The 72,089-nt window shown below is 34.2% G+C and overlaps 3 protein-coding genes and 1 non-coding gene across 4 annotated transcripts; 2 read left to right on the top strand and 2 right to left on the bottom strand.

Annotated features, from left to right (window-relative positions):
• Window positions 1–5,832: 5,832 nt before the first annotated feature.
• LOC130932616 (uncharacterized) lies at window positions 5,833–11,083 on the top strand. The gene is made up of 4 exons (XM_057861974.1): window positions 5,833–6,532; window positions 6,605–6,714; window positions 6,828–6,941; window positions 9,486–11,083. The coding sequence occupies exons 1-3, from the start codon at window positions 6,109–6,111 to the stop codon at window positions 6,909–6,911; spliced, it is 618 nt and encodes a 205-aa protein (XP_057717957.1). The 5' UTR covers window positions 5,833–6,108; the 3' UTR covers window positions 6,912–6,941; window positions 9,486–11,083.
• Window positions 11,084–14,982: 3,899 nt separating this feature from the next.
• On the top strand, window positions 14,983–19,332 carry LOC130932615 (uncharacterized). Its single transcript, XM_057861973.1, has 3 exons — window positions 14,983–15,478; window positions 17,957–18,025; window positions 18,343–19,332. The coding sequence occupies exons 1-3, from the start codon at window positions 15,191–15,193 to the stop codon at window positions 18,943–18,945; spliced, it is 960 nt and encodes a 319-aa protein (XP_057717956.1). The 5' UTR covers window positions 14,983–15,190; the 3' UTR covers window positions 18,946–19,332.
• Window positions 19,333–19,361: 29 nt separating this feature from the next.
• LOC130932617 (uncharacterized) lies at window positions 19,362–20,092 on the bottom strand. Its single transcript, XM_057861975.1, has 2 exons — window positions 19,798–20,092; window positions 19,362–19,701 (listed from the first exon to the last, which is right to left on the bottom strand). The coding sequence occupies exons 1-2, from the start codon at window positions 19,939–19,941 to the stop codon at window positions 19,597–19,599; spliced, it is 249 nt and encodes an 82-aa protein (XP_057717958.1). The 5' UTR covers window positions 19,942–20,092; the 3' UTR covers window positions 19,362–19,596.
• A 21,939-nt stretch (window positions 20,093–42,031) lies between these two features.
• On the bottom strand, window positions 42,032–42,139 carry LOC130937670 (small nucleolar RNA R71). Its single transcript, XR_009068877.1, has one exon. It is a non-coding gene; the product is annotated as a small nucleolar RNA R71 (small nucleolar RNA).
• Window positions 42,140–72,089: the final 29,950 nt, after the last annotated feature.

Here is a 72,089-nt window from a genome sequence, read left to right on the forward strand (position 1 = left end):
AAACCATAAAGCGCTTTAGAGAGTTTAAAAACATGGTTTAGGAAATTTTTATTTTCAAAATCAGAGAGTTTAGCTATGTATACTTTTCTATCAATAAATCTATTCAAAAAGGCACATTTAACATCCATTTGAAAAAGTTTAAAATCTTTGTCAGCTGCATACGCAAGCAATAACCTTATTGCTTCCATTCTAGCAACTAGAGGAAATGACTCATCAAAGTCAATGCCCTCCTCTTAGTTATACCCTTGAGCTACTAATCTAGCTTTGTTTCTAACAACACTATTATCCTCACCCAATTTATTTCTAAAAATCTATTTAGTACCTGTTACCTTCTTACTATTCGGAATAGGCACCAAAGTCAAAACCTCATTCTTTTCAAATTGGACTAATTCTTCCTCCATTGCCTTGATCCAAGAAGGATCATCAAGTGCTTCCTTCACAGTTTAGGGTTCCATTTTAGATATGAGAGCAAGACTGTTGAGTTTATCCCTTTTTCTACTTGAGGATCTTGTGGTAAATCCATGAGATAGATCTCTAATAATGAACTTATGTGGATAGTTCTTCAAGAACTTCCATTCCTTGGATTTTGGTGAAGTGGTCTCAGGTTAGGTATGATTGAGTTCTGCATTGTTGAGATTTCCAAAGTTGCTGCTTCAGTAGGAGACAAAATAGAATTGTCTCTTGCATTTTGTTCTGCAGAATCAGGAATAACATTTTCCAAAGTGGTTTCTGATTTGTCTTCACTTTGGTTCTTTTCAGAGCTTAATTCATTTTCAATTCATGCATCATTCTCCTCAATAACACTTGAAATGAAGTTAGAATCCCAAAATGTAATATGTATGGACTCCTCTATGATTCTATGTTCCTTGAGGTAACCCTATATGCTTTACTAGTGGTTGAATAACCAATAAAAATCCCTTCATAAGATTTTGGATCAAACTTTTCGAGATGTCTTTAGTATTTAAAACAAAGCATTTGCATCCAAAAATATGAAAATACTTAAGGTTGGGTGGTATTCCTTTCCAACGCTCATATGGTATTTTCTTTAAGACTTTTGAATAATGGTTCGATTTAAAATATAACAAGCAGTGTTTACTGCTTCAGCCCATAAAAATTTTGGAATATCATTTTCACAAAGCATTGTCCTATCCATTCTTGAAGGCTTCTATTTCTCCTTTTAACAACCCCATTTTGTTAAGGTATTCTAGAACATGAAAAATTATGAGTAATTCCAAATTCATCACATAATAATTCACAGTCTTAGTTTTCAAACTCCTTTCCATGATCACTTCTTATGAAAACTATTTTCAAATCTTTTTTCATTTTGAATCTTTTTGCATAGATTTGAAAAAGAAAGAAAGGCATCATTCTTATGAGCTAAGAAAAGAATCCATCTAGATCTTGTAAAATCATCAACCACTACCAAACCATAATGTTTGTCTCCTATGCTTTGAGTCATAGTAGGACCAAAAAGATCAATATGTAGCATTTTTAATGGTCTCTTGGTAGAGATATCATCCTTGAGTTTAAAAGAACTATTAATTTATTTACCCAATTGACAAGCATCACAAGTGATGTCTTTCTCAAATTTTATGTTTGGAAGACCTCTAACCAAATTTTTTTTTACAAGCTTAGAAATTTGAAACATGCTAGCATGTCCTAGTTTCTTATTCCACAACCATTTTTCAGATTCAATGGAAGTAAAATAAACTACATTTTGTTCTTTTAGTTCCTTCAAAGTGAGTCCATACACATTATTGCATCTTTTAGCTACAAACATAATTTCATGAGAATTTTCATACACAACTAAGCATTCCAACCTTTTAAAAATGACAAAAATAACTTAAATCACATAGTTGGCTAATGCTTAGAAGATTATGTTTCAATCCATCAACTAAGAGTACAACATTAATGAAGGTGGAGAAAATCTTACCAACCTTATCTACGACCATAATCTTTCCTTTTCTATTATCACCGAAAGTCACAAAGCCTCCATCGTATTTGTCGAGCTTGATGAAGAATGTGGACTTTCTGGTCATATGCCTAGAGCATCCACTATCCAAGTACTACATGTCATTCTTCTTCTTGGATGCTAGGCAAAACTGTACAATACTTTAAGTGACCTTAGGTATCCAAATTATTTTGGATCCTTTAATGTTAAACCTTCTCGGTTTCCCAAGAGCATTATATTTGCCAATCACTTTGTAAACTTTATCACCAATTTTTCTTTCAAAAATGAAACATTGAATCAGTAAATGACCAACTCTATTGCATGTATGACAGAAATTTTTGCTTGCAGATTTTTCAATGTGATTAGGGTTCTGAAAGCGTATGTTTTTTGACGTTGAGGCTTCATTTTCAACACATGATTTTTCAAAGACAGATTCATGTTTTTCTTTATAGCCCAACCCAGCCTTCACAAATAAAGGCCTTTGACTAGCTAATAATTTATCCAAGTTTTCAAAACTTTGGACAAATTTAGCTAAGTCTTGAGTTAATCCCTTAATCACATTATGAAATCTTTCATTTTCTTCAATGCAATTCAAGTAGGCGACAACAAAATGCTTTCCATCAAGACTTTTAATTTCAGATTTAAGCCGCTTGTTTTTTTCAACAAGATCAATAGTGGTTTCAGCTTCCCTTAATTTTTTTTGAGAAAAGTATTCTCAACCTTTAAGATGTCATTTCATATTCAAGTTCATGGCATTGATTTAGAAAATTTCTTATTTTCTCAGTAAGATCATCAATCATAAGATGGAATTCTTTATTAGAGGATTCAAGAAAGAACACCTCATTATTGTGACTGTGGTCAGCCATTAAGCATGCTTGTGAATTATTGTCAGACTCTTCATCCTCTTCACTGTCGTCATTCTCTAGATCTTTCCAAGAAGCCATAAGTCCCTTCTTCTTGTCCTTCCAAGACTTGTCTTCTTTCTTTAGCTTGGGACAGTCATATTTGTAATGTCCAGCTTCTTTATAGTTATAGCAAATGACCTTGTTGATGTCCTTCTTTGGATCCTTTGAATTGCTTCCTCTCCTTCTTCTTTTTAGTCTCATCATCCTTTTAGGTTTTCTAGCAAAAAATAAAAACTTGTCATATGATAAATAATCATTGGATTTATCATCCAATGATTCAGTACAAGATTTAAGAGTCACTCCTTTATTTTTTGTATCATTTTTATGTGAGTGATTTCATAAGCTAGTAACTTTCTTCTCAGCTCATTATAGGTCATTTGACTCAGGTTACTGCTTTCAGATATAACAGTAGCCTTAGTTTTCCACTCCTTAGTCAGACTTCTCAAGACTTTGCTTACCATCACTTATTCGGAATGAGTAATCTCCATAGCATCTAAGCTATTAATGATAATAGAGAACCTCTCAATATCATCAATTGATTCTCCTTCATTCATAGAAAATATTTCATACTTTTTACTCAACATGTCAATCCTTGTTTCTTTTACTTGTGTGGTATCTTCATGTGTAACTTGGAGCTTATCCTAGATTTTCTTTGCTATTTTGCATCTTGAAACCTTCCAGTATTTTTAAAGTTGATTCCGTAATTTAGCATGTTGACTTCCTTGGCATTGAATTTCACCTTTTTCTTGTCATCTTCATTCCACTCTGCTTTGGCATTGGGAGTAACAATAGCATCAGCGCCAGTTTTGGTAGGAATTTGAGGACCATTCATGATTATTTTCCAAAGGTTGTAATCCATCGACTGAACAAAGATCTTCATTTTTTCACTCTAGTAGTTGTAATTTTTTCCGTTGAAGAATGGAAGTCTGTTGTTGGATTGCCCTTCTATCAGTGTGAAAGCCACTATGTTGGATCCCATGTTGTTTGCCATCTGGATCTTTTTTCTAAGCTGTGAAACTTGATCTTTTTGAGACCAAATTTTGATACCAATTTATGGATATCAGTGGCTAAGAGAAGGAGGGTTGATTCTTGGCCTCCTTTGATTTTTTCTTTCAACTAGGATTTTGTTAAGATATTTTGAGTATGAAATAAGAGACACTTTGGTTTTGTCTCTTGACACGGTAGGAGCCAAAACAAAGTTACGAGCATGGCGTATTATAGTGATGTATAGCTAGATAGAAGAATCAAGAGATATTTTTGTTTTGTCTTCTAAAGTGCAGAACCAGAAACAGAGAAGAGAAGAAGAAGTAACACGACCATATATCCTGGTTTGGCTACTCAGTGCAATGTATCCTACATTCAGTCTTTATCACAACAATGACAGAATTTCACTATTTTTCAACAAGATTATATTCACCAATTCTCCCTAGGATTCTAACCAATTATATCTGGGATAAATTCAGTCTCTAACCCAAACCAGATTTGACTAGGAACTCATCCGAGCTTTTAACAGCAAAGTGCTCACTCAACTTGCAAGAAAATTCCCTCAAGATCATGACAACAAAATAGAAAAACTTACAAAAGATTTCTGAAATAAACAGTTGCTTTTCTCCAAGTCTAACTCTCTTGCCTTTTTTTACTCAATGGATTTTTCTTACAAACCTCACTGTTATGCCTTTTACCATTGAAAACAAAGAAAGACTAGACTGAGAAAATAAGATATTCAATGAGAACCATGAAGGAGAAGAATGGATAGCTCAGTGAGCTATGGGAACCCAAACTTTGTGCTTTCTCTCTTTACTCCAATCCTTGGCCGTTCACCTCTTTAATAGAGGAATGAAGCTTCCAAAGCTTGAAACTTGCTTTAGCACTTGTTTATCTTCTTCTACAAAAATAAGAAGCAGCAGCGGCATGAGAGAGGAAAGATAGAGTAGAAGAAGTCACCTAATCATACATGCAACCATACCTTCTATCTTCTCTTTCAACCTTTTTCATCTTGCTTGTTGAATTTGAACCCTTCATTCTTGCTTTGTCTCCAAGTCAAATTCTTGAATGTTTATTCATAGCAGAGCTCCCTGATTTTCAATATTTTCAACTTTCTACTTCTGTACTTGCAAAGAGAGGATTTCTTCTTCTAGCTTCTATGAACCATAAATCTGGAAACTCCTTTTTGATGTTGCTTCGAAAGTGATGTTTGCTTTTTGCCCTAATCTCTTTGACTTTCTCTTCTTTACTTGTCTTTAGAAACTTGCTTTTTGTTCTTCGATTTTGTCCAAGCTCAGAGCTTTCCTTTTTCTTTCTTTTCTTTTAAGAAATCCCGTGGGTGTTGGTAGAGAAAGAAGATAGAGAAGAGAAAAATTGGTTTCGGTAGTGTGGTGTTTGATTCAGATGAAATGGGATTGAATTACTTAGTTAACAACTAAGTTGAATGAATGAATTTCGATGTGGACCATCATTTGAGCTTAGTGTAAGACCCAGAATATTTGAAAAGTCTTATTATGATCAAGTCTCAAATCCTACAGTTATTTATAGCCTTAATTTCATAGATTATTTTGTTAAAGATAATTAAGGCAAGTTTTGATTTATTGGATTTGAGATAAGTTGTAATTATTATCCAATTTTATAATTATTGGATTATTTTCTATATTTAAAGTATAAGGTTGATAGTTATGAAATAATATGGATTTTTCATGATTTTGATTAAATGAGTAATATTTTAAATATTATTACTGCTATTTTGGAAAATGAAGAAATTAAGTATATTATTTCTAATTTTTAGATTTAGGCATTTTATTAAAAATAATTTGTAAAACGGAGGAGCAAATAGTATTTCTATACATTAATTTTTTTGGATTAGAATTTATTTCTAATTACTATATTATCCCTATTTTAAGTGAAATTACTAAAATGCCCTTAACCCTAATTTTCAAAAATAAAACCCTAATCCTTGTAACCCAACAGCCACCACCCCAACCCCCCTTCAGCAACACAAACAGTAGCACACGGTTTCCTTTCCTCTTTCTCCATGAAAGGAAAGGAACAGAAGCCAAAAATCAGGGAGAAATGGAGACTGAGTCGCGGAAGAAGGGAGGAGGAGAGGAAGGCCTGCGCCGGTGTGCTGGTCTCACCGCCGCCATCGCGCCGTCGTCAGGCCGAGGAGGGGGAAGAGCGCTGCGCCACACTGCCTCACCACCGCCGCGCGAGTAGCTTCCATGGCCACCGTTGTCAAGCTCGCAGGTGGAAGAAGCAGAGATGACGCGAGGAGAAGAGGGAGTCATCGCGCTCTGCCGCCGCGAGCCTCGTCGCACCCTGCGCCGCCGAGGGTTCTGTCCTTGTCAGAGCCGTCGCCCTCACTACGCCCTCGCCGATCTGCCGCCGTTGGGGTCTCGCACAGGGGAAGCTCGAGAGGAAGTCGTCGTGGAGCCCGCTGTCGCCGCCACTGTAACCGCGCCATCGCCTGAGATGAACCCGACGGGAGAGAGGGGAAACCACCTGCGACGCCGCCGGAGCTCCCTTTTCAGTCAGAAACTGCCGCCGTCCAACCAGCTGCTGCAGTGGTTGTCGCCCGTTGTGAATGGCTGCGGGAGAAGCTCTTGTGGCCGCCGGAACCACACCGAAGTTTCTGCCCATTTCTGTCGCCGGAGAACCTCGCTACCGTCGCCGGAGAACTCTTCCGGTAAGGTTTTATTTGAGGTTTCTGTCTTTTTTGAATTCTGAGGTTACTATAGTCACTGCCTGTTGGTTTCAGTCATCGTGATTGGAATTCGTCGCCGCTGCTGCTTGAGGTGGCTGTCGGATTGCCGCCAAGCCGGTTCGGTGATCGCCGCTGTTCCGGTTCAGCCGTTCCTTCTTCGCTCGGTAAGCGTTTTTGATTTGAAAGCTCTCTGGTTACTATTCTGTTATCATACGCTGAGGTTTTGCGGCGTTAATCGCTATAAGATTGAGTCTCAGTTATTGTACGTTGCGATTAGTGTTGCGATGGATATTGCGAAAGTGGCTGGGAGCTGAGGTTTTGGTTGCCGTCGGTTCGGGCTGAGGTGGAAAGGATTATGTGACGCGTTTGGGTTATGAAATTGCGTTTTGAGGTAGGGGCGCTTTCCAAAAACTATGTTTTATGTAATGGAATTATTACATATGGATACTGATGTGAGATATTGTGTATTTGGTGATTGTATCTGCCTTATGTATTATTTGATTGACTCGAATGATTATAGATGTTGGTTTGGCTGAATTATTGTGCGGCTTTGTGAATTGTAATGTTTGAAGTCGATTCTTTAAAGATTTGAAATCTAAGTTTAATCCGTTGAGGATTGATTTGATTTGAGTTAATTATTTTGAGGATTTGAGAAGTTGAATGCACTTTTGAATTCAGCCTGGTTTACTTTAATTGACTTGGTTTTGGACAAATGATTTATTTCTGAACCGATTCTTTTAAGCTTTGGAAATGAGTTAAATCGGTTGATATTGTGTTGATTTTGAAATGGTTTTCTTGAGATATGCCACTGAGGCAACTGTTGGATTTAGCTTGCTTTTGAATTGATTTCTGGTTTTGAGCTGTTGAAAAGGATTGTGGAACGGTTTAGTTGGGACCCGAACCGGGTGGCAAAGTCCAAGTTTTAGGGGAGATGCTGCCGAAATTTTTATAAAATCCGAGTTTTCAATTGAAATGTTATTTGGGAAATTTTGAGTTCAGTGCCTTTCCTAATTATTTGGAGGATTGTGAATTTAGGGCTTCTTTTATTATCTTTACTTAAAACAATTATGAAAGCGATGAAGCTACGCTTTGAAAGAATTATTGAAAAGGGAATCATAGTTTCTTCTTATTTTTCTAAGAAGCATAGTATGTTTTTGGGTACAAGTCATTCGAAAGAGAATTTTGCCTTGAGGCTGTTTTAAAAAGGTAAAACGGTTTTATGCTTTCTCTATTAAACATAAAGATTGCCCTTTTGGAAGAGTTTTCGTGATTTTGAAAAGGATTTGGATTTTGATTGATGAACCTTATTATTTTGACGTTTTAAATAAGCTTCAGAGTACCCTTTGAACTCTAAATTAACACAACAAAAATGATTCTCTTAGCAATTTAAAACGCTTCAGATTTAATTATGGAATTGAAGCCGATTTTGTTTAAGTAAAGAAAACGGCTTTGAAAAGAGTAATTGATTACATGACTCGGATTGGCTTAGATCCTATTTTACTACTCAAATCAGGAAGCCAAGGTTTTTAATGAATTTAAAATGAACTTGGCGAAATGAGTTATGTTATTCTCCCCTAAAGACTTGGGACTCTGCCGAGAAACTTTTGTTATAAAATCCCATTGTTGGATGGGTGATTTTGAATGCTTTGAAATAAATCCTTAACTTGCCATGGTTTTGGAAGTTTTGGAAAGAGAATGCCGAGAGTGGCTCTGTTTTAAAAAGGGAACTCACTTTGAGTAAATTTGGCTTATGAGCCTGAGATGATTTGAGAAACGAGATTTCTAAAGCCAAGGCTGAAAAGAGTTGAAACTTGATTTCAAAGTGAAATGAATAGAGAAAATGATTTATGGCTTAAATGCCAATTTCATGAATTTGATGATTTTGAATGTGGAAGTGCTGTTTTGTTGAGAGCCGGATTGGCTGTGTATGTTTATACATATTGATTGGTTCTGGATTGAACCGTGAGCCGGAATGGCTGTGTATGATATGAATATTGGCTGGTTCTGGAATGAACCGTGAGCCGGATGGCTGAGATGGATGGTGATCCATGAATGAGATTGAATGCATGTTTATGCTGATTCATTGATAAATGTGAATGTTGCACTTCCACTATCGGAGATGAGGGTTTCCCTGGGTAGTAGCAGTGGCTAGCCACCATGTGCTCCAGGTTGAGACTTGATACTCTGTTGACCCTATGTCGTAAGTGTGGCCGGGCACTGTGAAAGCCCCGGATGAGCTCGCCCCCGAAATATTCACCAGTGAGGGTGATGGATATGGATCATGTTTATGATCAAGTTTATGATGAGTATAACTCGAGTTGGGGATGCGCGACAGAGGGACAGTCCAATGGTTAGCTACCAGGACTTGTCGGGTTGGCTCTATAACCGACAGATGATATCATCAGCCACTAGGGACAGGCATGCATCATATGCATCTATGTGACATTGTTTGGGTATGCATATTGTACTTGGTTTGCCTATGTGATTAACTGCTAATTGTTCTACTTGCAATAACTGTTTGTTTGTGTTTGCATCTTCCTACTTGTGTTTGCTTCTGGAACTATGTTGGATTGTGGTGGATTGATTGTGGTTGGATTGTTTGGGCCTAGGGCCGTGGTTGAATGAGATGGACCGATGGTTGATTTCGGTTTTGTGGTTCTGGTTTGGAATAAGATATGAAAGGTTATTTTGGTTCAGTATAGATAAACCTTTTGGAATGCTTTGATGTTTTGAGAATTGAACGGTTCCTCTTTCAGAAAAGATTTCTGACTTTACTTTTATTGTAAACTGTTGTTTTTGAAAAGAGGCATAAGATGGTTAATAATCACTGGTACGGTTTATCTTCATGTATCCTATTACAGTAATTCCCAAAAACCCTCTACTGAGAACCCTTTCGAGGATGATGTTCTCACCCCTTACATTTTTCCCCTTTCAGGATATGGGCGCAGAAGTTACGAAGAATTTATTTAGTTATTATTGTGATGTTCTGTATTGCTTTAGATTATTAATTATTGTACCCTCGCCTTTATCTTGATATATTCTGTAAGAGGGATAGGAATTGTATTGGTTAATGTCTGTAATATTATTTATATATATGTGTGTATATATATGGATGTACTCTTTATGAGTTTTTGTAAGTTGTATGGTTTCTTTGGATGTACGTTATCGAACGAAAGTATTTTTGGGAACGGTATTTGCGGTTTAAAGTTTCAAACAGGCTCATATTTTAGAAATAAATAGTATAAGAGTCGTCGTAATGTCCGAGCTATCAGAGTAGCGCAGCCGGAAGCGTGAGCTTTGGTAGTTAGGGTATTACACTTAGGTTTGTTGTTGGGCCAGAGTCTTTCTTTCTTTCTTTTGTCTAGATGCTTGCCTTTTGTTTCTAATGGGAAAGATTTGTGATGGTAGCAAATAAATCTTGGGCCATGATTGTGTGTGTGGGCCAGATGCCATTTGGGCTTGTTTTCTTTCTTCTTGGGCCAGTTTCAATTAAATGAATTTCCTGCACACTAAACACACACATAATTGGTTTTTAACCCAATAATAATGTTTAGTCATCATCTTAAAATGTTGTTAGTTCTTCAAATTCAACAATCTCCGCCGTCATCTCCACTATCACCACCGCCTCTCCTAATATGTCAACATCTACCTCGACATGCCCCCTCTCTCCCTCTCGATCGTACCCCCTACTGCGTCGACGACCTCAACCTCTCCCCTCCATCGCATCAATCGCATTATCAAGACATCTCCATTCACACTAACTGGCTCGTATCCTAACATGACGTCTTTGCTCCACTCAACATCTGTCAGGAACATCTGGCACCTGATCTATATTAGGGACCCGTCCTAGACCTCTTTGTGTTACCTCGGTGATAAGCCACTATTTTATAGTTTATTTTGTATTGAATTGAGTGAATTTTATCAACTATTCTTATACTTATTCATGTAAATTACATGTTTTACATTTTTCCTTCCTAATTTTGTGCTATGATTGAAAACATGCTTCTTTGGCCTTAAATTTGCTCATTTTTAATCCTCTTTTACTACCATCGATGCCGTATATCTGCGTTAAGTGATTTTAGATTTTCTAGGGCGGGAATAGCTTAGAGGATGGAAAGGAAGCATGCAAAAGTGGAAGGAACACAAGAAATTGAAGTTTTGAAAAGCTGGCCTTGACGCGCACGCATGGATGACGCGTACGCGTGACTGGTGCAGCAGACAACTGACGTGCACGCGTGGTTGACGCGTATGCGTGACCAGAAATTTGTTCAGCGACACGTACACGTGGCTGACGTGTATGCGTAACGAGCGTCACGTGCTGCAATTTACAAAAAATACTGGGGGGCGATTTCTGGGCTACTTTTGACCCAGTCTCAGGCCCGAAAAATACATATTAGAGGCTGCAGAGTAGAGCTGGAAGGGGGATTCACTTCATTCATACACTTTAGGGTTTAGATGTAGAATTCTAAAAAGAGAGGCTTTTTCCTCTCTCTAGGTTTTAGGGTTTTTAGTCTTGTTCCTTCTCACATTCAGATTTCTACCTTACTTTGATTTAGTTTTCTTCTACTTTTATTTGTTCTAATACTTTCGTTTATCTACTTCTCTTGTTGCTTTCTTTATGTTGCCAATTTAGTTTATGAATTATTCTTGTTTTCTTTAATCCATATTAATGCAATTTATGTTTTCATATTTATGATTGCTTCCTTTAATTTGTTGTTATTGTTTCCTCTTGCAATTGTTAGTCTTAGATTTTGCTATGTCTTGTTAGTTTTCTATATTTTTATTTTATGCCTTCCAAGTGTGTGATAAAATTCTTGGGTGGATTTTAATTTTGATTTTTATGTTTCTTAACTTAGATTGATTATTTAGAGACTCTTGAGTTATCAAAAGTCTTTTGTTGATTGGTGATTGAAGATTGCCAGTTAGCTTGAACTTCACCAAAGCTAGTCTCTCACTATGAGTTGACTAGGACTTGTGAACTTAAGTTGATTGTATGTACTTGACCTTCCTCCATTGGTTAGAGGTTAACTAAGTGAAGGCAATTCACATTTACCATCACAATTGATGATGATAATGAGGATATGACTTCTAATTCTCAATCCTTGCTAAGAGCTTTCTTCGTTATTAGTTTATTCTTCTCGCAACCTATATTTTCTTGTTCCTTATTTCAAAAACCCCAAAAATATACTTTCCCATAACCAATAACAAAGTTCACTTCCCTGCAATTCCTTGAGAGACGACCCGAGGTTTGAATATTTCGGTTAATTTTATTGGGTTTGTATTTGTGACAAAAAATCTAAACGTTGATTGAGGTTTAATTGTCAGTTTAGAACTATACTTGCAACGTAATATTTTTGTGAAAATATTTATCGACATTTTTCCTCCGTCAAGTTTTTGGTGCCGTTGTCGGGGATCGAACCCCGGTCACCTGCGTGACATCTGCTTTGGGGTCTCCGAGAAAGAGCTCAAGCGATAAGAATCTACTCCCATGCTCATGCCACCACTCTAAGTAAGCTTGTGACGGTCCTGGGTCTGCCACCACATCAAATCATAACACATGGTCGGTCCACCTAGTCCAATGTATATGCTAACTCTGTAACGTGTTCGAAAACCATCGGTCTCTGCTTCTGTCATCCTTCAACATTAGAAAATCAATGTCAACTGCTTGTCGTGAGCGATTCTGTATTCCACCAAGCTATGGTAGTACTATATCCACTTGATGCCACTCTATCATAGCAACGTAGACCAATGTTGTCATAACCCTCCATAGTGCCATATGTCAGGGCTCCAGGATCTCGGGATGAATGACCTGAACAACATTCGTATGCTATATGGCATCCACGTGAACTGGTAAAGAGAAACGAGTATTGCAGGTCAATTTACATCCAGTAAGTAGTTTAAAAAAACTTAACAATTAATGCTTGAAAGCTAAAACACTCACATCCTTTGTCCAGAGTAAATCTATCCTGAGCCTCCACTGTGCAACTCTAGGCCCCTTCTCGCTCAATGTTGGCTGATAACCGGACCACCTGACACCCAATACATGTTATGAACAACGGTAATAATCTTTAATATATATTACTAAACATAACAACTATAACATTAAGTATATTATCACCAATGGCCAATTAAAGGCGTTAAACTCATCATGGCTGAAAACCCAGGAGTGGCCAGAAGATCCATGACTAGAGGAGCTATAATAGACCGGCCAACTTAACCATGTTCTTGTTGGTCACACGACACAAGCACCGGTATAACCATGATAGAGCGGCGGATCCCCAGTTGTATATGCCCATGTCCTCTAATCTCGCTATGTACGGTAGCCACCTAATATACATGTGTGTACTGGACTTGTCATTGAAGAGCTGCGTCGATAATAGCTTCATGATGTACGCTCTCGCGTACCTCCTGAATGTCTCATCGTCTGCATCCTGGGGAAGGTCACTGAATGTCCCTTGCATCTAAGTGCACTTCGCAGTGAACTTGTTGATGTAGTCCACTGGAGGTAATACACCCAACAACTCCTCGAACAAATCCCATGTAGGTCGGCCGCTGTCAATGTACCGCTCAAAGTCCGTCTGACATCCACTGATGTACTATCCGTTGATAGAAAAGCCTAACTGGTACGCAACATCCTGTAGCGTAATCGTGCACTCCCCGAATGGCATGTGAAAAAGTATGGGTCTCATGACGCCCTCGCTCGACAAATGCACTAACCAACGGCTCATCCAACCTAAACCAGTGGTCATTGAGCCTCGCGATGATTCTCTTATCTAGGGGCATACCATGCTGCCTTCTCATGCGGATGATATATCGGTGGGGCTGCATGACGATGAAAAAATTCTCTAAAAGCCATAACAATTTAGAAAACAAAAATTACCTAAAATGGAGAATTCTAATACGAATATACTTTAATGTAAAAGATATTGCAAACCTGAACATAGATAATCTAACATTTAAGAATTAAATTAAATTAAATTAAACCAAATTAACATAAATTAAATTAAATTCTAACATAACATAGTTAATCTAATATTTACGACGTAAGACTAACCCCTAAACTATAACTAAACTTGTAGTGTCTTGTTAGGCTAATATTTAAGAATGAAATTTTTTAAATAAATTAAATCATATTAAATCATTGTTAATTTTTTACTGCCTAATTAATCTAACACTTGAAACCTAAATTAAATTAAATTAAACTCCAACAAAATTTCTAACCTCATTAAACTTCTAACATTTAAAACTTACAAATTCTAATAAAACTTGTATTCACTACTCTCTAATTAACACTTAGTTATCCCTCATCCAACATGCATTTATAATTTCAATGTTCTAACAAACTACTAAAACTACATCAATACTCTAACTACTATTTGAAGTTTAAAAATTCTAATAACGCATCTAATCAAGTTCTGGGCGATTTAATATCACTAACAATTCTTTGTTCTTAAAGAAAATAAATTAAATTTCATTCACTAACCTCTTCGTGGACGCTACCAACAATATGGACAACTCCATCCATCCGATAGATTCGATTCGGGCTGTCTTCCATTGCCGTAGTTTGAATCTTGTAGTATAGATCTCTATAGTTTCTTTGGATTTTGCGTTTTGGAGGAGTTGCATTTGGTGAAATGTAATTCGAAACAAGTGAATTCGAATTCTATATATAGGGATATTTATGCTAAATCGAATCTATTGGAGTCGATTTACTACTATAGTCTGTTACATTCATAAATCGAATTCATTCCATTCGAATTACTATGATAATGTACTTCGAATTCACTCCATTTGATTTACTAAGAGCGATAAAATTATGGGCTAAATCGAAACTACTTGTATCAATTTGCTATGGGTAGAAAACTATGGGTAGCATTTCGAATTTCATTCCTAAGTAGATGGAAACTAATAACTTTGATTTATATGAATCCTTACTAATTTGAATCTGTTTAATTCGATTTATATAGAAATATAAATGAAGACTTTGATGTAAAGTTATTTGTTTTGAGATTTTCATATAATATTGGTTATTGTTTAATTTTTTTACGTGTTTTATCCTATATTTTTATTGATAATGTGTGAGAAATGAAAAATTAAAATTTTATTTTGGATGATTATAACTATGTAGATAATTTAAATTTAATTTTTGCACACAACGACTACAAAAATATAATATAGTATTTAAATTTGGTAAAAAAAATTCCATTTAAAATGATAAAATGATTTTTATTTTGGTGTGTATTTTAGTAATTTTGTATAGATGAATTTTATGATGTTTATAATTTGACGACTAATTTTTGTTTAATTTATTTTTATGACAAATTTTAAATATTTAATAGTTATTTATTTTTATATTTTAAAAATTAAATATTAATTTTTAATTTTTTTTGTAAGGCAAATATTTGTAGGTACTGTATTGAATCTAAATCAAAATTGTTGATTTTCTTATCACATACATAGCAATAGCATAGGCATCTTGTGCTGCTGAGAAGTGAGCACACAATGGCCTGTCGTTCGCCAATCCTCACACAAAAATGAAATGAAAAATCTAACTGATGAATAGGCGACGTAATATTTAATACATCTCGAAGTGGCGCGTGAAGTTGCAACTCTAGTGTTTCTGCTAATACATGAACCGCGATGCAGTCGCACCTTCTGACGGGACCCATCCGCGGTAGCGCTACGGCGTTTCCCTCCGTCGCGGACGCATCTCCCTTCTTCTCTGCCACTCCTCCCATCTCCATCCGCCGGCGTCTCCGCTCGTGGTCCCCATTCATAGCCGCATCATCGTCATCGTCTTCCTCCTCTTCGTCGTCGGCAGCAGCATTCAACGCCACTGGTAGTCAGAGCTTATACGCGGTGCTCGGCGTCCCTATCACCGCCACTGCCGCTGAGATCAAACGCGCTTACCGGCTCCTCGCCCGCAAGGTATTCCGTCAAAATATGATTCTGATGTTGAGATTATTAGTGTTACTGTTACTATTACAATTACTGTTCTTATTTTTCTATCGTTTTGATTTGAATGTTGAATTTGTTAGTACTTGTGAATCTGCAATAGTGCAGGATGCTGTGAATTATGAATCCCTAGGTATTATTTTGATTGTGATTGTGTTTCTCAATTTGTGATGGAACCTTGTGAAAACGTTAATCATTATGAATGATTTAGGGTTTTATTAATCCTTGCTGGCATAATTGGTTACGCGTTTTTAAAGCAATGTAGTACAATAAGGTGGTCTGGCATATTCTTTGCTTAGTATTGTTAAAATATCAGCTTGCAGATATTTAATGTTAATTAAAAAAAAAAAAAGCTTCCGAGTACTTGACCATTTCTGTGTTGAAGTTTTCCAATTCTATGTGCTTGGTAGATGAATGTGAACTGTAGGAATTTTCAGGGCATACATACCCGAGTTTTCTTTTGTCTTAAAACTCAATTTCCATACATTGTTAGTGTATAAAAGAATTTGAGTGATACTACATTACTACATGTACAAGTCTTTTTGACAACCAAGTCCAACCAAGTTGGCCCAACTACAATAAAAACCACTCAAAATGAAACGTGCTCCACTAGCGCACAATTCAAAGAGCTTGCACTATATGTACAAGCCTTTCTACACTCTCTGCTGCATACAAATTTTTATTGGAGAGCATACAAATTTCGAAGTATATAGCACACAAATTTTTGAAATATAGCACACAAAAATTGGAACGTAACACAAACTTATCGATATAGCACACAAATTTTTTAAGCATAGTATACAAATTTTGCTACACCAAAATTTATGTGTATATTCTTTTATTGAGTTCTATTACACCATATCTCATCACATGTGTAAATCAAAGTGAAACAACACACACCCCTTCATTAAGCACACAAGTAATCAAAGCTAATAGCTTGGTAGCTCACACTAATTTGACAGATATCATTAAACAAATCCTGGTTTATCATAGCACACAAATATTTAAATGTAGCATACATTTTTGTTCAGCATAGCACAAAATCCAGAATCATAGAATAACACTAATTTTTCAAACAACTCAATTAAAGAAAACTAAGATCATTATAAATAACCATAATCAAGAAAAAAAAACAAAAATATATACAATAGCACACAAATATCGAGTATAGAAAAACAACATAAGTAATCGAAGCTAATAGCCTGTTAACTCACACTAATTTGTTAGGAATCATTAAACAAATTTTGGTTTATTATATAGCACACAAATATTTAAGCATAGCACACATTTTTGTTCAACATAGCACACAACTACTGAGTATAGAAAAACAATATAAAAGACATTCGTACCTTTTTAATTTCACTCAATAAAGAAGATACATCCAATTCACAAAGAAGAAGAAATTAAACAACAACAACAAGAAGACGTTAGAATAAGAAGAAGAAAGAAGAAGAAGACGATGTTGAAGAAGGAAGAAGAAGAAGAAGAAGAGAAGACAATGGTGGCAGTGGAAGCGGCGGCAGCAACGACGATGGTGGTAGTGGTGGCAGACTTATTGTGCCGACGATGACGATGTTGAAGGAGGAGGAGAAGGAGCATGACTGAAGTTTAAATTTTAATAACTTGGTTAATGAAAACACTTGGACACCTAGCATTTTTGAAAGAATTTTACACATCTAGTTATATATTTTATCCTATCAACGGAAATAGTTACTTTTCACACCAACTACATGAATACTTATCCAAATGAAAGCATTTTGATTGGATGACTTCACTCCATTAGTGCATCCAAATCAAACTCTTCTTAATACTTTCAAAAGTTAGCTGCTTTTACTTTTATCATACATCTCGTAAAAGTGAAATTATATTGAGGAAGTTGTTCATCTGACAATATTTATGACTCATGACTACAGAAAGTCATCTCTGTAGCTTAGATCTACTTCTAACTTTTTTTTAATCTTCATATATTATAGGTTAAAGTAAAATGTTTTCTATTAACGAAAAACAAATAATTGAATAAATTGAAGTACCATTCTAATTATCCCTTTTAACATGGACTCACTTTCCATCTGCGCAAATAACTGTCTTTAAAGTTTAAACCATCTGGGCAACTTGACTCCTGTGCTAACTGCTATTTTATTAAAGGATCAAAGTTAGAGAGAATAATAAATTGCAATATATACTGAGTTTTGCTTGCTTATGTTGTTTAATTTTGTAGATAAGGAGAATTTCGAACCCAAGAAGAGTTCTTGTTACCTCATTTTACCTAATTAACTGAATTGGTTGATGATCTTGCAAGTGTTTCTGATTTTATCTTCTTTATTTTTACCTGAACATACATTTCAGAAAGAAGTATCTTTCAAGTTAGTTATTTATGGCCTAGGTAACATGTCTATAGTTTAGCCATCTGCAAATAACCCAGCTTTATCCATTCTGTTGCTGTGATTGCAGTATCACCCTGATGTTAGCAAAGATTTACAAGCAGCTGAATTGTTCAAGAGCATCCGTCATGCATATGAAGTGAGCAATCATTATTCGACTTTCTTCCTTTATAAAATTATAAGTTTATCACTTTTTGGCAGGGATTTACTGTTATTATACGGTGCTACTGGTTCCCGAAAATTGTTCATAGATCCCAGCAAAGATTTGGAAATGTATTTAGAGATAACACTTCAGTTTTCAAATTCGATTAAGACCACCAAAAAGTAATGGACCTTTTCCTCTGATAAACTTAGTGCAATGAACTGCTTTCTACCATTTTATGAAGTTCTTGCGTTTTTCCTTATGCAAGATGAGGTTTCCTTTTCCTTCGTGCTACTAACAATGTCCTTAAACAGGTACTATCGAATGAAGTAACAAGAATTCAGTATGATAGAGAACTTCAATACAGTCACAAGCCTTACAGAGAAAAATGGAGTCACAGCACTGAGTTTGAAGACCAAGCAAGAATCTATAGGTGGTCCAACCTGAGGAGGAAAATGTATAATGAAAGATACACAGAGCATTACAATGTCGATGAGGGTTACTATACCACTGAAACAGACGAGGAGGAAGATGAAGGAGACTTAGACGAAGAGAGGGGCTCGTTTATTGAAGTGCTTAGATCAGCATTCGTGATTATATTTTTGTTCCAGACGTTAGGGTCCCGCCTTTCTCTCACGTTTAGCAGTGTGATGGCATTGCTGGATGAGAAGTTAGATAATGGATATAAAATTGGTTATATAATAGCATGGATAATGGGCGGAAGGGGTGGCATATTGCTAACAATGTTCTTGTCATTTGCAAGTTGGGTTTGCGGGAAAACCAGTAGTAGTGCAGTGGTACTGGTGATTGTAGCCATGTGGGTCGGCTCCTACCTCTCAAGGTACGCTCCACTTCCTCAAGGTGCTCTGTTAACGCTACTCTATATGTCCATTAAGCTGCAATCTGATCACATATAATGATTGAAGAACTTGTGGTATTTGTACATCCAAATATGGGGGGTGTCAATAGACATCTGACTCAATCCAAGGGTGAAAAACAAGAGTTTAGGACTTTAGATGGAGTATATATCACAGTAAAATCTGATAATGGAGTTGGTCTCGATGTTGTGTGTTGATGTTCAAGAAGAACGTCTCTTAAAACCAATTCTGCTGCTAGCATTTCTTCTGAATTTCTTTGGTTTCTGATTATATCTTTCTTAGGTTGGTGTACATATTTATTCCAGTAAATGTAAATAAATGTTGTAAGTTGTTTTCTGATGGCAAATTAAGTGCAAAAAGGTTGATGATGGTTGGAATATCAATGGCAAACTTAAATCTTGTCTCCTATGATGTCATTTTAGAAAGATTCTGTGTAGTGATTAGCGAAAGTTAAATTCTTGGAAAATGAATATTGATATTATAGCAAAATTATTATAATTCTATAAGCAGGTTCCTTCCCCTTTTTTATATACCCTAGTATAATTGAAACATAAGGGGAATAATTTGAAATACAAGAATTTACAAGCTAGGGGAAACAATATAGCGAAAAAGAGAATTACAGGTTTATGCAGCAATTGATGATAAGCAAGAATTAAGACTGGGGTTGGGTTAGTTCTTATTAACACGTAATTAAGAGCTCTTTACTTCCACATTATCATTTAAGGACCTCAAATTCCTCCAGAGATACTTTCCGCTGGCCATGTCGATGAATACCCAGAATCCATTCTGAATCATCTAAAAACCAAGGAAACAAATGTAGTCAGGACAAAAAAGGATTAGGAAAAAAAAAGGAAAGAAAATAAAGAATGGTGATGATAGAATTGAGGGCACCTTTTTGAAACTTAGATGTTCCTTGTCCTTGTTCTCATGACCGGTGGTGATGTCGCTCTCTGGAGAGGAACTCAGGGTGGTCCATGCAAAATAAGCAGCCAAGATGGCGGAGAAGAAGATCAATATGAACCTTAGAGGGCACATGTCTTGTGAGGAAAAACTGATATGCGTTTTGCAGCAATCGTACGAGAGAAAGAGGGAAAGAAAGATAAAGAGAGAATTGGTTGCAACTTGCAAGCAAGAGTAGAAAGTCAAGAATTGTATGAGAACGCTATATGAGGTTGAGTTGTTTTTTTATGACTAGTACAGTGTTATATAAGTAACACGTTGCGTTTTCTGTTTCTTGTTCCTGACTTGTTCGTTTGGGTTCATTATTATTTAGTATTTACTATTTTTCTTGGCTGCTTTAGGGTATCTATATATGCATTGTTACAACTGACAAACAAAATTTTAACTAGATGCTTAAAGAATCTAACTAGAGGGTGTTTTGAATTGATTCCAAGGGAAATGTAAATCCAAATATATAATTTGTTACTATATTAGAATGGGATCCATTGGATTCTATTGTTAAATATAATTCAGATAATTCAAGATTTTGCTATATTAGTTGGATTCGTTTAACTAATTAAATATTAAAAATAAAAGTAATTCAAGTTGGACCCTAGCGAAGATTTTATCTCAAGATTTCATTTAATTATTTTTCATTACAACTACCGGAAAGAGAAAATGAGGATGTTTGTAATGTCATTCAATGTCCAAAGCCCTAATCCCTTTCCTTTTGAAAAAGAAAGAAAATGAAAACAAGGGATGTTTGCAGATTGCAGTATGAATGGCTTTGCACATTCTCCTTGTTGACTTTGTGCATCCAATGGTGAGCTGCCAGCACCAGTTCGGAGAAATCTTCTACCCTTCTAGATCCTCCAAAGTTGACCAAATCCCTGCCGGGTGCTTGCTGTAGCCCTCACCTACTATCTGACATAGTGTTTGAATAATTAATATTAAAAAATTACTAACAGTATTAATTGTGATTTATTATTATGATAACTACTCAAAGGAAGATGATAAAAATATATTTTTTTAAAATATTTTGTTAAAAAATATGACTTATTTATTTAATCACATATTAAAAAAATAATATTTTTATAACATATTAAAATTTAATCATACAATCTATCATTTAAGAATAAAAAATATTTTTATATGAAGATAACTATAAAATCTTTATAGTAGTATTTATCATTATCATCATCATCATTATTATTATTATTATTATTATTATTATTATTATTATTTTCAGATGGTTTGACAAAAAAATTTCTGATCTAACTAATATTAATAACTTTAAATTATTAATATAAAATATAAATAAAAATTATATATAGAGTAGGAAGGGTGAAAAACATAAAAAAATGGAGAGGTAGATAAGAGAATGTACGAAGAAAGTTTATTAATTTGAGAAGAAAATATTTATTCTCAATTTTAACAAGAGAGTGTTATATGACATATTTTGATTATTAAATTAATTTTTAATATATAATATATAATATAGTTATATTTTTATTTCAATTTTATTATTTTAATTTTATTTTAATTTAATTTAAATATAATTAGAGAATGTCATATTATATATTTTGATTTTAAAATTTGTAATTAATTATTGATAATGATATATAAAAAAGATAGAATAAAAAAAATAAAAAAATTCTTTAATTTTAAAAAAATTAATTTTAATTATAATAAAAAAATAACTTACAATATATTTTAATTATAAAATTAGTACTATATAATAGATACAACTAATATTTAAAGGGCATTACAAATTACAATCATGTCCCCGTTATTTTAAAAATAAATTTCATTGTCCTTTGTCATCACCAATATGCACAATTATTGTATTGCTATTGTTTTGGTTCCCATCATGCAACTAATACAGCCCCCTTCACCTTTACTATCTCACTACTTTAGCGTCCCTATACCACCTCTACTACCACCATACCCATCCACTCTAACCACCAGCCAAGTCCACCACCATTGGTCCCTAATTGAACCGCAAAATAAATTCCCCAAACCAAACCTCGTTCAACCGCAAGGAAAGGATCGGGTTGTAAATTTTAGAAAATTATTATTTTTTGATTTATTTATAAAAAAATATATATTAATTATAATCGTAAATTATGTAGTTACACATACAATTTTTTTTGGCAAATAAGTTTAAACAAATTAATCCTAACTCAACAAAACACATTTATATATCGCGCGCATAAAATCACGTTTTTCTTCTTCTTCTTTTTCCAACTTCTACCAAATATTAAAATCACGCCATTCTTTTTCTTTCTTTTTTTTAGTTGAATGAATGTAGGTTTATCATCTTTCAAGTAATTTTGCGGCTAATTTTTATTTTGGAAAAATATTGGTGATTTTATTAAAAATGAGATTATTTTCTGTAATTATAAGTGGATTTTGCATGTGGAAAGTCAACACGCAGGATGCGTGTTAGACATGTGTCATCATCCTAATAACATGCAGGGTGCGTGTTAGACATGTGGCAACATCCTGGCAACACGCAGGATGCGTGTTGAACACCTTTTTTAATTTTATACACCACAATACTGTAATGCACTTCGAATATCAATATTCAACCAAAACACCATCTTTATCTCCATATTAAAAATAATTTCTGTAATTTTGCAGCATTATGTATTTTTTATTTGATTTTTTTATTTTTATTCTTATTAAGAGAATAAAACAAGAAGAAACTTGAGAAAGTAAAATAAGAAGGAAAAGATGAATAAGAAAAAAAAGATGATGATGACGATGATGAAAAAGAAGTAGCAAAAGAAGAGGAAAAAGAAGAGAAAAAGTTTTGAATTATACAGAACTTATCAGTACAAATATAACGAAATTGCTTAACAATACACATAAATGTCTTAGTTTTAAACCAAAATTTACTACAAATACACAAAAATATTTTTTTTAATGCTGCATTGTTTTCTTTTTTTAATTTCTTTCTTTTTTTTAGTTGAATGAATATAGGTTCATCATCTTCTAAGTAATTTTGAAGCATTATGTGTTTTTTTATTTTTTATTTGATTTTTTTATTTTTATTCTTATTAAAGAGTAAAACAAAAAAAAAACTTGAGAAGGTAAAATAAGAAGGAAAAGATGAATAAGAAAGAAAAAAGATAATGATGATGAAAAAAAGAAGAAGCATAAAAAAGATGAGGAGGGGGAAGAGCAAAAATTTTGAATTATGCAGAATTTATAAGTACTGTTCTTGGGTGAGTAACCTGGACGTAAATCAGCTCCTGAGAGTTAACGCTGAGATGTCGTCTTCAGCACTGAGTTATATACTTAAGAGATCCAAGCTTCTCGTCCAGAGAGATATCACGTCGCAGAGAGTGTGAACAAAGGGGGGAGGGGGAGTGTACCTGTAAAAGACATTCTGATGCTTAAGTTAGTATTGTGAAATTCAAGTTAGTCTGAAAGGTGAGATATCATACCCTTTATAGGCGAAAGGCATAGATCGGCTATATTCCTGGCCGTTGTTGATATTAAAGAATCATTATAATCAGATCGGGGGGGTTACGATATATAGTCGGGAGTTTTATCCCTGGTTCATACGGTTACGCCGAATTATAGCTCATTAAGCCGAGTTATAACGGGTGATGCCGAGTTATGATGCTCGGATTGTAACAACCATATCATAGCCCCCAAACTTATTTTAAGAATTTTTTAATGAAGCAAGTTGAGCTTTTGATGAGCTATGGGGGGTTATGGAACCCCAGTTCAACATACTTTATTAAATATAATAATATGAAAGAGTGTAGTGTTAAATGAAGAGAGAGGAAATTAGTGATTGAATTAAAGAGAAGTTTGCTTTCCCAATGCCGTTTGAACCGTTGAGGGAATTGATGGGACGGTTTTGATAGAACCCCAATGGTCAAGGCGTTTAGGTAACTGCTTGGAAAACTAATGGTTTTTCCCAAGTCATGATTTCACTTTAGGTTAAGTGTTTGCATTACAGAGTTTGTTGGAAATGAGTAAAAGAGGTACGCCTTTGATTTTCATTTTCTCTGTTCTTGCCTCTTCATTTTTGTTGGTTTTGATTTTGAAAATGGGTTTTGAGAAGGAGAAAGAGAGAAAAGAAAAGGTGGATTGGTCATATCAATGGGTTAGCGATGACGTGAAAACTCGAGCTTCCTTGTTTACTGATTTTGAGGCTGTGAAAGAAATAGATTTAAAGAAGATAGTCAGGGTAGGATATGGGTTGTGTGTGGAGCTGTTATCTTGTTCTAGTGAGGACCGTGTGTTCCATAGGGGAGAGTGTTATGAGTTTTTTTACATGCATAGTTGTGTCTTAGAGGAGTTGAAAGTGAAGCTTCTTTTCTCTGATTTTGAATGTCAAGTGTTAAATCAGTTGAAATGTGCTCCCTCTCAACTTCACTCTAGTGGTTGGGCATTTTTTCGAAACTTTGAGGTTCTAATGGAGTATTTGGAAGAAGAACCTTCGCTGGAGTTGTTCTTCTCGATGTTCCAGGCCAAAGATGTTTGGAAGGGGGGTTTAGTCAATCTTAATAGCTCTCCTGGGTTTGATGTTTCAAGTTGTATAAGTCTTCGTTCAAGGATTTCAAAGAAATATATTTGAAGGTTAGAAGTGTTGAAGATGATTTTCCCTTCTATTTAGATCAGGACTTAAGGGAGAGGTTTCCTTTATGGTGGTGCTCGAAACCCCAAAATATCCTCGGATTTGAAACGATAAGCCCGAGAATTGAGTATGTGATTGAGTATTTGGTTGAAGTCGTCAATCGAAAAGAGTTGATATCAGTTTTTGATTTTGTTGCAATGGGATGATAATAGACAAGCTGTGATAGATTACTTAGGTATACTTTCTTGTGTTTGGAAAAATGGTTTTGTAGGCCCTTTTATGTTGATATGTTTTGGTAATGGATAGATTTTTGTGTTTTTTTAGGTTAAAAATACCTAGAGTATCCGTGCCTACGTTGAGAGCGCGGGTGAAGAGCAAAAATTTGGGTAAAGAAGGATCCTCCTCCAAACTTGAGAAGGGGACTGCTGTAGGATAGGTTAATCAACCTCTCCCAAGACGGAAGAAGGTGATTTTGAAGAAAACGAAGTTGGACATGGTTAATTTGTCCGAGGAATCGGACGAGGGTGGGAATGAAGTGTCTGTTGAGAAAATTCATAAGTTTATGAATAATCATAAGAAACTGCATGTCACCATTGATCATAATGATGGGTTGTCTGTTTGGGGGAGCGACTTCCCATTCATGGTCGTTGCCGATGATTTCGTCTGATGTGGCTTTGGCGAATGAGGTTGGGGATGTCGTTGTTGGTCAGTATATGTAGGTATTGACTTTATTTTGAGCTTTGTTTTGATGTTTAGTACTCTGTCTAGTGTTTTGAGTTCTGGTTGTTTGCTGTTTTAGGTTCTTGGTTTGCGATTGGCTAGTTTAGGTCGCAGTCAGGAGCTTAAGCATAAAAAGCTTCTCGGACAGAAAGAAGATCCGAGTTTCTTGAAAGAGGAGTTGGTTTTGAAAAAGAGCACTATTACAGAGCTGGAAGCTAAATTGACTGAGAGTGACAAGGAGCTCAAGTTAATGAGGAAAAATTATACGAAGGAAATTGAGGACTTGAAAAAGAAAGATGCTGATCTTTCAAATATGGAAGCTTGGGTGATTGAGGTCACTGTCCAATTAAAGGGTATGGAAAAGAGTAAAGAGACAGAAATACTGGATTCATTTGTTGAGGGTTTCGAGCGGGCATCCCTCCAGGCAAAGTTTTTGGCACCTGATTTTGACTTTTCTGAGATGGATCCGGGGAAAATTGTTCGGGATGGAGAGATGGTGGAAGACGATGGAGCGGCCGAGGATGAAGATGAAAATGTTCAGTATTTGTGTATTTAAACTTTTTTATTTTGCTTACAGTAGTAGTTGATGGATTGATTTCCTTGTTGGAAAGTTTTTTTACTATTTATACTCTGGCATTTGTTTTGCTGATTAAAAAGGCAGTTTATTTGATAATAGTTTGATAATTTTACATATATGCGTTGTTTGATAGTTTGTTGAAGTTGTTTGGAATTCATTTACTTTGAATGTGCGCACAACTGAATGTTTGTTTGGTTAGGTATCTCTTCATGGATACTAATTGAAATTTTGGTAATGTAACCATAGTTTGGTTTATTTGATGGATTGATAATCCATAAGTTGTGAATTGAAGTCCAGATAAATAGTGATGGTTTGCTGATTGTAAAATGTAGAAGTAATACAAAAACAAATAGAAAATATGCATAATATTGATTGACCTTTGTATACAAAGGTGCAGGTAGACAAGCCTCGTTAAAACTATTCCAAGCAAAACCTATTTTGGGAAAAATCTTGTGAGTAGGAAAAAACGTACAAGCCTGGCCTTGACTTTTAACTGTAATAATGTTTTAAAGAGGAAACATTCCAAGTATTGGGTAAATTTGTACCATCTAGAGATTGTAGCCGATAAGCTCCATTTCCGAGCACTTCAATAACTCGGAAGGGGCCTTCCCAGTTTGTGGCGAGCTTTCCATGTGAAGATGGATTCATTGCTTATTCTGTTTTGCGAATAACCAAGTCATCTGTTTGAAATGATCAGGGATGGACCTTTTTGTTATGGCGCCGAGCTATGATCTATTGTGATGCTCGGTGTCAAAGAGTGGCGACATTTCTGGTTTCTTCAAGTGTATCGAGATCTATTTGCCGAGCTTCATTGTGGTCGTCAATTTAAGTTCTTATGGATGACTGAGATACTTCTAAGGGTATCATAGCTTCAGATTTGTATACTAACCGAAAAGGTGTTTCTTTTGTTGTTGAGTGGATTATGGTGTTGTAACCCCATACTACTTCTGGTATTAATTCAGCCCAAAGGCCTTTTGCATCATCTAGTTTCTTGTGTAGAGCGTGCAAGACGACCTTATTGTTGGCTTCTGCTAGGCCGTTTGTTTGTGGGTGTTCGACCAAGGACAAGTGATGTTTGATTTTAAGATTCTACAAAAAAGAGGAAAACTTATGATCGGCAAACTGGCGACCATTATCAATGATAATGTGTCGAGGTATGCCGAATCTGTAAATAATATTCTTCCATATAAAGGAGATCATTTGTTCCAATGTTATTTTGGCTAGGGATTGGGCTTTTATTCATTTTGAAAAGTAATCGATTGCGATAATAAGAAATTTTACCTGCCCCTTTGCAAGGGAAAAAGGGCCGAGGATATCGAGCCCCCAATAATTGAAAGGCCAACTTATCTTGTAATTGTGGAGTTCCTCAACTGGAAGGTTTGTGATTGGGCTGTGTTTTTGGCAATTGTCACAATGTTTGACTTTGTTGTTACAATCTTGTTGTAAAGTTATCCAAAAGAAGCCAGCACGTAGTATTTTGGATCAGAATCTTCTAGCTCTAACATGAGTGCCACATATACCCTCATGTGCTTCGGCAAGTGCAAGTTCGGCCTCCGACCTGGAAAGACATTTTAGAAGGGGCCGATTAAAGCCTTGCCTATATAGAGAATTATTATATATGGTAAAAAAGATGCCTGCCGGCAAAATCGCCGAGCATTAGTAATTTTGTCTGGAATTATTCCAGTCTTAAGATATTCTATGTAGGGTGTACGCCAATCTTCTTCCTGTGTAGCACTTAGAATTTTGGTTAGTTTTATGCTTGGTTCGTGTAGCACAGATTGATATAAAGTAGAGACTGGTGTTTGTGCGAGCTTAGATAAGATATCAGCTCAGCTGTTGTGCTCACGAGGTATGTGAAGGACCTCAATTTTTGAGAAGTTAGAAATAATGTTTTTGACAATATCCAAATATTTTGCTAATAGATGGTCCTTCACTTGAAAGAAACTATTTACCTGTTGGACGACTAGCAGAGAGTCACAGTATACCTTTAAGTCTGAAATTTTAAGTTAGCTGCGAGCCTTAGACCTGCAATTAGAGCTTCATATTCTGTTTGATTGTTGCTCGCCTTGAAAGAGAGGTGTAGGGAATGTTCCAGGTCTATACCATTTCCATCTTCAAGTAAGACCCCGGCCCCACAACCTTGGGGATTGGATGCTCCATCCACATATAAAGTCCACTGTGTTGGATTGTTTTTCGAGCTTCGTATGGTGAATTTGGTTATAAAATCAGCAATATACTGAGACTTTGTTGGATCTCGGCTTTGGTATCTAATGTCAAACTCGGAGAGTTCTACAGACCATTTTACAAGTCGGTCAGCCAGCTCTGGTTTTTGTAACACTTGCCTTAATGGCTGATCAGTTCGGATGTGAACTATGTGGCTTTGAAAATAAGGTCGGAGACGCCAAGCTGAGAAAACTAAAGTCAAAGCTAATTTTTTGATCTTTAAATAGCAGAGCTCGGCATGCTGTAAGGATTTACTGATGAAGTAAATTGGCTGTTGCTGTTTGTTTCTTTCTATGACAAGAACAGAACTTATTGCTCAGTCAGTGACAGATAAATATAAATAAAACTCTTCTCCCCAAAGGGGTTTCTGTAAAATTGGTGGTTTTGAGAGAATGCTTTGTATGCTAGTAAAAGCCCCTTCACATTCATTAGTCCAATTAAAGTTGTTTTTCTATTTTAGGGTTTGGAAAAAACAGAAAGATTTAGATGCTAAATAAGGCAGGAATCTAGATAATGCTGCAAGTCTCCCTGTTAGTCGTTGGACTTCTTTGATTGTCTGTGGGCTTGGCATGTCTAATATAGCTCGGTATTTCTCTGGATTGGCTTCAATTCCTTGGTTAGTGAGCATGAAGCCGATGAATTTACCTCCCTGTACTCTGAAGGCGCATTTCTCTGGATTGACTCTCATATTGTAATGTCGTATTTGGTTGAAGATTTCTAAGAGGTCGTCGAGGTAGTTGTGGCCGAGCTTTGTTTTGGCCACCATATCGTCGACGTAAACTTCGAGGTTCTTGCCGATTTGATTAGTGAATACCTTGTCTATAAGACGTTGGTATGTTGCCCCTGCATTCTTAAGTCCAAAAGGCATAACTTTATAACAGTAATTTCCATATTCAGTAATAAATGCTATTTTATTTTTATTAGAAGGATGCATTAGAATCTGGTTATAACCAGAATATGCATCCATGAAGCTTAATGTTTGATACCCTAAAGCATTATCTACTAAACAGTCAATAGAGGGTAAGGGATATGAATCTTTTGGGCATACTTTGTTGAGAAGGGTGAAATCAACACACATGCACCATTTACCGTTATACTTTTTTACCATGACAACGTTTGCCAGCCATGTTGTGAAACGGATTTCTTGGATGAAGCCAGCATTGATCAGTTTTTTGGTTTCCTCTAGGGATGCCTATTTCTTTTTGAGACCGAGGTTCCTTTTTTTTGTGCTACTGGTCAAAATGACGGATCTAGTGCTAGTTTGTGTGAAATTACTGATGAACTAATGCCATGCATGTCAGCAGGTGTCCAGGCAAAGAGATTAGCATGTTGTTGTAGAAACTTTTGAAATGAAGCTTTCTCTGTCGAGCTAAGACTGGTTCCTACATAAGTGAATTTTTTAGTATCATTGTTAAGATAAACCTTCTCTAAGTCCTCAGTTGGGGTTGGTCTTTCGATAGCCTTGGCCCTTGGGTCAAGATCGGCAAGGGCTGGGAGTTCGGCCGAGTTGCAGATGTTATTTACATGCGGACCCATAGGTCAGTTGTGTCTTCTCAAACTGATGTTATAACACTTGCGAGTTTCATGATTGTCACTGTGAATAGTCGCAATGAGTTCTTCCTGCACAGGAAACTTAACACAAAGATGAATTGCAGATACTATAGTGCCGAACCGATTTAAAAAAGGTCGGCTAAGCATTAAATTATATGGACTAAAATAGTCGACAATTAAATATTGGACATATGAAGTTTTTGATAATGGAAGCTCACCCAGTGTGGTTTGTAACCACACAGATCCCATCACCAATACTCGTTCCCCTGAAAAACCGACAAGATCTTCAGTGGAAGGTTGAAGGATGTTGTCGGCTTAGCTTCATTTTCAGAAAAGTAGAGTAGAAAAGGATGTTGGCACTGCTTCCTGGATCCAATAGCACTTTACGTACTAAAAGGTCTCCTAGCTGAATGGTAATGACGACCAAGTCGTCTAAATTTGTGGTATTGGTGTTGAGATCAGAGTCCTGGAAGGTCACTTGAGGATAATATGAGGGTGTTTGATTGTTGCTGAAGTTTCCTTCCACCAATAGCATAGCTCGGTAGGAGCGCTTCCTTGCCGAGTTTGTATCTCCTCCACCTGCAAAACCCCCCAAAAATACAGTTAATAATTCCTCATGGTTGATTAGGGTGGCTTGAGGTTGTCCGTTCTTTGCCACGGAAGTGTTGTCCTGCCGAGGAATTGTCAGCATGAAACGGGGAATGCCTTTGCATGTGACCATTGATATATGTCCAAGTGACCCTGCCGAGCTAGTCGCTGATAAACCACAATTTTATGGTTTATCTTGTATTGAATTCGGTGGATTTTATCAACTTTTCTCACACTTATTCATTAAAATAGCATGGTTTTGTAATTCTTCCTAATTTGTGCTTAATGATTGAAAACATGCTTTTTAGGCTTTTAAAGTGATAAATTTAATTCACTTTTCTCCCATTCGATGCATTGATATGTTTGTTTGAGTGATTTAAGGTTTTGAAGGCAAGAATGGCTTCAAAGAAATGGAAGAAAAGCATGCAAAGTGGAGAATTCATGAAGAAATGAGAATTTGCATAATTTAGAACGACGCGTATACGTGGCCCATGCTGCATGCGTACGCGTATACGTGAAGAAAATCTGTCAGGCAACACGTATACATGACCCACGCGTACGCGTGACATCTGTCACGGTACCTCATTAAAGAAACAAGCTGGGGGCAATTTCTTAGGTCACCCAGGCCCAGATCCAACTCATTTTCTGATGCTATTAAACCCAAGGATTGAGGAGGATGAAGCAAGTAGTCATAATTTTAGTTTTTACCATGTTTTAGGTTAGAATTCTAGAGAGAAAAGCTCTCTCTTTTCTCTAGAAATTAAGATTTTAGATTACTTCTTTTCATAGATTTAGGTTTCAATTATTGTTTTGATTTAGTTTTCTTCACTATTTCTTGTTCTTACACCTTTGCTCACTTCACTTAGTTTTATTTGTTATTTTCTTTATTTTGTTATTTTTATGTTTATGAACTCTTGTTAGTTTTGGTCTTTATTAATGCAATTTATATTTTCATGTTATTATTGCTTTCTTTAGTTGTTATTGTTAATTTCTTGCAATTGGTAGTTGTTAGATTTTATTATTCTTGCAATTTTGTCTTACTTTTCTTTAATGCCTTCCAAGTGTTTGATAAAATGCTTGGTTGAATTTTAGTATAGAATTTTGTGTTCTTGTCTTGGGATGGTAACTTGGTTGACCTTGAGTTACTAATGTCCAAGTGATTGATAATTTATTTCCGTTGACACTAGCTTTCAATAAATTAATTAGTGAATGGCTAGGACTTATGGACTAGGATTAATTAAGCTCACTTGATTTTCCTCTAATTTTGGGGATGACAAAGTGGGAGTGATCCTTGTAATTATCATATTGTAGTTAGTAACAAGGATAGTGATTCTTAACCATCAACCCTTGCCAAGACCTTTTTACCATTTGAGTTTCATTTACTTTCTTGAAATTTACTTTCTTGTTCATCATTCAAAAACCCAAAAATACCTTTTCATAACCAATAATATGCACACTTCCCTGTAATTCCTTAAGAGACGGCCCAAGGTTTAAATACTCTCGATTTTTATTGGGTTTGCACTGTGACAAATAAATTAAACTTTGATTGAGGGTTGTTTGTTGGTTTGGACTATACTTACAATGAAGTTCTTTTCTCTTGAGAAATTCTAGACCGACATTAATCCTCTATCAATCACTCTAGGAGGTCCTTGGCGATAACCTATTCGTCAATAGTGTGTCTGTGCTTCTGATGGAAAGTGTAATATTTGGATTTGTCGATATTTTTTGTCTCTTGATAGCTGTCGGCTTTTTGCGGAGGTTTGATCATCTTGGAGTTGAGGATTTTTTGATGATGTCATCCCTCTTTGTATTGAATTGGGTATACGACTCATAACGAGGGGTTAGCTTGAAATTTTTCTTGTTGTCCCGAGGTATATCCTCGTCTTTACACTAAGGTTTGTCCCCTTTCGACCTTGTCGAAGCTCCTCAATATCCATTTGTCCTTTTGCTTTTTTTCAGAACTTGGCCAGGGCCTTCGGCTTGGTTATTGCGATTGTGTCTTAGAATTTTCCTGGTCAGAGTCCACTCTTGATGGCGTGCAAATACACCTCAGGGTGGAAATCTGGTATGTTCATGGCAATTTTTGTAAAGAGAGTCATGTAGTCCTTCAAACTTTCATTCTGGTCTTGTTTGATTGTGTTCAGGTAGTCCAAGTCATGTAAGTAGATTGCGGATCCAGCAAAGTGATCCTCAAAAAGTTTCGTTAGCTGTCGAAAATGAGAGATAGAATCTGTAGGCAAAGAACAAAACCAATCAAGTGCAGGGTCGTCTAAATAAGATGGAAAACAACGACATAAGACGAAATCGGAAGCACCATTTACGATCATTATGGATTTGAAATTTTTGAGGTATTTCTTCGGGTCTCCTAACCCATCGAAAGGGGTTAAGGTTGGCGGGAGAGTGAATATTTTTGGTAACTCGAAATTCATAACTTTGGTTGTGAATGGCCCCACAGAGTTTTCAGGCTCGGTATTCTCGTTTTTTGGTTGCCTGTCCTCGTTTTGCGGGGGCCGAGCTTCTTCATTCCGTGGAGGCCGAGCATCTTCAACTCGAATTGTCTCAAAAATGTGCGTTGGATCATATTGGTGCTCTTTGTTCTCTGGTTGTTCACGGCGATCATTATTGTTATCAATCCGAGTCTTCGCTAATGCAGCAATCTAATTTATCATTCTTTGATTTTCCTCTGTCATGCATTGGTTTGCCTCTGCCATTCATTGGTTGGCTTGTTGTAACTCAGTTACCGTCCGAAGAAGTTCAGATGGTGTAGGTGGAGGCGTGTCAGCCATGGATGACAGTACTGAGACTGATAAAAAAGGAAAGGCTTTATGTTTTCGTCCCCACAGACGGCACCAATTATTTTTGGGTGAGTAACCTGGACGTAACTCGGCTCCTGAGAGTCAACGCCGAGCTGTCGTTTTCAACGTTGAGTTATATACTTAAGAGATATAAGCTTCTCGTCCAGAGAGATATCACGTCGCAGAGTGTGTGAACAAAGGGGGGAGGGGTGTGTACCTACAAAAGACACTCCAATGCTTAAGTTAGTATTGTGAAATTCAAGTTAGTCTGAAAGGTGAGATATCATACCTTTCATAGGAAAAAGGCATAGATCGGCTATATTCCTGGCCATTGTTGATATTGAAGAATCATTATGATCATATCAGGGGGTTCCGATATATAGTCGGGCATTTTATCCCTGGTTCATACGGTTACGCCGAATTATAGCTCATTAAGGTGAGTTGTAACGGGTAATACCTAGTTATGATGCTCAGATTATAACAGCCATATCAAGTACAAATTATATTTATGTCACAAATATAATTTGCGTGGCAGTAGCTAATCCGTCACAAATTATATTTTGCGACAGGTTAGCGATAATTTTACGACTTTTTGTGGTAGCTAATCGGCCAGATATATTCTTGTTGTGATGGGAATTCGTGAAATCTTTACAGGTGGATACCTGTCCACGTGAAATGGACTGGGACAAGGACATAGGTACCCTTTTCATGGAGCCCGTTAAATCTATGTAAATATAAAATTACTGATATATATATATATATATATATATATATATATATATATATATATATATATATATATATATATATCTTAAATTTAGTAATCCTAATTCTTGTCTCAAATTCAAACTTTTTTTTCTTCTAAACTCATCTTTAGCCTTGATTTTGTATCTCTCTCTAACTCACTTTCTCTACCTTTTAAATTCGTCATTACGTCGCTCAGTCTCATCCTAAAAAATTATATTATATTATTATATTGGAAGATATTTTTATATTTTTTTTTGAAATGTTAATTTTTATAATGAATATATTATGAGTTGTGTTGAATTATATTGAATAGATTATTTATGATTATTATATTATAGTTTTTTTTTGTTAATTTTTTTTCAAAATTTTTTAAAGAATACCCATAGATAACCTTAGGTATCTGCATTAGCTAAGGGAATAATTAAATAGGAACTTGCGACGAAGATGGAGAAGGGACGTCGAGTATTTTTTTTAAATGGGAGTAAAGGATGAAAAAAGGGGGTCTACCACGTCCACATGAGTATCTATTACCATCTCTAACTAACAATGGAAATTCAATTTAAGCTGATTTGAGATGGAACATATGAACTTCATCTGCATTGGGTCCTAAGATAATGAACCTAATTTGGATTTAGGATCCTAACAATAGACTTAAGTTGATCTTACTCACTTGAGTTAATGTTTTGATTCATTGTTGTAACAAATACTATATTATTAAATAGGATTACATTTAGTATATATAAAAGTTAGGTATACTTACTTACAAGAGATTTTATTATCAAACTAAAAAAAATTTCTAATTATCTTCTTTTTTTTTCTTTTTTAGTTTTAAATATTATTTAATATCATAATAAAAAAGTGAACAATAATAATAATCACTCACATAATTAAAATAGATCATTCTAATATATACATGACACTAAATATATCAAAAATTATTATATGTGATAAATTATTTCTTTATTTTTTCTAAAGATAATTTATGTATAGATTAACTAATTTTTATAACAGATGATCTATTGCATAATTTTTTTCTCGTAATATAGGTAAATTAATGAATTTAATATATAAAATATAATTTATATTATTTAACATACGAAATAAGAATCTTAAGCCATTATCAAGGACAATAAATATAATAATACAAACACCTATTTATTTATTAGTATTAAAAAAATATACAAATAATATAACCATGATTTTTAAAGGTTTTTAATTAAGTTAATTACATAATAAAAAAATTATGAATAATTTTTTAAATAATAATAAAAAAAAGATCATTATTTTCACATACGGCAAAATTTATAAAAAAAATAGACAATAAATTAATTTTCAATAAATTATACATTAATTTTGTTAAAAAATTAACTTATATATTAGATATTATTATTTGTATACTAATGTGTGTGTAAAATTAATTTATAACCTAATTTTCAGTAATTAAAACTTAAATGTTTAAAATTATTAAATGCTGAATATTTTGCACTTAATTAATTTTATTTTTGTTATTACTATTAAAAAAATGTGAGTTGTTAATTAATTCTGAATTCAAATTTAAATTTAAATTTGTATAAAAAAATATTTTAAATTTTATCTCACTAATCAGAATTAATTTAAAATAAAAATTATTTTGTGCATCATATTATAAGATAGCGTAGTCATTTTTTTTAATGGTAATTATTATCAAATAAAATGGTATAAAAACAGAGAAAAATATATTTACCAATCTAGGGATAATAATTTATTTTTTAATAAAATAAATTATATATTGAATAACCAAGGTTATTATAGTTACTTTTTACACAAATTAAGACTCAATGATGGTATTTTAGTAATATTATCAAGGAATATTAATCAATCTAATAGCTTTTGTAATGACATAACTCTATAAATTTAGAAACTTGAAAATCATGTCATAAAATATGAAATTTTAATCGATAACAATGTTGATCATATTGTTTGACTTCTTGAATGAATATGATGCTAAGAAATAAAGCTGTCACAGTTAAATTTCAAAAAGATAAATATCCATAAGTATTTGTTATCATTAATCAAAATTGTTTTATTTTCAAGACAAATACTATTTTTTCACCGTGTTTTCTAACCCAACAGCCAAGAACTAATCTTCTACGGATTGAAGCTTCATTTATTAAAGGTCTGCCACTAGTCAATGAGTTGTTACATATACAGGGCGAAATTCAAAGCCCTAATACTTACTTAAGGAGACGAGTGAGATGTCCACTCAACCAATCCAAATCAGTTAAGACAAATACTAATTATTTTTAATATTTTTAACATTAAAAATTAATTTTAATTATAACTTTATAAAAATTTATATTAAACCACTCTTCCACCTTAACCTATGACAACAATAAAGAAGTCTCACGATCCACAAATTCAACCCAACAGAATACACAAATTCAGTTATAATTTTAGTCTTTATTATTATCTTATCTTTATTTATCCTTATCTTATCTTTATTTGCTTTTATCTTTCATAGGTCATTGCTCTATGTATATTTAATTTTACCTTTATAATTTATAATTTCAATCAATCAACAATCAATAAAATTTCTTCATCTTTTCTTCTCTTTCCTTATTCTTTCATAATTTTATTATCTTTGCATACTCTTTATATACTCTTTCGGTTTTATTATGGTATCAGAGCTCCTCTTGAACTCTGCTGACATTCATGGATAAACCAACCAATTCAGATCCTAAAACCCCTTCAACCTTCTCTCCAACTATGAATAATTAACCTCCCTACTCTGTCCTAGATCAAGAAAAAATGGTACACAAGCAACTTCATAAGGAGCCACTTTTGGATCTTTCGCCAACCCAACACTTTTCTTTCATGGCACTTCCTTCCAATGAAGAAATTTGTCCTTCAAACCCACTTGAGCTTTTGTCAAGTCCAACTACTCATCATCTTTGTTCCTTCATACTTTTTCTATTGTTAACAATTTTTTCAAATCGAGATTCATTCTTAAATACTTGGATCATTGATTCTGGTGCCACAGATCACATTGCATCAAATTTGTCTTGGTTTATTTTTTACACACAAATTTCTCCTATTATTGTTCATTTACCAAATGGTTTTCAAACTACTGTTTCTTATAAAGGCATTGTTCAATTTTCACCATCCTTGGTTCTTCATGATGTTCTTTATTTACCTCATTTCAACTTTAATATTATCTCCGTCTCAAAAATTACTTGAGCACTCATATGTGAACTCACTTTTTCATCTTTTTCTTGCACTTTACAGAGCAACAATTTGGGAACGATTGATTTGGGCAGAATGAGAGAGGGATTATATGTCTTTGAACTCAATTTTGGTAAAAATCCATCCACTACACACTCCATAATTCCATCCAATCTCCACCCATTACACCTTCAAATATATGGTATTTTCGTTTAGGACACCTTTCTGGACAAAAGCTTAATCCTTTACATAAACATTTTCCTTTTATCTCTATGCATCATGACGAGGCTTGTGACATTTGTCATCTTTCTAAATAAAAAAACTTTCATTTTCTCAAAATTTTAACAAAGCCAATGCAAATTTTGATTTATTACATTTTGATATTTGGGGTCCGTTTTGACAAAATTCTATTCATAATCATAAATATTTTTTTTACTATTGTTGATGATTTTAACCGCTTTACATGGGTTATTTCATTAAAATCAAAAGGAGAAGTGTAAAATCATGTAAAAAATTGTATTACTTTAGTTGAAACACAATTCAACTCTAAAGTCAAAACTATTCGTTCCGATAATGGAACAGAATTTATTTTACATGATTTTTATGCTTCAAAGGGCATTATTCATCAACGTAGTTGTGTTAAAACTCCTCAACAAAATGGAAGGGTAGAACGCAAGCATCAACATATTTTGAATATAGCTCGTGCTCTTATGTTTCAATCTAATTTACCATCATCTTTTTGGTCTTATGCTGTTAAATATGGTGTTTATTTACTTAACAGAGTTCCATCATCTGTAATTAGTTTTAAAACACCATTTCAGATTTTATTCAATCATCCACCAAATTATCACGACCTTAAAGTTTTTGGATGCTTATGTTTTGTTTTTACCTTAATGGTAAACAGATCAAAATTTGATCCAAGAGCCAAAAATATTGTGTTTATTAGCTTTCAACATGGTTTTAAAGGATATATTGTTTATGTTTTAGAAGATAAAGGAATTGAGATTTCTAGAAATGTGATTTTTTATGAAATGATCTTGCCCTTAGTCACAAAAAATGTCCAATTTCATACACTCATCCCAACATTGCCAAACAAACCTTCTCAAAAACAAGATTCAGTTAGTCTTCCAGTTGAACCCTTACCTATACCCATTGACCCAACTCCATCTAATTCTTTATTTTCTAAAACAATCTCTCCTTCTTCCTCACTATCGTTTCCTAACCAAGTTGAACCCATGACCACCGAACCTCTTTCAACACACACACCCATCTTTCCTTCCACACTAGACACCAATCTACCATCACCTCCTCATCCCCCCTCACCCTCTTCACCACCTGAGCAATCCCATCCTCGTCATTCTGACCGGCCTCATCGACCTCCAGCATATCTCTCTGATTACTTGTGCAATTCCTCTCTCATCTCTATAAATCAATCTCCCTCAAAGTGCAAGTATCATTTATCTTCAGTCGTGTCTTTTTCTTCTCTTTCATCTTCAAATAAAAAATTTCTTTTATCTCTACATTCTAACATTGAGGCAAAGTCTTTTAAGGACACCAATCAACACTCTAATTGGCGTAGTGCTATAAAAGATGAGCTAGATGCTCTTGAGCTGAATAAAACTTGGCGTCTTGTTGATTGCCATGCAGGCGTTAAGCCGGTTGGCTGTAAATGGGTCTATCACATAAAACGCAAGCCTGATGGTTCAGTTGATCGATATAAAGCACGCCTTGTGGCTAAAAAATTCACTCAGACTGAAGGTGTTGATTTCTTGAAAACTTTCTCCCTTGTTGTAAAGCCTGCCACCATCAGATTAGTTTTGGCATTGGCCTCTTTGAAGCATTGGCCCATACATCAGTTGGATGTCACTAATGCTTTCTTACATGGGGATCTTTCTGAGGATGTTTATATGACTCTGCCACCTGGATTTACATCTCCTCGACTGAATCAATGCTGCAAGCTACTAAAGTCACTGTGTGGTTTACGACAATCTAGTCGTATGTGGTATGATAAACTTTCTCATCTTTTTCTATCTCATGGATATCAGCAGACCTTATCTGATTATAGTCTATTTGTTAAATTCACTGGTGCTCAAATTTCTATCCTTCTAGTCTATGTTGACGACATTATTCTCATTGGTAATTCCATTTCTAAACTTGCTGCCATTAAGTCTATTTTGCACCAACACTTCCGAATTAAAGATTTGGGTCCATTAAAATATTTTTTGGGTATTGAGGTTGCTCAATTAGCGAAGGAAATTTGCTTATCTCAGAGAAAATATTGTCTTGATCTTTTGGAGGATTCTGTTTTATTAGGTGCTAAGCCTGCCTCTGTTCCAATGGATAGTACCACAAGACTATATCAAGACAAAAGTTCCCGCTATCTGACCCTTTTCTATATCGCCGTTTGGTTGGACATCTTATCTATCTCACCACTACACGACCGGATATCATGTATGACACTCAAAAATTAAGGCAAATATATGGCATCTTTTACTGAATCTCATCTTCAAGCTGCCAAGCATGTGTTACGATATTAGAAAACTAGCGCTGGCAAAGGACTTTTTTTTTCCAAGAGAATCAGAAATTCAGCTCTCGACTTTAGTGACTTTGATTGGGCCAAATGTCCTAACACTCGGCGATCTTTAACAGGTTATTGTTTCTTCTTAGACAGTTCTTTAGTCTCTTGGAAGACCAAGAAATAAACCACCGTTACCCGCTCATTCACTGAAGCGAATGGATACTAAATGTGTTACAATTTTTACGCATCTCTCCTATCCGCCCACTAGTTTTATATTGTGATAATCAGAGTGCTCTTCATATTGCTACAAACCCAGTTTTTCATGAACGGACCAAACATTTAGAGGTTGATTGTCACTTAGTTCGACAAAAAGCTCAAGGTAGAGTGATGAAACTTCTCCACATTCCCTCTTCTGGGCAGCTAGCTGACATCTTCAGCAAACCTTGGTCTTCTCAACCCTTCCATCTTAATTTGAATAAGCTTGGTGTTCTTGACATTTTTTATCCTCCAACTTGCGGGAGCGTTGATAAACCACTATTTTATAGTTTATATTGTGTTTAATTGTGTGGTTTTGTCATGATTCTTACCCACTTATTCATCAATTTAGCATGTATTTAGATTTCCTTCCTGAATTTATCACATGTTTGAAAATTGCTTCCTAGAGACTTTAATTATTTAATTTTAATTCTCCTTTATTCCATTCGATGCCGTAATCTGTGTGTCAAGTGTCTCAGGCTTTATAGGGCATGAATGAGACGGAGATTGGAGAGGAAGCTAGCAAAAATGGAAGGAACACAAGAATTGAAAGAGATAACCAGCGAAAAGTGACGCGGTCGCATGGCTCACGCGACCGCGCGAGGGAGCATAAATCGCAGTGACGTGGCCGCATGGCTTGCGCGGCCGCGCGGACTGAAAAGCATAAGCGACGCGGTAGCGTGGACGACGCGAACGCGTGAAGAGGAAAAGCGCCAGCGACGCGTCCGCATGGACGACGCGATCGCGTGACATGCGCGATCTGCATAAATTGCAGAATCTGAAACCGGCGACTTTGGACCCTATTTCAGCCCAGTTTTCGGCCCGGAACAGCAGACTAGAGTCAGAGAATATGCAGAAACATGAGACACATTCATTGAGTAGTTTTAGATCTAGTTTTTCACTCTCTTAGGTTTTTCTCTCTAGTTTTTTTTTTTAGAATTTTAATTTTCAATTGGTCTTAGCATTGGAACATTGAGAAGAGTCATTTCCTCATCAAGACTTCATCATTCTAGTTTGTTCTCTTAACTTGGTTTTATTCTTCCATGTTCATTGTTATGTTCAATTTTGTCATTCAGATATTTTTATGATTAATTAATGCAAGGATTATTTCTTTTTAATTTAATTTCCATTCCAATAATCATGTCTTCTTTTAATTCCCTTTTATATGCCATGGATTTTTTATTTACAATGAGTGAGAAGTTTCATTACTTGATGGGGAGTTGATTAAAAGGAACTCTTGAGTTGGAAGGATTGGAAGAAAAATTTGTAATTGGGTTGAATGTTAGATTGCTATCCTGTCACAGACGCCAATCCCTTTGAACTAAGTGAGTTGCAACTTGTGAACAAATCTGGCATTTCCACTTGTTTGACTTTCTCTTACCTAGTAAGAAATAACCAAACGGAACAACTATTAATTATAAATTAATTTTACAATCACACCATCAATGATAGAGATTCCAACCAATCAATTCCCAATCAAGGCCTTTTATTTTTATTAATTAAAATTCCTCAATTTAATTCCCAATTTACTTAGCTCAACTTTTTTTGGAATATCTGATTAATAAAACAGCACACTTTTCTGCAACTCGTTGGGAGACGACCTGGGACTTAAAACTCCCAGTAATTTTAATTTGAACTTTTAAGTGACATATTTCTAAATTGATAGGCAGATTTTCGGTGAGTTAAGAACTATACTTGCAACGCAACCATTTTAATAAATTTTTAATTCACCAGCTTCTGCTCTCCATCAATTTTTGGCGCCGTTGCCGGGGAGTTACAATAGAGTGCTTATTTTATTAATTAGAATTTATTTATTTGCATTTTATTTAATTTTGCTACTATGAGCTGCGTGTTTCTTCCGTCAAATGACACGTGCACTTCCTGATCCGCGCTTGCTAATATTCGATCCTGAAATTGAAAGAACAATTTCACGAATAAGGCGAGAACAGCGTAGGTTAGTCCGCACTGAGGGCGGATCTGAAAGTGAATCTGAGGAAGAAACCAGCCCCCGTTCTACTGATTCGGTTGTTTTATGTGCAGAAAACATGGCAGCTAGAAGAATTACCATTCAGGAGGAAGGAGCTCCTGATTTTACACTGCAATCGTTTCAAGCGCATCATCCAGCGGTAGCTACGGATTTTGAAATAAAGACCGCACTGCTAAATTTGATGCCGAAGTTTCATGGCCTACCTGCTCAAGAGCCTATCAAGCACTTGAGAGATTTTCAGGCAGCCTATTCTACTGTCAGGCGTGATGGCGCTGATGAAACTTCAATTCTGCTGAAAGCTTTTCCGTTCTCTCTTGAGGGAAAAGCAAGAGAGTGGTACTACACTCAACCTCTAGCAAACGTATCCAACTGGGATACACTCAGAAAGGAGTTCCTAGAGAAATTATTCCCATCTGAAGTTACTGATAAACTGAGGAAGGATATCTCTACAATTGTTCAGGATGACAGTGAGACTCTCTTTGAATACTGGGAGCGCTTCAATAATCTTCTGGAAGCATGCCCCCACCACATGATTAACAAGATCGTGCTACTCAGCTATGTCACACAAGGTATGAGGCCCCAAGATAAGACCACATTGGAAAGTGCCAGCAATGGGTCTATGAAGAAGTACAAGACCACTGATGAAGTTTGGCAATTGATTAGTGATTTAGCTGAATCTACTCGGAACCACAGACAGAAGCAAGGCCGTTCAAGGACCGTTGCAGAAGTATCTTCTGGTATAGAGACTGCTGCTCTAAATCGAAGCATCTGTGAAATGACCAACCTGCTGAAGCAAATGCAGTTAAATCAACAAGCTCAGCAAACTCAACCGCAGCAAAACCAACAACTAGTCCCACAAAGAATTTGCGGAATTTGTGCTGATTACAGCCATTACACTGATGAATGCCCGCAGCTCCAACAAGAAGACAACATGGTGGCATCCACTCACAACTTCTATGATCGCCCCAACCAAGGGTACAATCAAAGTGGAAATAATAACCATGGATGGCAGGACAATTCAAACCAGAATTGGAGGGACAACAATAATAGGGGAGGCAGAGATAATCAGGAAAATCAGAGGTGGAATAATTACAACAACAGGCAGCAAAATCAACCTTACCGAGCAATTCACCTGAGGCAAAACCAAGGACCACCGAACAATCAGCAGCAACCCTCTCAAATTACTCATTCTTCTGTATCTTCTAATGAAGAATTGTTACAAGCTTTTGAGAAAAGACAACTGGCCATGGAAAATACCATCGTGAACAGTATTAACGCCAGTCTGAATGGTTTCACCTCTACTCTGCAAGCTTTTATGACACAACTTGGTTCAGTACAAAATTCCAGTAACCAACCTTCAAGCACCACTGGAATCCCCTCTCAACCATTACCCAATCCAAAGGGAGGCATTAATGCCATCACCCTGAGGTCCGGAACTACACTGCAGGAGAGGAATCAAGAGGAACCAAGCTCACCAGAGTACGCCTCAGCTGAAGAGGTGGTAGAAATCGAAGATGTTGAAGAGGAAGAGGATATACAGGACACAATTGAAGAAGAAATAGCTCAACCACAGGAAGAAGCACAAAGAGGTACAGGCACCACAGAAAACACTACTCCCATTCCATTCCCACAACTTGCAAGGAAGCCTAGGAAGCAGCTGGAACCTGATCCTAAAATGGTAGAAATATTCAAAAAGGTTGAGGTAACTGTTTCCCTTTTTGATGTTATTCAGCAAGTACCTAAATATGCAAAGTTTCTAAAAGACTTATGTATCCATAAAGATAAAATTAATATATTAGAAACTATTCCTTTAGGTAGTTCTATATCTGCTTTAATGGGAGGATTACCTGAAAAATGTAGTGACCCAGGTCCTTGCATAGTTAGTTGTACTATTGGTGGTGTAGTAATTTATGATTGCATGTGTGATTTAGGAGCATGTGTTAGTATAATGCCTTTGTCTATATATGATGTTTTAAGGCTACCTCCTTTAAAAAGGTCGGCAGCTCGTTTTGTGTTAGCAGATAAAAGCATTATTACAGTGGCTGGAGTTGCTGAAGATGTTTTGGTGAATATCAAAGGGCTCACATTTCCCACTGATTTTTATATCCTGGAGATGCCCCATAATGATTCCGAAAAGCCATCATCAATCCTACTTGGAAGACCATTCCTGAAGACATCAAAATTCAAATTGGATGCTTTTTCAAGAACATACTCCTTTGAAATAGATGGCCGCATAGTAATCTTCAATCTGAATGGAATCATTGACAACCCCCCAGAAGATCATTCCATTTTCCAGTGTGATGTCATAGACGAAAGTGTGGCTGAAGTTCAAAAGGAAGAGTTTGAAGAGAGGCATACGAGACAAGGTCCAAGTGTGAGAACCCTCTTAACTGACAATGAGGACACTTCGCCATTTTCACAAGCCCCAGATAACCCAGAGCCTACCCATGATCAAAAGTTAGAATTGAAACCTCTCCCTCCACATCTCAAATATGCTTACCTTGAGGATGGGGAGAAATTTCCGGTTATTATTGCAAGAGAACTGACTTCTCAACAAGAAGAACAACTACTTGATGTGTTGAGGAAGCATAAAAAGGCAATTGGGTGGAGTTTGACAGACATAATGGGAATCAACCCTCAAGTATGCGAGCACAGAATATTTTTAGAAGAGGGAGCAAGACCTATCCGTCAACCACAAAGAAGATTGAATCCTACCATCTTGGAAGTTGTAAAAAAGGAAGTGACCAGACTATTGGAGGCCGGTATCATATATCCCATTTCAGACAGTGAATGGGTAAGCCTAGTACAAGTGGTGCCCAAGAAGTCCTGAGTCACTACCGTGAAAAATGAGCATGGAGAGCTCATAGCAACTAGAGTTCAAAATGCTTGGAGAGTCTGCATTGATTACAGGCGTCTCAACCAAGCTACTCGTAAGGATCACTATCCACTTCCATTTATTGATCAAATGCTGGATCGCCTGTCAGGTAAATCGCATTATTGCTTTTTAGATGGTTACACAGGTTATTTCCATATTCATATAGCTCCTGAGGATCAGGAAAAGACTACTTTTACATGTCCTTTTGGGACCTATGCTTATAAAAGAATGCCCTTTGGCTTGTGCAATGCACCAGCTACTTTCCAAAGGTGCATGATGAGTCTTTTCTTTGATCTTATTGAGGACTGTATGGAAGTTTTTATGGACGATTTTAGCGTTTATGGTGATTCTTTTAACCTTTGCTTAGATGGATTATCTAGAGTATTAGATAGATGTATTAATACAAACCTTGTATTGAATTTCAAAAAATGCCATTTTATGGTAAAGCAAGGGGTTGTATTAGGACATGTGGTATCTAATAATGGCATTTCTGTAGACCTAGCAAAGGTGAATGTTATTTCTAGTTTACCTTACCCCTTTTCTGTGAGGGAAGTCCGTTCGTTCCTTGGCCATGCAGGTTTCTACAGGAGATTTATTAAGGACTTTAGTAAGGTGGCACTTTCTTTATTCAGATTACTACAAAAGGATATTGAGTTCGAGTTCAGTGAGGACTGCAAACAAGCATTTGATAAGCTAAAGACTGCTCTAACTCAAGCTCCAATTGTGAGAGGACCCGATTGGAGCCAGCCATTTGAAATCATGTGCGATGCTTCCAACCATGCAGTAGGAGCAGCGCTGGCTCAGCGTGAAGGTAAGGATCCTTTTGTTATTGCCTATGCGTCTAAGACTTTAGACACTGCCCAGTCCAATTATACTACTACTGAGAAAGAGCTACTTGCTATTGTTTTTGCTCTGGATAAATTTCGGGCTTATTTACTTGGTACTAGAGTAGTAGTGTATTCGGACCATGCAACTCTAAAGTATCTATTGGCTAAAAAGGAATCCAAACCAAGACTTATACGTTGGATACTGCTGTTACAAGAATTTGATTTAGAAATCAAGGATAGGAGTGGTAATCAAAATTTAGTAGCAGACCACTTGAGTCGCCTTGAACATATTAAGGATGATTCTACTCCCATAAATGATAATTTTCCTTTTGACAACTTACAAGCAGTATCTGAGGTAGTCCCTTGGTATGCACCTGTTGCTAATTATTTAGTTAGCCGCACATTTCCTCCACATTTTTCTAAACATCAAAGAGACAAGCTGAAAAGCGAGTCTAAATATTATATATGGGATGACCCATATTTATGGAGATGTGGCGCTGACCAGATAATTAGACGTTGTATACCTCAATCAGAATTCCAGTCTATTTTAGAGGCCTGCCACTCATCTGAGAGTGGAGGACATTTTGGCCCCCAACGAACAGCTAGAAAGATCTTAGACTGTGGATTCTGGTGGCCTACTCTTTTTAGAGATGCTGCTGAATTTTGTAAATCTTGTCACCCATGCCAGAAATTTGGTAACATATCCAAGAGGGATGAGATGCCTCAACAATATATTCTTTTTTGTGAAATTTTTGATGTTTGGGGCATTGACTTCATGGGTCCATTTCCAAATTCTAGTGGATATTTTTATATATTGTTAGCTGTAGATTATGTTTCCAAATGGGTGGAAGCAATTCCTACCCGCACTGATGATGCTAACACTGTTGTTTCCTTTGTGAGGAACCATATTATATGCCGCTTTGGATCACCACGAGCGATCGTGAGCGATTAAGGCACCCATTTTTGTAACAGGAGACTAACAGGATTGATGAAAAAGCATGGGATAATCCATAAAGTTGTCACAGCTTACCATCCCCAAACTAATGGGCAAGCCGAGGTGTCAAACAGATAAATTAAACGTATCTTACAAAAGATAGTAAAGCCTCACAGAAAAGACTGGAGCACCAGACTACAAGATGCACTGTGGGCATATAGAACAGCATACAAGACACCCATTGGGATGAGCCCCTTCTGCTTAGTTTATGGAAAAGCTTGTCATCTCCTAGTTGAAATCGAACACAGAGCCTTCTGGGCAGTTAAAGAGTGCAACATGGGAATTGAGGATGCTGGAGCTGAAAGAAAGCTGCAACTGCAGGAACTGGAGAACCTTCGCTTAGAAGCTTATGAGAACTCCAGAATATACAAGGAAAAGATGAAAGCTGTGCATGATCAAAACATCAAGAAGAGAGAGTTCCAACCTGGAGATTTTGTTCTCCTTTACAAATCTCGACTGAGGCTCATGCCCGGTAAGTTGAGATCCAAATGGGAAGGTCCATACAGAATAGAGAAGGCTGAACCGTACGGAGTTTATCACCTAAGCCATCCTTCAAGTTCTGAACTTATTAAAGTTAACGGACACCGCCTGAAGCTATACTATGGTGAAAAGGTGCAGAAAAGCAAGGAGCTTGAGATCTTCCGCCTGGAAGATCCCCACGTAACAACAGACTGAGCTAGTGGAGCGTCCAACTTACGAACGTTAAAGTAAAGTGCTTGGTGGGAGACAACCCACCGCGGTATGATCGTTCTTTTCTTCACTTTTAGTTTTTCTTCTTTCAATAACTCTTCTCTTTATCAGTGCTTTCGTGCTCTTTCAATTACATGTCTTTATTTTAAAAAAAAAATTTTCGCCGCGCGACGCGATCGCACAAGCGACGCGTCCGCGTGGCAGGAGGAGTACAGAAAAATAAAACTGAACAACAAGTTACGCAGGAGCAGCACTGGAGCCGTGCCCAAGGCACAATTTACTCCACGCGACCGCGTTACCGACGCGACCGCGTCGCATGGAATTCATGGCCTCCCACGCGACCGCGTGCTCCACGCGACCGCGTGCTCCACGCGGCCGTGTGCCCTGCATTTTTGACATAAAAGGGTGCACAATGCTATATTGTGCGAGAGTGGTGCTGGATTGGTGCTGGAAGCACAATTCTTGTCACGCGACCGCATCGCCGACGCGGCCGCGTCAATTAATTTCTGATGCACACTCACGCGATCGCATGACCCACGCGATCGCGTCCCTTTGATTTGGCAATTGAATTATATTGAATAGAGAGTTGTGCTGGAGCGAGGCTGCACTCGCGCCAGCAGTGCCACACGGGTCTCGCGACCGCGTGACTGACGCAATCGCCTCGTCCTACCTAACGCGCACCCACGGGAACGCGTGCCTTCCGCGGCCGCGTCGCATGCGCCGCACAGCTCAACCCAATAAGCCAAATTATCTTATCTTTCTCTCCTCCAAACCCTACTTTTTCTTCCCCCCCTTCTTTCTTCCCTTTCCCTTCCCCTTCTACCTCACCTTTTACTCTCTCTCTCTCTCACCACCATTAACAAGGTTTTACCTTCTTCTTCCTTCTTCTCTTTTCAATCATTCTTATTATATTATGTATATATATTATTATTTTCTTTTTCTTTTCTCTTCTTTTCAAATCTTTATTTTTCCTTCTTTTTCTTTTACATGGTGTTAGAAACCTTTTGAGTCATCATTCCCCATTATATGCTTGTGGATTCTTGCAAATTGTTTGGCAATTATTTTTCTCCTATTTAAGGGATTGTTTGCATGATCAATTTCACACTTTTTATATCTTGTTTACCATGCATGCCATGTGTTTGTGAAAAAGCCCATGTAGCACTATGCACTTTTCTACATTACTTTACTCTACTCTGCAATGCTTGCTTTTCACAAATTTCCTTTCATATTTTATTAATTAAATTTCATTGTCAATACAAATGTGATTGTTAGTTTGTTACGAATGGTAACCTAACTTGGACATTGAATGTTTGATACATGCTATTCATGCCTTTGCCTGCATGCCAATAAACCTCTTACATTCTATTGTCCTACATGCACTTACTATATTTCCATTAATGAGATTTCCACATGTAATCTGGACCATGTGTTAATGCCATTTATCTTTATTGTGCATTGACTATCACTTACACTACCCTCTTCCTTGCTCTCTCTATTTGAATTTAATTTTCTTTCTCTTCCCTTCTTTCAGGATGGCCACCAAGAAAGGAAAAGAGAAAGCTACTTCAAACCACCAGCAAGAAGAGGAACTAAAAGAGCATTAGTGGCAGAGCCTTCTTCAACCGCAGTCAAGCCCTCAACAAAGAGAGTTAAGAAGATAATAAAGGTTGACGACAAAGAGAAAGCCTTTCCAGCAAAGGACACTGCGCGATTTCCTAATCGCTACTGTAAGCAGATGTTCCCTATCCTAGCAGAAAGGAACTATAACAATGAATACCTTCTCATCCTCCCACCCAATATTGCCACCTTTGCTGAGCCGCAAATTGAGCGAAGACAATGGGGTTTCCTACGGAGACAGCCAAGGCAGGTCAATCTTTCTTGGGTAGTTGAGTTCTACTCCAACTTCTACATACCGATCCTGCAGTCTGTTTATGTCCGACAGAAGCAAGTCCCCATTACAGAAGAGGCCATTCAGCAAGTTTTGAGTCTTCCCCCTATTCCAGCAGGAATGGACGCTTTTCAAGAAGCCACCCTTCAGCGCCAGCGATACCAATTTGACTGGGACTCTGTTCTCAGAGTCATTGCTTTACCTGGCAGCCGTTGGATCTACGGATACTACCGCAACCGCCCTAAGGGAATCTTGGCTTCCGCACTTACATTGGAGGCTCGCGTATGGGCACAAATCATGTCCCATTACGTCTTTCCGAGCACTCATGAGTCCTCCTTCACTGCGGACATGGCTGTTCTACTATGGTGCATCCTTACAGACCAACCTTTGAATCTCTCAAGACACATCCGGCATGCTATGGAGCATGTACAAATCGCGGGCAACTTATCTTTCCCTGTCTTGGTCTCAAATCTTATCTCAGCAGCTGGAGTCTCCTGCAGAGCTGGGGATACCAAAGCCATGCTTCCACGGAATGATCAATATGTCCCTAACGGGAAATACCTCAGACTTTCAGCAGCCACTACAAGCCAGCCTCCTGTGCCGGTTGAAGATATTCCTTCTTCAACACCACAAGCATCTACCACTGAGAAATTGCTCCAGCAGATACTTGAAAAGTTGGATCGGCATGAACAGAAAGCAAAGATGAGACAGCGCCGTAACGAGCGCCGATTCAAACGCCTCAAGGAGCTACTCAAGGGACACTTCAGCGACTCAGACACCCCGGACTCCACTTTTTTTACCAGCACCGGGAGCCATGATGATCCCGGCTGTGGAGATACTGCCACCAGCCCACCCCTGTTCCTGACAGATGGCACCGAGAACGGTGCAAAGCCTTAAGTGTGGGGAGGTCGGTCAGTACCTGACTTCCGGAGGTAAATTCTCTTCTCTAACACCAATAATTAGGATATTTTAGTTAGATTTTTCTTTCTTTTATAGAATAGAATAAATTGCATAGGTTAGGATAGTTGCATGCATGTTCTACTTGATTGAAAAGACAATAAGTTTCTTTCAAAAACTTATCTTTGGAATAAAATTTCACTAATTTTTCAACTTCCGGAGGTAAATTCTCTTCTCTAACACCAATAATTAGGATATTTTAGTTAGATTTTTCTTTCTTTTATAGAATAGAATAAATTGCATAGGTTAGGATAGTTGCATGCATGTTCTACTTGATTGAAAAGACAATAAGTTTCTTTCAAAAACTTATCTTTGGAATAAAATTTCACTAATTTTTCAAAATTTTTATGATAAATCTGCTTGAATTGTATTTAGAACATGATGTTTGAGCTAAAGAACATATAACCTGTGAAAGATTTGAGCCTTTATGCATGGTTACATTATTTAACCATAATTATGTTATTCTTGTGTGTTTACTTCTCTATGATTGTAATCTATATTTTGTTTTATCTTATATGTCCAATATTTATTATATCTACATGCTTGCACATGATTGAGGCCATTATTTGTTTAAAATCACTTATCCAAATCAAGCCTACCCTTCTCAATTACCCTTGTTAACCACTTTGAGCCTTTAAAACCCCATTTGTTCTATATTTTACCACATTACTAACCTTAAGCTGAAAAACAATTGCATATCCCAAATTGAATCTTTGGTTAGCTTAAGATAGAATTGTGTGTGCTAGTTAAGTATGAGAAATTGTGGGAACAAGATTTGTTAAGGGAATGTGTCATGAAAATTTAAAAGAAATTTGGATACCCACTCATGTGAAAATATAAGAATGAAAAATCTATGTGCATTGATAAGCTTTATTTATTCAAAAAAAAATATAATCAATCAAAAAAAAATAAGGGGACAAAATTACCCCAATGTTAAATTCAGGATCCGAAGATCAATGCACATATGATAGAATTAAAATACAAGGTTGAAACATGAGTATGGGTTAAAAAAGGGAATTATGGGTAGCCAGGCATGAATTTAAAAGTATATAGAATATATGTATATTAGGTGAGAGCTTAGGTTAATTAAAGATTCAAGTTATAAAGCTCACTTAACCATATGTATATCCTTACCTGCACCTTGGCCCCATTACAACCCTGGAAAGACCTCATGATGTTTGCATTGGTATATTAACTGTTGTTGATTGGTTAGGAGAAAAACAAAAGTTAGAAAGCATGATTAGAGAAGAATAGAGTGATCACCCTATACACTAGAGATTAGAGCATACATACTTTATCAGTGAGGGTTCAATGCTTGAATCTTCATGTTTCCGGCCTTCATAAGCTATATTCTTGCATTTTTATCGGTTTTATTATATGATGATAGAATTAGTGGAATTTAATTTGTAATTGTTTTGAAGAGCTTATTTACTTTTGATCAAGTGAACAATAATCATATAGTTGCATTTATTTATATATGTAGGATTGCATTGCATTTCATGAGTTTCTGCATGTTCACACATATTTCCTTGTTTCCTTCAATTTAGCATGAGGACATGCTAATGTTTAAGTGTGGGGAGGTTGATAAACCACTATTTTATAGTTTATATTGTGTTTAATTGTGTGGTTTTGTCATGATTCTTACCCACTTATTCATCAATTTAGCATGTATTTAGATTTCCTTCCTGAATTTATCACATGTTTGAAAATTGCTTCCTAGAGACTTTAATTATTTAATTTTAATTCTCCTTTATTCCATTCGATGCCGTAATCTGTGTGTCAAGTGTCTCAGACTTTATAGGGCATGAATGAGACGGAGATTGGAGAGGAAGCTAGCAAAAATGGAAGGAACACAAGAATTGAAGGAGATAACCAGCGAAAAGTGACGCGGTCGCATGGCTCATGCGACCGCGCGAGGGAGCATAAATCGCAGTGACGCGGCCGCATGGCTTGCGCGGCCGCGCGGACTGAAAAGCATAAGCGACGCGGTAGCGTGGACGACGCGAACGCGTGAAGAGGAAAAGCGCCAGCGACGCGTCCGCATGGACGACGCGATCGCGTGACATGCGCGATCTGCATAAACTGCAGAATCTGAAACCAGCGACTTTGGACCCTATTTCAGCCCAGTTTTCGGCCCGGAACAGCAGACTAGAGTCAGAGAATATGCAGAAACAGGAGACACATTCATTGAGTAGTTTTAGATCTAGTTTTTCACTCTCTTAGATTTTTCTCTCTAGTTTTTTTTTTTAGAATTTTAATTTTCAATTGGTCTTAGCATTGGAACATTGAGAAGAGTCATTTCCTCATCAAGACTTCATCATTCTAGTTTGTTCTCTTAACTTGGTTTTATTCTTCCATGTTCATTGTTATGTTCAATTTTGTCATTCAGATATTTTTATGATTAATTAATGCAAGGATTATTTCTTTTTAATTTAATTTCCATTCCAATAATAATGTCTTCTTTTAATTCCCTTTTATATGCCATGGATTTTTTATTTACAATGAGTGAGTAGTTTCATTACTTGATGGGGAGTTGATTAAAAGGAACTCTTGAGTTGGAAGGATTGGAAGAAAAATTTGTAATTGGGTTGAATGTTGGATTGCTATCCTGTCACAGACGCCAATCCCTTGCAACTTGTGAACAGATCTGGCATTTCCACTTGTTTGACTTTCTCTTACATAGTAAGGGATAACCAAACGGAACAACTATTAATTATAAATTAATTTTACAATCACACCATCAATGATAGAGATTCCAACCAATCAATTCCCAGTCAAGGCCTTTTATTTTTATTAATTAAAATTCCTCAATTTAATTCCCAATTTACTTAGCTCAACTTTTTTTGGAATATCTGATTAATAAAACAGCACACTTTTCTGCAACTCGTTGGGAGACGACCTGGGACTTAAAACTCCCAGTAATTTTAATTTGAACTTTTAAGTGACATATTTCTAAATTGATAGGCAGATTTTTAAGAACTATACTTGCAACGCAACCATTTTAATAAATTTTTAATTCACCAGCTTCTGCTCTCCATCAAGCGTATTAAATCACTCTACCACCTTAATCCATGACAACAATAAAGAAGTCTCACGGCCCACAAATTCAGCCCAACAGAATACACAAATTCAGTTATAATTTTAGTCTTTATTAGATCTTATCTTTATCTTATCTTTATTTATTCTTATCTTATTTTTATTTACTTTTATCTTTCATAGGTCACTGCTATATATCTTTCATGGGAGTAAAAATTTCACTCTTTGCAAAAATTTGGGAAGTTCTCATGGAACGGGTGGGATTCCTTTAACCCCATTTCCGGTCCTCGTTTATTCACGGGAGTTGGTCTTTGTCCCCGTAGAGATTTCACAAATTTCCATTAAACCTCATCGCAGATAATACAGTACAAACTTTCGCATATATATTTTTACCATTTCTATTCAAATATGCTTCTACTTTTAAATATGATAAAAAAAACAATAATTAACAACAACTCATCAAAATCAATAATAAGATCTTTAAAGTTCCAATCATATTATGGATTTAAATATGCTTCTACTTTTAAATATTTTTTTAATGATTTAATATAAATCATCTTAAGAAAAAGGAATCTAAAAGTTTCAACAAATATCCCATAATAAGGATAAGTCTGGGATGGAGCACGGACGGTTGGATACATGTGGAAAAAGTATACATGTCAGATTCAACCTTGTTTTCTTTTTGACGTTCTAAGAAAAGTAGAAAACACAGCTTTTTTCATACTTTGGTTTTGGAGTTTAGTGCAAATGTGAAAGAAAACTCAACATTTTAGCTATAACTAATTTGATCAATTATTTCAAAGTGCTTTCATCGTGGTACAATGCAAAATATGCGCTTATGCTTTCTCTTTAATTACATGCACCCAACAAAAATATGAATTCATCCATGGTGTGAGAGATAACTTTTAGTCCGGATTTTTTTTAAATAAATAAAAAAATATTTTATTTATCAAAATATATCCATTCATAGCATTTTTACGAAAATTCATCACATCTCTTATTTTATTTATAATATAAACGAAATAAAATGCTGTTAAACAAATCAAAACAAGATCTACTCGTAGAGACACGACAACCTAATTAAAAAATACACAAGATAGAACTAAGGCTAGCGTGCATTGTAGTTAATCTTATTTAGATTAATCATCCTCCTCTTTCGCAATAATTTCTTAATCATCGAATTCGTCTTTCTCTGCTTCGTCTCCAATGACCCCCTCTTACTCTTGAAGATTCGCGGTCATCTAGTGGTAATGTGTCGTCATCTACTTTAAAATCAATGATGTCATCATCCATAACATCCGACCTAAGGGTTATCGGATCACCGGTATCAACTACCATTTTCGAAAGAGTTGAGTCATCAATTTGGTAAGGTTCCTGACCCTCTGTTCCATCAGACTCGATGCGACCTCTTGACTTAGTTTTTATCACAACCACCCAACTAGAGTTGCATGACCCCGGATAAGACAAATAGTATACCTTTCGTGCATTTTGAAGTAGAATAATTAAAAGGATCGTAGTGCCTATATTTTCTCGTCACATTTACTTCAGTGATATTGTAGTCCTTGTGCTTTCATGTTTCTTGTCACGAACTTGGATCATACCATTCACATTTAAACACGTACACCTTGTACGTAGTGCGACAGAAATATTGTAACTGAATTATATGGTACAACACATCATGCCAATTAGAATGACCACTGCTGACATTTTCATGAACCGAGACTCTTATGTTATCTATTTTGTTTCCCATCAGAATGATAAAATCACTTTGCCTCCAAGTTAGGCTCTTACTCAACATCTTCTATATCGGTAACACAAATTGCATCAAACACCATTTCGTTGCATCTCTCTTAGTTATCCTCCCAATTCATTTATTCTATATTTAGTTCTCTAACTACCCGAATTGTCGTTGATCGACGCATAGACCTATTGGGATTCGAGGCAGACCGGTTGATTCCTTACTCATCTACTTCTCCATGTTCCGTCCATATCTAATACCCATCCTTGAACACATTACGATGGAGGTGAAGTATTATCTCTAAAGGTTCTAACCACTTAGTCAGTCGACACTTATAGCACAGACACCTAGAAATCCCTTGGGTCCTAAATGATTCCATGTTGAATTCATACGCAATAAACTTGTCAACCCCCTCAAAGAACTCATGTTTTAACACACCCCATCTACCGTTATCCCCATCATATATCCACAGACAAAGACTGGAATCATTTTGTCACATACACCCCAAAATTCAACCAATAATACAACTTATTAAACTTTTTAGAAAATTTGTCAAAGTTTCTTCTATAATTAGAATCTCCTACTAAGTCAAATTATCATTTTTTTTCACAAAACAAACATGTTTCAAACAATTTGAATAAAATTTTGACAGGACTTTTACTTAATTCAGAGACATCCACCAAATAATTTATCACTCTTGCACAAATAACAACAAACACACATTCAATAAAATAATAAATCCTAGTCGTTCTAGTGCGCAACCCCTTATTACTCCATAATTTTTCAGCAAACAAGGGTTTTGAGAAGGCACCACTACGCAACCTTCCCCCACTTCCGTCCTAAAATTCTATCCTAAAAAAAGTAAGTCTAGCATAAAACTTAAACAATTTATTATATTCAGAGATAGAAAAATCAACCTTAAATATGACTACACGAAAAATGCGAACTCCAATTAATCCCAGAGAAAATTAGCACCGTCCTAATAAAAAAGATAACTTATTAAATTGACAAGTTAAAACTAATTTAAAAGGATTAAATATAACTCAACATTGTAATTAATTAGAACCTAATTCTAATTTCACCAAGTTAACAACTTTCATACCAAAAGTAAACCATATAATAACAAACAACCTTTCACTATAGCAAAAAAAAATTAATAATAAACCTTAATCACACACTTCATAAAACAATTATAATAAGAAATTTAATAAAATACCTAAATAAATCCTAAACACAAAAAAAATCTGAAAAATAAAAAAACTATAGCAAAACTACCTCTGATGGTGAATGTATGATGTTGGAAGTGTGATGGGGTTAGGAGGCAACAGTGACAGTGATAAGGTGACTTCCTCCGATAGGAACGGACACCAACAGTGGCGGCGATGACAGATCCAGCAGCAATTAGGATGACGTGCATCGGCGGCGATGATGACAGCTTCCAGGTGGTGGCAATGGTGTGGCGACAATGACAGCTTCAGAGAGACGACAGCGAGGAGAAGAGAAGAGAGAGTTTGCAGAAGTAAGGAGGAAGAGTTTCGCGTTTGAATTTTATCCCAATTTTACTGTCGGGTTTACTAGTAAAAAATTCCGACTGTAAATTATTCGTCGTCGCCTATATGCAGCATTTCACTAAACCTTGTTACTATCGAAAAATTTTGTCGTAAAAATCTGATGTTAGATGTGGCACTAATGATAGAAAGTTTCGCACCACCGATTACCGTTACTAATCCAATGATAATTTTTTGTCAGACGAATTTTTAGTCGTAACAATCAAAAAATTCGATTCTAACATCCGATGATAAATTTGACAGTAAATTAAATGGTATTAAGCTTTTTTTTGTAGTGCTTCCTTAAGGAACTCTATTATTTTTTAATATTTGTCATCATTATTATGACTTTAAATATTTCTTCAAATGTCTATATGCACATAACTTATATGTTTTAAAAAATATGAATTGAATAATTTAAAAAATAATTAATATTATTAAAAAAGATTTAGTTGTAGGATTAATTTTGTTAGTTATTATTAGAATTGTTATAAAATATAAATTGAATAATAATTAATAGGATATTAATATTCTTAAAAAGAAATTTTAGTAGTATGAAGTACGGGTCATCTTGCTAATTATTGTAAAAATCGTTATAAGAAATAACATTAAGATTGAAAGGAAGATATATATGCTTGATTTCATAATAGAATGATATCCACCATTATATGTTTTCATAGCAAAATTATAAATAATTTATATGTCATAACTTAAATGTAGAATGATTTTTAGATCAACTTTTGTAAGATATAAATAGATGATAGAATGACAAAGGAGCTGCATTATTTCACAGAAAACAGAGTAAGAGGTTGAAGTATCATTTTTTCTTTTTAATAAAAAATTACTTTATCTTTCATAAAAATAAACAAAAATTGAATTAGGTCTTTAATCCTTTTAATATGTGGCCAATTTTCTGGTGCCTGTAACTTTGGTGCCGAAATTGTCGAAGTTATTTTTTATGGTAAGTTTTAAATATTAAAAAATAATTTACTTTTATATTTTTTAATTTAAATATTAAATTTTATCTCATTTTAGTAAGTTAGGCAAATATATAGACACCATAGCATGCACCTTAATATTTTCAAAAAAAAAGTTTATCCCAGTCAAAGAATTAATGAAATGCCACGTGTTGCATTCCAATTTTGACGACATCCCAAAGCCACCATGAGTAAGAAATTTTGTAGTCGCAATAAACCTTTTCTATGTTGTAAAATAAATATAAAATAAAGAAGTATAAGTAGAAGACTCTAATACTATAATTACTATCTCAATATAATAAAGATGATTAATATATTTACTAATATTATATATAAAGAGTAATAGAAAAGAGTATTTAAAATACTTGTAAAATAAAGGAAGAGAGAGAATTGTAGTAGTAATATAGAGAGAGAAGAGTATAAAAGAGAGAGAATATTATATTAATTATTTATTGTTATTACTGTGTATAAATTCAAGCAAGATTTCACCTATTTATACAGGTAATAGGCCTTTGTTTTCAACCTTTATTAACTATCAATTTGCTTTGAAAAGTAATTTCTTGAAAGGTAAGCCGCCCAATCTCATAAATGGGCATTCAATTTATTTTTATCACAACATTCCCTCTTGGATGCCCATTTAGGATTATGCCTCATTAAAACTTTACTAAAGAAAAATCCAATGGAAAAAAACTTTAGTAAAGGAAAAAGAGTACAAAATCTTTTGTGATGAGAACTGTCTCATTAAAAACCTTATCAAGAAAAACCCAATGGAAAAAAGAGTACAGCTCCCCCACTTGTCGACATCATTTAATATCTCGAAATCGGCGCATCCCAATTTGATGTACCAATCTTTCAAAGGAGGATTTCGGAAGTGACTTTGTAAATAAATCTGCCAGATTATCACTTGATCGAATCTGTTGGACATCAATTGTCCCTTGATTTTGAAGATCATGAGTGAAGAAGAATTTGGGAGAAATATGCTTTGTTCTATCACCTTTGATGTATCCGCCTTTAAGTTGAGCAATGCATGTTGTATTATCTTCAAATAGGACACTTGGAGTTATCTTATGATCAATCAGTCCACATGATGACAGAATATATTGAATCAGACTCCTTAGCCAAAAACATTCGCGACTAGCTTCATGTATCGCTAGTATTTCGGCATGATTAGAGGATGTTGCAGCAATCGTCTGTTTCGTGGACCTCCATGATATAGCTGTACCACCATATGTGAATAGGTATCCTGTTTGAGATCTTCCTTTATGTGGATCAAACAAGTATCCAGCATCTGCATAGCCAATTAATTGTGATTTGGATCCATAGGGATAAAACAATCCCATATCAACCGTTCCATGAAGATATCGAAAAATTTGTTTGATTCCACTCCAATGTCTTCTGGTTGGAGAGGAACTATATCTTGCTAGTAAATTTACCGCGAATGATATGTCAGGTCGCATATTATTAGCAAGATACATTAGCGCTCCAATGGCACTAAGATATGGTACTTCAGGACCAAGGATATCTTCATTCTCTTCTTTAGGACGGAATTGATCCTTTTCCACATTTAAAGATCTTATAATCATTGGGGTACTTAATGGATGTAACTTATCCATATAAAATCTCTTTAAGATCTTATCTGTGTATGTTGTTTGATGAATAAAGATCCCATTTTTTATATGCTCGATCTGCAGGTCGAGACAAAATTTAGTTTTTCCAAGATCTTTCATCTCAAACTCTTCTTTTAGAGTTTTTATAATTGTTGGAATCTCTTCAGAAGTCCCAATGATATTTAAATCATCAACGTACACAGCAATTATAATGAATCCAGATGCAAATTTCTTTATGAAAACACATGGACAGATATCATCATTCTTGAATCCATTTTTAGCCAAATACTCAGTAAGACGATTATACCACATTCGTCCAGATTGCTTCAGACCATATAATGATCTTTGCAATTTGACTGAGTATAACCCTTGCGAATATTCATTGGATGGTTTAGATATCTTTAATCCTTCAGGGACTTTCATATAGATATCACGATCTAATGAGCCGTACAAATAGGCTGTTATCACATCCATTAAATGCATATGCAGTTTATGATATGCAGATAAACTGACCAAATAACGTAATGTTATCGCATCCACTACAGGGGAATACGTTTCTTCATAATCTATACCGGGCTTTTGTGAAAAGCCTTGTGTCACAAGTCGGGCTTTGTAGCGCACAACTTCATTTTTCTCATTTCGTTTCCTCACAAATACCCATCGGTATCCAATAGGTTTTACATCTGCAGGTGTACGGACTACAGGTCCAAAGACTTCACGTTTTACAAGTGAGTCTAATTCAGCCTTCATGGCTTCTTCCCATTTTGGCCAATCATTTCTTTGTCGACATTCTTCGACTGATCTTGGCTCAAGATCCTTATTTTCATGCATGATATTTAATGCCACATTATATGCAAATATTTTATTAACAATTGTCTTATTTTGGTCCCATTTCTCTCCTGTAAAGACATAATTTATCGAGATCTCGTCATTTTCACAATTTTCAGGTACCTGAACGTCTTCTGGCGTTAAAACTATATCAAAATTTTGGATAACTGCAGGTGTCTTTACTATGTCTTTTTCAACAGGAATCATATTTACCTCTTTTCTTTTTCGAGAATTTTTATCTTTGGAACCGACAGGCCTGCCACGCTTCTGGCGTGTATTTGCTTCGATGGCAATTTGTCCAATTGGGACATCAATTCGAATTGGGGCATTTTTCGCTATTATATAAGATTTGGTTATCCTCTTTGTATTGGAAAATGCATCAGGCAATTCATTTGCTATTCTTTGCAAATGTATAATCTTTTGAACTTCTAGTTCACATTGCCCTGATCGAGGATCTAAATGCATCAACGATGATGCATTCCAATTAAGTTCCTTTTCAGGAAGCTTATTCTCTCCCCCTAATGTTGGAAATTTTGATTCATCAAAATGATAATCTGCAAACCGGGTTTTAAATACATCTTCAGTTTGTATTTCAAGATACCTCACTATAGAGGGAGAATCATATCCAACATATATCCCAATTTTCTTTGGGGTCCCATTTTAGTGCGATTAGGTGGTGCAATGGGAACATATATCGCACACCCAAATATTCTTAAATGGAAAATATTTGACTGCTGGCCAAAAGCTAATTGCATAGGAGAGAACTGATGGTAACTCGTTGGCCTCAAATGAATAAGTGTTGCGACATGTAAAATAGCATGCCCCCAAAACCGAGGTTGGGAGATTTGTTCTCATTAGCAAGGGTCTAGCAATTATTTGGAGGCGCTTAATAAGTGATTCTGCTAACCCATTTTTGTGTGTGAACATAAGCTACTGGATGTTCAACCCTTATTCCATTAGCCATATAATAAGCATCAAAATCTTGGGAAGTAAATTCACCAGCATTATCAAGGCGAATTGCTTTGATTGGATTTTCTGGAAATTGTACTTTTAATCGAATAATTTGAGCCAGTAATCTCGCAAACGCCAGGTTACGAGAGGACAATAAGCACACATGTGACCATCTCGAAGATGCATCTATTAGGACCGTAAAATATCTAAAAGATCCACATGGTGGATGAATAGGTCCACATATATCACCTTGAATCCTTTCTAGGAATTCAAGGGACTCAAATTCCATCTTTACTGGTGATGCCCTTAAAATTAACTTTTCCTGAGAACATGCAGCACAACAAAATTCACTAGTTTTAAGAATCTTCTTATTCTTTAGTGAATGTCCATGGGAGTTTTCAATAATTCTCCTCATCATGATTGTTCCCGGATGACCTAATCTATCATGCCAAGTTATGAATTCATTTGGGCTGGTAAACTTCTGGTTTACAATGGCATGTGATTCAATTGCACTAATCTTGGTATAATATAACCCAGATGAAAGTGAGGACAACTTTTCTAATATAACCTTTTTATTTGAATCATGAGTTGTGATACATAAGTACTCATGACTTCCCTCATTCATAGTCTCAATATGATATCCATTTCGGCGAATATCTTTGAAACTCAATAAGTTTCTCAGAGACTTGGTAGATAATAGTGCATTATTTAATACAGATTTTGTTCCTCCAGGAAACAAAATTATAGCTCTTCTGGAGCCTTCTATCACATTGCCTGAGCCAATAATAGTATTAACATACTCTTCTTTGGCACAAGATGGGTAAAATATATATCACTTTTAAGAATAGTGTGCGAACTTGCACTATCCGCAAGGCAAATATCTTCAGAATATGTCCTTGCCATTTTTCTTCAAAAACAAATGATAATAATAATAATAAAATGAGTAGAAGTACATGCACAGTAAAATTATTCACATGAATACTTAACAAACACACATATTAAACTATTTCATCATTGATCAAATAGCCAATATTTCCTTCAAGATCCTCAAAGAAATCAGATACATCATAATGAGTGGTGGAATTTTCAGCATCATTTGAAATAAAATTCGACTCTTTTCCCTTGTCGTCCTTTTTCAAAGATACCTGGTAAAGATCGACTAGGTGCCTTCGGGTACGACAGGTACGTGACCAATGGTCCTTTCCACCACAACGGAAACACATATCCTCTGTTCATTTATTCTGCCCGATATTTCTTTCTTTATCCCACTTCTGGTGAGATCCTCTCTTTTAAATATAATTCATTTTCCTTCCATAATTTTTCTTATTATTAAAATCTTGTCATTTACCTCTTCTGGGATAATTTGTCGAATTTACTTCAGGAAATGGGGCAGCGCCAACTGGGTGCGCTTCATGATTTTTCAATAATAACTCATTGTTGCGTTCAGCAACAAGAAGGCAAGAAATTAACTCAGAATATTTTTTAAACCCTTTTTCTTGATACTACTGCTGCAGGAGCACATTCGAGGCATGGAATGTTGAGAAAGTTTTCTCCAACATATCATGATATGTTATCTTTTCCCCACATAATTTCATTCGTGAGGTGATTCGAAACATTGCAGAATTATATTCATTTATGAATTTCAAATCTTGTAGACACAAGTGCGTCCATTCATATCGAGCTTGAGGAAGTATTACCGTTTTTTTATGATTGTACCTTTCTGCAAGGTCTTTCCAAAGATCTGCATGATCTTTTAATGTGAGATATTCATTTTTCAATCCTTCGTCAAGATGACAATGAAGGAAAATTATGGCATTAGCTTTATCCTTCTGAGATGCATTATTTTCAGCTTTAATGGTATCTCCAAGATCCATTGAATTAAGATGGATTTCAGCATCTAATATCCATGATAAATAATTATTTCCAGATATATCAAGAGCATTGAATTCAAGATGAGAGAGCTTTGACATAATAAAAATTTGTTACCTGAGTCTTTCTAAAAATTTGATCAGAATCTCGTGCTGATAACGTGTTGTAAAATAAAATATAAAATAAAGAAGTATAAGTAGAAGACTCTAGTACTATAATTACTATCTCAATATAATAAAGATGATTAATATATTTACTAATATTATATGTAAAGAGTAATAGAAAAGAGTATTTAAAATACTTATAAAATAAAGGAAGAGAGAAAATTGTAGTAGTAATATAGAGAGAAGAGTATAAAAGAGAGAGAATATTATATTGATTGTTTATTGTTATTACTGTGTATAAACTCAAGCGAGGTTTCACCTATTTATACAGGTAATAGGCCTTTGTTTTCAACCTTTATTAACTACCAATTTGCTTTGAAAAGCAATTCCTTCGGTATAGGAAAGGTAAGCCGCCCAATCTTATAAATGGCATTCAATTTGTTTTTATCACAACATTCTACATATATATGGTGAATTTTAAGATGGTTATATTATCATAGTTAAACGAGATAGGCTTACGTGGTTTATCTCATTTACCGTAACGAAATAAATGTATACTTATCTCAATCGAAAGAACGAATTTTAATAATTATTTTTATAATTATTTATTTTAATAGTTAAGATATTTATTTTATTTATTTAAATAAAAAATCTTCTAAAATTTTAGTAATTTTATTTATTTATTTTTGTGATTTTTCATATATTTTTTATTTCATTAACAATAAAAACCCAATATACAAACTCAAGAGTTATGAATATTTCAGTGGAATGAGAACAATTATAAATATTTGCATCAATAAAAAAAAAAAAAAGTCTATTCCCTAAAAGTAAAATTACGTAGACGTAACATTTTTCTAAGATCCTAATATGGTTATCTTTCACCTTGTCTGCACCAAATAATGGATCATTCTTATGGAACCTTATGGCTTTCATCATATACTTGAGTGGAACCGAAAATTTCATGCATCTTGAGTATGTGATTTTTTTTCCTTTAATCTATATTCAATACTTGCACCATTGGCGTATCTAAGCATAATTTGTATATTGGGTTTATGTTGTTATACCTAATGAGAAGAAAAAAGATAAAAGATAACAAAATATAAAAAATAATTAAAAATAATTAATTAATTAATAAGAATTACTAAATTTTTTAAAAAAATTATTAATATAAAAATTATAAAAAATAAATAAAAAATAATTAAAAATAAATATATTTATTTCTTTATACAAAAAATTGATTTTTTTTAAATATTATAAAAAAATATACTCTCTTTTAATAATTTTGGTATTAAAAATTCTATTTAATAATTAAATTTTCATTAAAAAAATTACCACACACCTCCATAAACAAGTTACCGTCCTTCTAATTGAGTCAATAATTTCAACATCTTTTACTCCTCTTTTTAGGCGTTGCCTTTATATTAGTCACCCCAACATAGCTAACCTAGTTATGCAAAAACCAATGCCACTAGAAACATTGCCTATATTATAAATATATAATTTTAATGGAATTATATGTATTTTTTTAACGAGTAAAATCTTTAAAAGATTACTCGTTTTTTAAATTAGTTTTTGAAAATTTTTAATTAAATTTTTTTAAATTTTAAATTAGTTATGTTAGTTTTTTTGTCATTTTTTTGTTAATAGTGTCAAAATTTATTAATATAGTATGTTAAGTGATACTCCAATACACATTTAAAAATCTTAAATGACTATTAACATAATAATTTTATAAAATTAGATCAAATCAAAACTTAATTAAAGAAAAAAGTTGAGACATTAATTTTTTTAATTTAGAGTTGATTTTTTCTAATTTTATAAATTAATCATGTTAATAGTCAATTATAACTCTTAAATATTTATTGGAATGTCATTTAATCTGTCACATTAGCAAATTTTGACATCATTAATAAAGAAAATGACGGAATGACTAATATGACTAATTTAAAATTTTTAAAAGATAAATTTAATAAAAAAAATCTTTTAAAAATTAATTTAAAGACAAATAATCTTTTAAGAATTAATTTGATCATTTATTTTTTTTAACATATTGATATTAATATTTGATTTTTGTTTTCATATAGTGCCCTATTGATAAATATAAGATTGGGTTACGTAACAACATTTACAAGTTGCATGAAGATATATGATGATTCTTATGCTTCCCTCACTTCTTATAAAACACTGAATTGATTCTCTCTTTTTTCTCCCGTTACAGCTAAGGCAGTTATACACCAGGCAATAGTTTTAGAAAATTATTCCTAGAATATAATCTGTAAACTAGTAATAAATTTAGTTCAAATATATAATAAAAATTAAAATCATTAGCAAGGGATTGTAATCCGGGGATTGTGACTGAGCGGCAAAGGACTTATACTCCCTTAACGTTCGAACTTTAATTTACTTTGGCATGATTTTTTAATCCACTATATTAGATGTACAATAAAATCAATTTTAAATATAAAATATATATTTAATTATAAAATATATATTAAAAATAAATTAATAAAATTATAAATATAAAATAATTGATTTTGATATATAAGTAATATTTTTATTTATTAATATATGATTTTATACATTTTCTTTCAGGGAAATTCACTGTTTCTATAAATAAGCATTTTATTTATTTGTACTTTTGTACACAATTCTACATATTATATAAAATTGCATGGATTTCTCGCGTAGGTAAAGAGGCTCAATTTTCTCACTAAATAAGTAAATATATAGTTCAATGCATAGTCAAATATGATATTTGAATATTCAAATTTGAGAATAACCCAATTCAATTTAATTTAATAGTTACTTGCATCCTAATATTTTTTTAAATAATTATATTAAGGATACATTAAAATTATCTATTAATGTAATATATATTAAAATATAAAATATATATTAAAAATAAATTAATTAAATTATATATATATTTATATATAAATATATAATAACTGATTTAAGAGTTAATTTTCTGTGTATTTATTTTTTATTATTAAAAGTTATACAAAAGAGCTATTAGAATTACACTATTTTAGTTTTACAGAATTTAATTTTAGTAAATTGTGAAACAATCTAATAAGAGTTCAAGAAAAAAATTAAATTAAGATAGAAATTGAGGGGAAAAAATAAAGGTTAATTATTATCATGCAAAAAGTATAAATAAAAGGTATTCGTTAGGAAAAAAATTTAATATTAAAGACATATTAATGAATGGAGAAAGCGTAATTAAGTACGGTTTTGGTCTCTAAAATATAGGTCAAAATTTTTTTTTTTGTTTCGAACCTTTTTTTCATACAAAATCGTCTATAAGTTTTAACTTGGTTTTAAAATCGTCATTTTCTTAGGGACCAAAATTGTACCGAGGGGGCGGTAGAAGTGGAGGCAAAGGTGAATCGTGGATAGTTTCTTCTTCTTCTTCCCCTCTCCCTTCTTCTTCTTCTCTTCCCCTTCGCAGGAGTAGAGACACTCTCTTTCTCTTATTTTTTTCTTTCTTTTTTATTTTATAATTTTTTTGTTACGGATAATTTAGTCCAAAATTTTAATATTTAAATAAAAAGAACGATTTAAAACTTGGTTTTAAATCTTAGAAACGATTTTGTATGCAAAAAAAGATTAGGAACAAAAATTTTTTGACTTATATCTTAAAAACCAAAATCGTATTTAACCCCTAAAAATAATAGCAAGTGTTAGAGCATAATTTATTATAGGGATAAGTATTGTTTTGGTTCCTCACGTTGAGGATTGGAATCGAACCCGTCCCTGGTGTATATTTTGATTTAAAATCATCCTTAACGTATTTTTTGTATTAAAATTGTTCTTTTTAAAAAAATTTAATTTTATTCCTAAAATACCCCTACTTTAATAAAAAAATTATAAAATTTAAAAAGAAAGAAAAGAACACGTTTTGGGGGTGGGAAAAAATGCGTTTTTAGGGGGTGGGGGCCGAAAGGAAATGCGAAGGGGGGAGGGGAGGGATAGGGGACGGCGCCAGCGAAGCTTGGAGCTGCCATCGCCGTCGCCGAAAGAAAGAAGAAAGGAGAAGGGCTGCGACGGGGGAGAAGAGAAAAGGGGAAATAGAGAGGGAGCGCTGGTGGAAGGGAGGACCGTTCATGCATGCTTCTGCCACCGTGGAGTGCATTGCCAGGAAGAGGAGCACGACGCAAGGAGGGCGGCGCACGAAGGAGAGAGAGAGGGATCTGAGGCTGAGCTGGTCCGCGCATGCTCCGTCGCCGGTCCGCGGGTGATGGGTGGCCGAGGAGAGAGAGGGATCCGAGGGTGGAGTGCGTCGCCGGTCCTCGGACACTCCGTCGCCGCCACTGGGGATGGGTGGCCAAGCGCCGGTGGTTTTGCATCTACTTTTTCTGTTTTTTCTTCTGCTGCATCTGCTTCTTCTGCTTCTTCTTCTGCTGCATCTGCTTCTGCAACTTCGGCTTCTGCATCAACATCTTCTCCTTCTGCATCTGCTTTTGCTTGAGTTTCTGTTTCTGATTCTATGACTGCCTCTGCTTCTGCATTTGTGACTGTCTCTGTTTCTGATTTTCATTTGTTGTTTTTTGATTTGGTTGTTGAATTTGTTGAATTTTGGTTGATTTGTTGAATTTTTAATTTCTGGATTTGTTGAATTTGTGTTGATTTGTTGAATTTTTAATTTTTGGATTTGTTGAATTTGTGTTAATTTTATTAATGTTGTTTTTCTTGGTGGTGGAGATAAAGGTGCTGGTGGTAGTGGTGGGAGTAAAGATGCTGGTGGTGATGGAGGTAAAGGTACTGATAGTAGTGGAGCGCATTTTTTACCCAAAAAAATTAAAAAGACGATTTTAATACGAAAAAACACGTTAAAGATGATTTTAAATCCAAAATTATGTTGGATACGGATTCGATTCTGACCCTCAACGTGAGGGACAAAAATAATACTTATCCTTTTATTCTACAACAAAATTATTAGACATTTTTTTAGCTTATTTTAACTTTTCCCTAAATCTTTTTCATTATGAAACATTTCCAATTTTATATTTGTTTGAAAGCATTAAATGTGTTATAATAGTATTGATATGCTACATGACCAAGTTATTTTTCTCATTAACTTTAGTGTTTATTTAGGTGTTGTTAGAAAAAATTCTTTTTTTATTGAATTTTTTTTTATTTTTTAGTATATTTAGTAAAATTAGAGTGATAAAAGTAAAAAAATAAAAAAATAAAAAAAATATTTTTTAAAAACTTCAATTTATATCTTTTTTTAAAAAAATTTTACTTAAAAAAATACTTTTAACATAATAAATAAATAAATAAGTATTTTCATATTATTATTCAAACATGATTGTTAAATAAAAAGATATTTTTATATGAAATATTTAAATATAAAATATGTTTAATTTCATAAAATATCTTATAAAAAAAGACTACTTAAAAAAAATTCATAGAAACTTATCTAAACAAATCCTTAACCAAGTTGGTTCAATAAGGTAAGGATTGATACCAAAAATTTTAGTTGAAAAAGAAAAAAATGAGGAAATAAGAGAGGCATGCATAGAAAGAAGAAGAGAGATTTAATTGGATTTGGTTAAAAAAATAACTTGTTTACTTAATATTTTAATTCAATTTCTCCATAAAAACATCTGCAATTTATTTAATTATATCTATTTTTATAATTATACTAGTATATACTAAAAATTAGTCATATTTATAAAATATTTATTAAAATATGAAATATACATTAAAAATAATTATATATATAATTAATTTAGTGAATAATTTTTAGTTTGTACGCATTTTTGTTCCAATTGTATTGATTTTCTGGAATAACAATGATATTCATCTATTTTTATTATATAAAAATTATACACACTTATTATAGAATAAACTTGTGCTACATTGGGTTATGTAATTGTGTCACGTTTGCAATTTTGCTTAAATGACAATTTTACGATATTATAAAATAAAAATAATAAATATTTTATATAGAAATGATACAAAAATAATTAAATTTAATATTTATTATTACTCAATTGAATTAAAAGGAAACGGTTAAATATAATTAATATCTATATTAAAACTATAATAATAATAATTTTCAGTTACAAGTCTATCAAAAAGAAATAAATTTCAGTTATAAATATTTAAAATATATAATGATACATTAATATTTGTTTAATATACATATATTCCAATATATCATAATTAATTAATAAAGTATATTTATAATGTTATACTACATTTTTATATTCTCATTCTCAATTATTTTTTTCTCTTTTTTTTTTTTAAAAAAAATCTCCAAATATACAAAAAAAACTTAAAAAATTACACTATAGAATATCATTTACTCAAAAATATCAACAGACAAATATAATTTATTTCTCAAAATTCAAAAAAAAATGACTAACTTCACAAGATTTTTGTTGTTGTATATTTTTCGTTGTTTTTTGTTTTTAAATAATTATATTAAATTATATATAAATTACAATTTTTTATAAATTAATCTTTAAATTTAATATTAATCTACATATTATTTAATTGATTGGTAAATAATATAATATTTTTAAATTTATAATATATAGTATAATTAATTTAGCTTTTCAAACATCGCGTGAATCTTATTCAGTGTAGCTAAAGTCCAAAACACACAAAATTTCCTCCTTTTTGTGGCGTGTGAAAAAGAGGGGGCATTATTCTTCCAAAGATGACACTACTAGTGAACAAAAATCAATTATTTTCGTGTGTCGTCCACATCAAAGGCAGAGAGAAGAGGAGGAGATCAAAATAAAAAGTTGTAAGAGTGGGGCATCACATTATCAGCATATGCAAAACACCCTTCTGAAGAAAAGCTAAAAACAATGCCTACGATGTGTTTGTGATTATGTTTGTGTTAGGTTGGTGCTGTTTATGTGGGAATCGCGTTGGAATCAAGTACCCTTTTGGAGCCATTTATATTTAAGTAACCTTTTACATAAAAATATTTTCATTCTAAAAATTATTAAATGGTTTGAAACTAAACTACTTAGCATAATACATGCATTTTGGCTATTATCTTCGAAGTTATAGTCACTTCACTTTGCCGGTTATAAATTGCAACCCACTTTTTTCTTTTTACTTTTATTATATATAAATTTAATTTTAAAACACAGACAGTATAAAATATTTTATAAAATCATGTAATTATATTTATTCTTTTAGATTATTATTTACGCAATCAATTTAAAATATAATTATTTTTACTGATATGACATTATATAATTAGATATACATATAAAACTATTTTATTAATATATATATATATATATATATATATATATATATATGTGTGTGTGTGTTTTTTTTTTTAAAGTAATAAGAATTTATTATTTTTTGTCATTAATGTGTAAAAATATAGACTAAAATATATTATTAGATTATTAAATTAAATTGAATTAATAGTTAAAAGTGATGACTAAAAATAATATATATATATATATATATATATATATATATATATATATATATAATATAAGAAGAATTTTAAGTGTATTAAAAATATCAATATTCTAATTATTTTAACTGTTAATCTAAATTATAAAAATATATATAATATATTAATAAAAATCAATTATTAAAATAATTAAAATATCAGTCTTTTAAGTACACTTAAAATTCTTTTTAATATATATATCATCATAATGTTATGTTGAATTGTAGTTCTACTAAACCAGATACACACATATGTTGATCCAGCATGGAGATTGAATTGATTGAATTGAACTTTTTGTGTTCTATCTATACCATATTTTGAGGGGTGTTCTAGGCTCAAAAATTTAAATATAGGCAATTTTTTGGAGTTGTTCTTGAAAACAGACATGTGAAGTGTTAAATTTTAGGAAAATTTTTAAGTATTTATATCAGTGTTTGAGTAATTTTTAATTGTTGATCTTTTTATAATGACGATGGTGTTCACTTTTTTGGCCATTGACGTAACGTGAAAACAAAAATTAATCGTCAATTATAAGAAATATTTTTTAATTTTTTTAATCCATCTCGTAAGGCGTGAGATTAGTTTAATTACTTAAAAAATAATATTTTAACCAAATAAATTTTGTATGATGAAACATTTCTCCTAATTTAGAGATTGCAAAAAGCTTAATAATTTAATAATTATTATTGCATAATTTATTTATTTACACTATATTTAAAATAAATATAACATAAATATATTTTACCAACATGAATATAAAAAATAGAGTTTTTTAATATAAATTATAAAAAATATTTATTTTTTCAAAATCTATTTCTAAGCTTTATTTATCGATATGTATGTTTTTTTGTTTGTATTTGAGTAACCGCAAACTCTATAAAAACTAGTAAGTTTGCCGTATGTATGGATTATAGAGTTCGCCATACCCTCTCCCTAACTCCCCTTTAAAATTTTTAAAATACACATTTTTAATTCATGTCATCGTCTCTCTAAAAGAGTACAAACAGTATATAAAAGTATACGAAAATACACAGACAATAAACATAACTTCTTCAATGTCATGATACCACTCATCCCAAAAGCTTCAGCTGATGGAAAAATGTAATACTAATAATTATATCTTTAATACTCCATAAACCTCCATTGTACACCTTGTATAAATATTTCATTGGCTCCTCATACTTTCCTTTTATAAAATTCTCGAGTACGGTGAACTTGCTAATTTTTATAGAATTTCACCGTAGCATGCGGCGACCGACAAACTTCCTCAAATACAAAAAAAAACATGTATTTTAATAGATAAAGCTCAGAAATGAATTTTGAAAAAATACATTTTTTTCTTTAACAGTACTATATTTATTACTAATATATTTATGTTGTATAATTTATTTATAATATATTTAAACTAAATATATTAACATAAATATATTTTACTAACATGAAGATCAAAAATACATTAACGTTAATAATATACTATAATTACTACTAATATATAATTTTAATTTAAAATCAACAATAACATATTATTTTCAGAGTATTACACATTATTAACATTTTAACATTAATAATAAGTAATTTTCATATTATTAGACATAATAATATTAATATATAACAATTATAAATACAAAAAAATATTTTCTTTTATTAAGTATTTTACCTTCTAATATTAACATCTGGATACTCATTTTAATAAACTTAAACATAATATTAACATATGTAATTAATTTCTCTAAATATTTAAAATGACAATATCAATATATTTAAAGTCAAACAACACATAATATAATATGTATATATTGATATAAATAATTCTAAAAAAAAATAATTTACATATCAAGAATAGTTTAAATGTAAAATAATATATTCTTTTGATAGAATTAAATTCAGTACCATTTTAATTTAAATCACACTTTTTTTATTAATAACCATATTTTTATTATTGTAAAGATAGACACACAAATTTTATCCTTTTCACCTCTCCCTCACATTTTCTTTATGACAATTTTACTTTAAAATAGTATAATTTAAGTTTTTTTTCTTTTAGTACAGTAAAAAGAAAGACCCAAATTTATAGAAGAAACGCATCATACATCCTGATCAAAACCTCCAGCGTCCGTGTCGCACCCCTTCTTTTCGCCAGGGACGGCCTAACAATAACA

This window comes from Arachis stenosperma, chromosome 6 (genome assembly GCF_014773155.1).
Source record: "Arachis stenosperma cultivar V10309 chromosome 6, arast.V10309.gnm1.PFL2, whole genome shotgun sequence".
Lineage (NCBI taxonomy): Eukaryota > Viridiplantae > Streptophyta > Magnoliopsida > Fabales > Fabaceae > Arachis > Arachis stenosperma.

What these genes read in the sequence shown, in the direction of transcription:
- LOC130932617 (XM_057861975.1), bottom strand. Translation starts at nt 19,941, where the DNA reads ATGTGCCCTCTAAGGTTCATATTGATCTTCTTCTCCGCCATCTTGGCT. An exon ending in AACATCTAAGTTTCAAAAAG is followed by an intron (nt 19,702 to 19,797) that starts GTGCCCTCAATT and finishes CTTGGTTTTTAG; the next exon opens with ATGATTCAGAATGGATTCTG.
- LOC130932615 (XM_057861973.1), top strand. Translation starts at nt 15,191, where the DNA reads ATGCAGTCGCACCTTCTGACGGGACCCATCCGCGGTAGCGCTACGGCG. An exon ending in ACCGGCTCCTCGCCCGCAAG is followed by an intron (nt 15,479 to 17,956) that starts GTATTCCGTCAA and finishes CTGTGATTGCAG; the next exon opens with TATCACCCTGATGTTAGCAA. An exon ending in GCATCCGTCATGCATATGAA is followed by an intron (nt 18,026 to 18,342) that starts GTGAGCAATCAT and finishes GTCCTTAAACAG; the next exon opens with GTACTATCGAATGAAGTAAC.
- LOC130932616 (XM_057861974.1), top strand. Translation starts at nt 6,109, where the DNA reads ATGACGCGAGGAGAAGAGGGAGTCATCGCGCTCTGCCGCCGCGAGCCT. An exon ending in GTCGCCGGAGAACTCTTCCG is followed by an intron (nt 6,533 to 6,604) that starts GTAAGGTTTTAT and finishes TGTTGGTTTCAG; the next exon opens with TCATCGTGATTGGAATTCGT. An exon ending in AGCCGTTCCTTCTTCGCTCG is followed by an intron (nt 6,715 to 6,827) that starts GTAAGCGTTTTT and finishes CGTTGCGATTAG; the next exon opens with TGTTGCGATGGATATTGCGA.